The sequence below is a fragment of the Haliotis rubra genome, unplaced genomic scaffold (assembly GCF_003918875.1).
Source record: "Haliotis rubra isolate DU_JTF1 unplaced genomic scaffold, ASM391887v1 Scf118, whole genome shotgun sequence".
In the NCBI taxonomy this organism is placed as follows: Eukaryota; Metazoa; Mollusca; class Gastropoda; order Lepetellida; family Haliotidae; genus Haliotis; species Haliotis rubra.
The window spans coordinates 1,064,850-1,136,938 of record NW_025765092.1 but is presented as its reverse complement, the minus strand read 5'-3'; the positions used below and the strand labels follow the sequence as shown (position 1 = coordinate 1,136,938).

Sequence of the window (72,089 nt, the reverse complement as noted above, 5' to 3'; positions counted from 1 at the left end):
GGCCACCTGATTTCCAGTTATCGCACTTGCATTGAGGTGTTCTTCATATCATCAAGTCAACATATTATAGTTACATTAAATATAATATTGAAAATGTGAGATTGAATGTTATACTCCTCGCCTACCAATCCTGACAAGACTAACATTTTCTCTGAAATGAGGTGAGGTGAGGTGAAATTGGGTAACGTCGTGCTTGAGAATATTTCGCTCATATGACGACGTGCATGCGTGTGTTTGTGTATGTGCGGCTGTTTGTACTAGCCCAGACTTAAGCTGGTTTTATAGTGCTAGCTCACTGAGATACCATGCCGCAGTGAAGCATGAATACCCCACTTAGACACATTATTCTGACTCCGAGCCGACCAGTTCTTGTTGTACCCATTAATGCCGAGCGCCAGGCAGGGACTAACAAGTACCATATTTTAACGTCTTTTGGTATGACGCGGTCGGGGATCGAACCCGCGACCTTCCGCTCTCCGGGCGGACGCTCTAACCACTACACCACGGAGGCGGTCCTCTGACATGAACACAGTTAACGGGGAAAATGGTTCCTAGTGACTGAGTGAATGAGTATTGTTTTATGCCGCTTTAGCAATATTCCAGCAATATCACGGCGGGGGACACCAGAAATGGGCTTCACACATTGTCCCAATGTGGGGAATCGAACCCGGGACAACCACTAATGCTTTAACCACTAGGCTACCCCACCACCCCGGGTTTGTAACTTTCATTCATGAAATATTTTAAATAGGAGCCAAGAGACTCTAAATGTTGGTATATTGTTTTTTGTTTTGTTGAAGTCGCTTTACGTTTGTGTACATACTTACATGTATTTTGAGGGTCTTGAATGGAAATCTGTTAAACTGGCTCCACAAGAACCTTATGAGTACAATCTTGTAAAAAAGCATATTTTGAAAATGGTCCCCAAGTTCATTATTTCAAATATTCAGTCTTTACTCTTTTAAAATGTACGGCATGTGTTTATCTTAGGTATCTTTAACTTCTGCATTCAGTGGCATTTTTGGTGTTTTTTTAACAAAAATGGGAATAGCGTATATTACTTTTTTCAAAATTTTAGTGTTAGCATTAGAGTTTTATACATTCAAATGCATAAGTGAAATGTGGGCCAGTGATATGTTTGAGATATTAAAACGTGAACTTAAACTAAAATGTCATTTTCGTTATTTCCTACTTTAAATATAAAAATATAAATTAGTAACATGTTTTGCAAAGTTCATACAGCATAAAGAAGAAATGTTATTAATTATTTTGTTTGTTTCCAGTTTTGGATATCATAATCACTCCAGATACAGCGGGGCGGTGTGGTAGCCCAGTGGTTAAATCGTTAGCTCGCCATGCTGAAGACCTGGGTTCGAATCCCCACATGGGTACAATGTGTGAAGCCCATTTCTGGTGTCCCCCGCCGTGATGCTGGAATATTGCTAAAAGCGGCGTAAAACCACACTCAGTCAGTCAGTCAGTCCCAGATACAGCTAGCATATTGATACCTTAGTGGGCATCCGCCATCTTAATCATTTCAACAATAAATCGCCTCCCCATCTTCAGAGGTTGTCAGCGTTGAACAACAAACAATTTCAATCAAATTATCTACCTCATGTCAGATTGTATTGATGGACAGTCCAACAAAGAAGTTTAAAGGCAACACAGAATATGACTGACAGATGTTTATTGCCATGTCTATTTCTGAAATTAACATCAGTTGGTGAACAGCTGTGACGTCCCCAGAAATAAACAGATGATCGCCAGTGACAAATCCATGTCGTATGTGATCCAAAACAACAGCCTATCTTCCTAATTCCAATCAGAGACGCTCATCAAATGCAAATAATCAGTCATAATGGCTACAAATTGAGTTTCCTTGTTCAAAGAAATCGCCATTGGCTACGTTGACTTCTGTGAACTGTAGGATGCTGTGAGGAGCTGGCTCCTTATCAGTAATTACCCCCCGTTGCGAGTCCTCTTTCATCTTAGTAACATCTTTACATATGACGCAGCCCTGTGGAAGAGCCCCCTTTTTCAAAACTATCCCCCTCTCCCCAAATCACCCCCTGTGTGCCAGAGGACATAAGATATCCGGTGACTGCCAGGAACTGCAGCATTCAAAGACGCACCCCATACTGAGAGAAGTAAATTAATTAGTGCTGCATTTTGCACGCATTTGTTCGGCATCGTTGAGGTCTTCCTGAATGGTTATGAAAATTAATTGGCTATTTTTCTGTCACTTTTTTCAAAATCTTGAAGTAACATAACAAAGCAATCCGTTCTTTTAACTTGTTTATACAATGTTATATGTATGTATATTCTTGATGGTTTTGTCTATTGGTTTTGTAAGTTTCAAGTGTGTAATGTTTTTTAAATTAGATACAAAATTTCGGTTTAGACGTGCTAGGGTAACCACAGTTATCAAACCATACGTGAAACTTGTGTTTGGTGTGCTTAAACAGAAATCCTTCTATCACGTTGAAAATTATAAATTATATGGACAATCTTTACCGTATGATCCCTTGATTTTTCCAGCATCTATGTTTATGTGATCATTTGCTTCATAACGGTAGTGCCGTCGGTGTTTAAGTCATCATCCTTTGCTTGATAAAGGTACCAATGTCTGTACCGATTTGATCACATGCTTGATAAAGGTACCAATGTCTGTACCGATGTGATCACATGCTTGATAAAGGTACCAATGTATGTACCGATGTGATCACATGCTTGATAAAAGTATCAATGTATGTACCGATGTGATCACATGCTTGATAAAGGTACCAATGTCTGTACCGATGTGATCACTTGCTTGATAAAGGTACCGATGTTGTACCGTTGTGATGACTTGCTTGATAAAGGTACCGATGGTGTACCGATGTGATCCCTTGCTTGATAAAGGTACCAATGTTTGTACCGATGTGATCCCTTGCTTGATAAAGGTACCGATGTCTGTACCGATGTGATCCCTTGCTTGACAAAGGTACCAATGGTTGTACCGGTGTGATCCCTTGCTTGATAAAGGGTACCAATGTTTGCACCGATGTGATCCCTTGCTTGATAAAGGTGCCAATTTTCGTACGAATGCATGAAAAAGTTGAAATAAATAAATCAACCCCCCAAGTCATCCCAAAACATTTAAATCTGTCAATCCCACCTGTGACTTCAGATGTAATCCTAGATTTATCTTTTCTCATTTATAAACGCTCGTCAAGACAATATCAATTTTTCATAACAACATAAATCAGATACATTATCACAGTTCAGTTATTTCAGACTGCCGCCGACAAGGTACAGTCTAAACGGGAACTAAACGTGATAACATTTTCGTTACAACTGACAAACGATTTTACATTCATGACATATACCTCGTCCATCTTTTTGTTACCAGCGGGACACAATCAGTTGTATCGCTATTAGGTTTTCTTGTCTGGGGTCAAGGGTTCAGATAAGAATATGACCTATAGTCTTCTCCCTGACATATCAAAGTCAGGCGAGACGGATCACGTGATCTGATGACAACGAGGCTGTCATCCACGACCCATAGCGGGACATCGCGTAAATTTGAGATGTGATAATGCTCATATTTCACACTCACAATTGATATCAGATATGCTTGCCTGGCTGAAGAGATGAACATGGACGATAACAACTAAGTGTTCATAAGCTCCAGTTACAATGTCCACAAGATGAATCCCATGTTACGAAATGTATGCCAACTGGAGAGAGCTGCTTATGACTGATTTAATCATTTAACCCGAAGCCATGCTTGTTTTAGATGTTCACTACTCGCCACCATACCCTGGTGCATCATGCTGACAAATCTGGAATCATAATCGGGACGAACCGGAATTCAAACTCCGGTCATAGGTTTCTAGTGGCTGGCCACAGGGGACGCAACTCTGCAGAGCTAATTGCGGCGCCTCTGACGAATGGCCTAATCTGGCATCTGAATATAACTAAACGCCGTTTATGACAAAGTTGAATTACGTTGCGGACTCAAAAGGCACTTAAGCGTGTTAATATAACTATGGTAACTTCTGATGATATCAGATACTGACTACAGAGATAAACAGGGCCGATATACATTATGTGCTCATGTGTTCCGGTTACAATGTAGCCCATTTTACAAAATGTATGTCGAAGGGCAGGGGATGTGTGTGAAAGGGGGTGGGGGTGGGGGTGGTTGTGTGTGTGTGTTTGGAAGGGATGTTGATGACATTCATTATTTGCTGACGACATTTTCACATTTTAGCGGTAACATCTCAGTGCATTTATCACATTATATTATTTGTCATCATTAAGTAACGGTGTATATGTCCGATAGTCCATAATCATCTTCCATGCCATATGATAATGCACACTCAAGTCAAGAAGTGACTTATGACGGGGATGAATGAGTTCGGTATAGCGCCAGGGTAACGGTAGACTAAGGCTTAGTCTCTGAATATATATAATTTTGATAGTAACAAACAAGCCCATTTAAATTGAAAAGGAGCCCCAGGGAGACCAGAGATTCAGAACCTGAGGAAATCTAGACTTGCTTTATTTAGGGCTTTAGCACTGCAGAGAGGGCTTGGCAGTGGGGAAAATAATGTGGTTCAGGGACTGTGAGACAGACTAGGGTAACGGTTGTAATGGTAGTTCGTGGCCAGTAAGCTTGAGAGGGAGGAAGAGCCAAGGCGATGCATGTTTTCCACGTTTACTGCTCACCACACTATGCATGGTGCTGACGGGGCGAACCGGAATTCGAACCCACGGTCGTAGGTTTCTGGTGGCCCAAAGGGACGCAGCTCTGAGGAGATAGGCAGGAGTCAAGACATGGATTAAGAGGTGACGGGTGGCTGAAATGCTTCGAGCCCGAAAACCAAGAATGAATAGAAAAGCCTTGCAAGTGTGTACATGCATTAGTGAGGAGTGAGTGAGTGAGTTTAGTGTTACGCCGCTTTTAGCAATATTCCAGCAATATCACGGCGGGGGATACCAGAAATGGGCTTCACACATTGTACCCATGTGGGGACTCGAACCCGGGTCTTCGGCGTGACGAGCTAACGCTTTAAGCACTAGGCTATCCCACCGCCCAGTGTATGCATTAAGTACAATAGCATCCATACTTACCGGTACATTTGGAGGGTGAGGCTTAATGACGTGGCTGATTGTGCAGCATCGTACCCGGATGTCGTAACGCTGCTCATGATCACTGGCTTGTCTGATCCAGAATCGACACAAAATGAGATCGGATTGTAAAACTGTGATCTTCTCATGTGTCATAAAACACAGAAACTATGGAATTGCTCTTTCTTTTAACCACTCGTTTCAGCTGTCCCAGTCATGATAACTTAACGTGATCGTCAAAAACTGAATCCGAATATATTTGTTTGTTTGTTGTTTAACGCGACACTCAGCAATATTTCGGCTATATGGCGGCGGTCTGTAAATGATCACGCGAGAAGATCTTATTAGAATTGATCTTCAGTAACCCATGCTTGTCGTAAGAGGGGACTTACGGGATCGGGTGGTCAGGCTCGCTGACTTGGTTGACACATGTCACCGTGTCCCAACTGCGTAGATCGATACTCATACTGTTGATCACTGGACTGTCTGGTCCAGACTCGATTATTTACCGCCGCCATATAGCTGGAAATTGATGAGTGCGGCGTAAAACTAAACTCACTCACTCCCTCACTGTCTGGACCAGACAATCCAGTGATCAGCACCATCGATCTGCTTAATTGGGATTCGAAAACGTGTCAACCAAGGCATCCGAATATAGCGAAGCGTGGGTTTAACAAAGTTAATTAACGTTACTGACTTAAAAGGCCCCGAAGAGTTTTATTACAGCTTTTGTGTACATACTGACTCCATGAGTCTGCACGGTGTTATTCTACGTCCGTATCTATGTAACCTATATCAGAAAAACCTCATCATTAAATATTAATATTCTTTTGAAGTTTTCATCAAGAGTTACTCAAATCTGAACACAAACTGTAAACCAGAATATGAGCTAACAGACACCGTTTGATAGTTATATTGAGAAGAAATATTTCCTCAGCGGCAAACACCCACTCATACATAATTTATAGATTTAATTCCTTTACAAACCGTGATCCTTGTTCCGGGGGAGGCATGTGATGCACCGAAATTGCCCATTATTCATTTTAAACCGATTAGTATACTATCAAGTTAAAATATTTGTACATGTCAAGGCTCTTTTCAACACATTTATGAATATGTAGAAGTATAGGGTTATGAACACTAAACAAATATTGGGTTGTCATGGATGTACAGATATTATACGAGAACCAAGGCTTATTCCTATAATCCGTTCTATCAGGACTGAAGACGAGCTCTGCTTGGTGATCGTATCAAGTTCTGTCATTATTCAGAGAAACGTATTTCATCTTCTTATCTGTTAAATCGATATGTCATAAAATATTTATAGAGGATCGACTTTCACGGCAAGGATCGTGGGGTTTGTTGATTTCGTCGCAACAGTCGTTGACCAAACACGTGGACAATGGGGGGAATACCATGTGTATTTGAGGAAGATCGGATTTGGTTAATCCGGGTGACTGGCAGGTGTCATTCTGTTGTTACAGACATTGATCACGTGGTGTCAAATGTCTCTCGTCGCATAGTATCACACTCTGACATAAAAGGGTGACCTTGAACATCAAAATGTGATTTCTGAAACCATTAGAAATTAGGGTATTTGGTGAATTAAAAGGCATAAAACCTAATTGGACTTCTGTCTTTTTAGAAATTGGCTATTGTGTTTAAGACGGCTTGATTAAGTCCTGGCTAGACACGCGTGATTTGAAAAGGGGTTGGAAAGGTAGCGTAGCGGATAGTGTTGGATTGTCACGCAGAAGACCATATGGACAAGCGCGGATCAAGTCTTTCTCGAAACGGAGGGATGTTTGGGGATTTGGCAATTCGTATTGGGAAGTTGTGTAGGTTTGTTGAACTACATGTCACCAATTATTAGTTATGGTGTTGAAATATGTATGAAGTGTGTGTACCCGATCCCTGAAAGTCACGAACGTAAAACCTGTGAAGCCGATATATCGTATTCCACTCAACAAAAGCCCCAAAGAACAATACTGAAAATCACTGACCGCGAGTTCTGAGACTCCAAGCTCACCTCATTATCCTTAATGCAGACTAACGCTTGGTCTCTGAAAATATGTAATTTTGACAGAAACAAAGAACTTTATTGAAACTGAAAATGAGCCCCTGAGTGGTGGGAGATTCATAACCTGAACTTTAGGAAATGACTTGATTTATTTAGGACCTTAGCATTGCAGTCAGGGTGGGGAAAGAAATATTGCAAGAAAGACTACTTTAGGGTGTTGCTGAGATCAGTACAAGCGAGGTGCTGCTATTTAATGCATACATACGTCCCTACGCATGCACGCACGCACTCGCACACATAAACATAAACATACACACACACACACACACATACATACACGCATACACACATACATACATACGTCCCTACGCATGCACGCACGCACTGTCTCTCTCACACACACACACACACATCAAGTACTATCTAAGTCGTTCAGTCTCCTCACTCCCACTCTATTATGTTTGTTTGTGTGGTTTGTTTGTTGTTTTACGCTGCACTCAGCAATATTCCAGCAATATGGCGGCGGTCTGTTAATAATCAAGTCTGGACCATCCAATCCAGTCATCAACAGCATGAGCATCGATCTACACAACTAGGATACGATGACATGTGTAAACCAAGTCAGCGAGCCTGACCACCCGATCCCGTTAGTCGCCTTTTACGACAAACATGGGTTACTGAAGACTAATTCTAACCCGGATCGTCACGGGTTTTTATTATGTATTCACATGTTAGTTAACCAATAGTATCAATATACCAAACTATCGGTTAACCATTACATTATTTACATGTACAGGAGTCTTATATTCATCCAGGTTTCTAATTGCAGGAAGCCCATTTCTGGTGCCCCCCGCCATGATATCGCTGGAATATTGCTAAAAGCGGCGTAAAACCATACTCACTCACCCACTCACTCACTCACTAATTGTAGGTTCAACGTGCAGTAGAACATAAATGAGAAACCTGAGCAGTGTTTTAACTACCCTAATACATGTGTACAATGCCTGTATATGAAGTGAGGAAATCTGATGGATGACACATCGCAACTTTATAATATGAAACATTTAATATGTAACAGTGTTAAACTGATGATATAAAACTGAGTCATATCTTGTTCGTTAAATCTGTGCAAACAGGATATTCAGGAATATTATGAATTTAATCAATCATTTTCTTAACAAAAGATCTGTTTAATTATAACATTCGCGTTAGTCTCGTGTAATTCAACTTGCACCTGGATCAGGTGCCCTGCCTCGCGCTGCTTTGACAACCATAGAAAAGCAATCTGTATCGACTATTAATCAATTGTACTGGAAACACAAGACTCCACCAAACCAAAAATAAATCAAACACTTTCAATTTTGACATGATAAGGACCTTCCATGTAATTTATAATAATAATCCACTACAATTTCTCATAGAATCTAAAAAATCCCATTGTTGATTACTATAACAACGAATCCGTCTATACCCGTCACATTTGATGGCTATAAACTATTAAAAAAACACGGAGCTAGCAACCGCCCTTGTCGCGACCCTAGCGCAGGGTCAAGTCTCGCCCGCTGATATTAAACCAGTCTTTTCTACCTGGAAAATGATATTACACCGAGCTGACTGGGCTCCTGGGTCATGTTAACGCTCAGGCCTTTGTCCAACATGACATGCTGGTGTATAAATTACTATAGAAAGACCAATTTTGGACAGACTTTGAGTTTTCATGAATCGTTGTAGGCCAAAGGTAAATATCAATTTTCGAGGAGTTCTAACGCTGCCATGTTACGGCTATTGTGAGGAATTACGCTAGGCCCTCCCTACAACCAGTAGCTTACAAACAGATTTATACAATGTTCTCTCACAAACGGAAAAGGGTAATTATTCGCACTGTATCCAAAACTGATAAGGAACGGATTCGAATGGTTTCCACGGGAGGTGATATTTCGAAATTAAATTCTTTCAAATTTCTTTTGAGATGTTTTGAATGGGTGTCAAACAATTGTCATACATACTTGTATGAATGCCAGGTTTTGAATTAAATACATCTATCAACCGTTATCGCGCACCTGTCTAGCTAGTCAGTGACAATGGCAGGTGAAACATACCTACTGCGGTTCGTACTGGGTATTTGCTGGTACTTCACAGTACTTCTCTCTAGAAAAATGTTGAAGGGAGCCCCAGGGAAGGTCACTCTTAGTTCGACAGGACCATGGGAAGAACCTACGGTTTAGGGGAATGCATGCGTGAAAATGGACTGTCATTTCAGGAAGGATTATGAAAATAACACACGGGTCAAAGGGGCGTTAAAATAAGTGATACCGCTGACAGATAGCATGTTGAATATCTTAGTACCTAACGCATGGAACCTCCTCCGTGGTCCCGTTGATAGAGTTTCTACTCACAAAAGTGGAATGTCAGTGAATCGATCCCCTGGCCCCGTCGTACCAAAGGACGTAAAAAGATGGTACATGTTATTACCCTGCCTGACGCTCGCCATTACGGGGAAACAAACACAGACTGGTCGGCTCGTAGGCAGGATAGTTTATCCGAGTGGGACATCCATCTTACGCTGCTACATGGTATATCAGGCTAGGACTCTAAAACCCGCATTATTTCGGACTATAAATTAGAGTCTGACACAGAGGTGCGTGCATGTCGCTATATAATGCACTCCTCCCGAACGTGACGTTAACCCCGATTTACCTCTACTGATGGCTTGATCTAAATTGTATGCTGATTACAGTATCACATCTACGCATCCTGAATGGTATTTATTGTGTGGGGCGGTAGGGTAGACTAGTGGTTAAAGCGTTGGCTCGTCACGCTGAAGCTCGGGTTCGATTCCCTACATGGGTACAATGTGTGAAGCCCATTTCTGGTGTCCCCCGCCGTGACATTGCTGGAATATTGCTAAAAGCGTCGTAAAACCATACACATTCACTATTTATTGGCTAAGATGGTTGATGGTGTGAACAGCTGTTTACGCTGTTTACAGCTCTAACGCTATTTGCTTTGTTGACATAACATGGTGTCGTGGTAGTGTATTCACACACATAAACTTAATCCAGTTGAGCAAATTGTTTCTCTGTGAAAAGAAATCAGTCAAAAAGCACGAACGTACAAATTTGTGGAATACAATGTGATTGTATCAAAAGGAATCAACGCCAAGGACGTCCATGAAAATAATGAGTACAACACGAGGGAAGAATGCTCTTTCTCACGTCATTAAAAGGTGGTAGGTAGTAGACTTTAGGCGTGTACGAGAGAAGCCAGTGACAGGAACACAAGATGTGATCCGCGATATGATCACTGACAAGGCGTCATATTGTTTGTTTAGCAGCATTCCACTGGAGGGAGAAACTTTGGGGATAAGAATGTATCACCTCTTTAGGTTCCAAAGTCCCTGACGTCTCATAAAGGACCAGACACAACAGGTATTTTGCTAATGTAGTTCTGTTTGATGCTGATCTACAAAGGTTCTTGCAACAATTTGTGATTCTGATGTAAACTTGTTTCACAACTTCTTGCAACAAGTATCAGAACTCGGAAAGTATTTGACATCACCACTATAGTTTGAAAGGTTATAGCTTCGGTTTTCTAGGACAATATTTACCAAAAGGCCAGACAATAAATGAAACATACTGTGCTGGCTTTTTGCGACAATTCCTGAATGAATGAAAGACAAAGGGACGTGAATAGGTGTCCGCTTTAAATCATTCCAGGTCATGACAAAAAGGCGCCTGTGTGTATTTGAACTCCTTTGGACCCACCTCGTTCCCCTGACATAGTGAATGAGTATGGGTTTACACCGCTTTTAGCAATATTCCAGCAATATCACGGCGGGGACACCAGAAATGGACTTCAAACATTGTACCCATGTGGGGAATCGAACCCGGGTCTTTTGCGTGACGAGCGAACGCTTTAACCACTAGGCTACCCAACCGCCCCTCCCCTGATCTAGTTTCGTTGGGCTTCCGTGTGATCCGAAACGTGAAGAGAATCTTGCTGGAACACATTTCGATCCGAACGATGACATCATAGAAACGGCGAAGAACGTTTTGGCCTTAAGTCCTTCAACATCGTTCGCCAATATGTATCAATGTGTATAGGATATAATGTCTTCAAGTCCAGTCTGTTTATGTGACGCTTAAACTTCATCAATCAACTCTCGTAATATGATCGCGGCACTGTTAGTCTGCATGAAATGAAAGCACTATTTTCCCTGGATGACATAATTTAACCATCTGTTAGGTGTACGGCATTTGCCCAGTGTTGATTATTTGATGCTTATTTGCAATACTACGCACTGAAGTTACCCCAACTGTGATGCTGTGCACACCACACGCCAAGCTAGCACTCCAGGTGAACTCTGTTTTTCAACCATCCAATTCTCGATATCCGTTTCGTTCTGTTTTAGCCCTTGGATCGACCCCCAACCAGTCATGCTGTCTGAAAATGTCGGTTACACCAGGCTGATAAAAAATACTTAAAAATAATGAAATAATTCATTCCATATTTGTTCACTGTATGACATGGGAGTGTGTGCAACATATTCGAGGTCATTTACCCCAACAACCCAGGCATTGTCATCACAAGATGGCGTGTTGTAGCTTGTGAAGGGACTGTAACTACTGCTACCACTTCTACTACCAATACTACTACTTCAACAGATTCATCTTCCGCTACTACGTACTGTTGTCATTGTTATGCTATTGCTACCGCTACTACTACTAATACTATTGCTACCGCTACTACTACTACTACTACTACTACTACAAACGGGGCGGTGGGGTAGCCTAGTGGTTAAAGCGTTTGCTCTTCACGCCGAAGACCTGGGTTCGATTCCCCACATGGGTACAAAACCTGAAGCCCATTTCTGATGTCCCCGCTGTGATATTGCTGGAATATTGCTTAAAGCGACGTAAAACTAAACTCACTCTCTACCAAAAACTACCACCAAATCCATTTGCCACTTATAGTACAAGAGCCTGTCAATTCGACTCCCTAGCAAAATCGTGTTGAAATCATTGTCGCTTACAGAAGCGGAGCAGTGGCTACAAATTACAGCTATTTCCCTGGTTTCTTTTTATACGCGAGAGTCGTATAACAGCCATTGTCTGTGGCCATGTCGTTTAAGCTCAAACTTGTTTACGAATAATAGCTTATGTATGTCTCCCTGAACCAAACACTCGGTTTCTTTAGGTACATTACGCCCTGACAACGACAGAGCTGTAAATGTCTGACCTTGCCAGTTGAGTTCCATGCACGCAGGACACCAACTGTCATTTTCTGTCTTCAGACTTTTACTTTCTTAGTGAAATTGCCATAAAGCTACAACAATGCATGGCGCATGCTTTTTCCACGGATGCACTGCATAGACCTAACAATTTGACCTAAAAAATGACACATGCATTAATAACAAAACATTCTGCAAATTATTTTAAAATTGCTTGCACTTGTGATAAGGCCTTCCTGCTGGGAGCGTACGTGACTGGGCATACCTACGTGAGTACCAAGAGTCACATGTCAGCTCCCCACTTTCCACCATCAGTCTTGCTCCACATCTCCCAGCATGCACTGCTTGTGGCGTACTTCCGATCGCAGTTAACGCCACACGTCTATAATGGTTATGGTGAGCAGTCGTTTGACAGGTTCTGGTAGAAGAAGACGATATTTTATTATGCGAACACCCCGACAGGGCACAACGTCTCTACAAACTACTATAGCATTAAGTTAAGTCTGTCTCACAGTCCCTGAACCACATTAATTTCCCTACTGCCAAGCCCTCTCTGCAGTGCTAAAGCCCTAAATAAAGCAAGTCTAGATTTCCTCAGGTTCCGAATCTCTGGTCTCCCTAGGACTCCTTTTCAATATAAATGGGCTTGTTTGTTACTATCAAAATTATATATATTCAGAGACTAAGCCTTAGTCTACATAAAGTTGTACATAGAGGGATGTGTGTAAACATAATGAAATACAGAAGATATTGAAGTAATATGTGTACAGACATATCACAATCCAGAGCAAAGTCCACATGAAGGTTTAAATCGAGTTCAATTTATGAAACCATTTTGTCAGTGTACGCCAAGGAATGACCAGTCTCTATTATCCTTGTAAACAGATTCCAGTCAACGTAAAAACGAATATGGATGAGTAATATACGAATTTACCATTGAAAATCAGTGATGACACCAGGTTGTAGCGGAAAAGTTAGCCTGTAACCCCCTTCCGTTAGCACCCGCCCAGATACAAGGTAAAGTTCGCTGAGTATCATGAGAACAGACCCAGTCTGTGTGTCGCTCATACACGTGTACCATGTTCGCTGCGGTGCCAGACACACGCTCCTTTTCTGTCCGTGGGCGACCTTGGAAGGAACAAATATAGACCCATTTAAATTCAAAAGGAGCCCCAGTGAGATGGGAAATTCCTGAACCTGGGGAAGTCTAGACTTGCTTCATGTAGGGCTTTAGTATTGCAGGGAGGGCTAGGCAGTAGGGAAAATAATGTGGTTCAGGGACTGTGAGACAGACTAGGATCGGGTGGTGAGGTGCTAGAATGATTCGTGTCAGCGTTCCCCTTTGATGTGGATCATTGTTATCGACCCGGTTTGTATGGGTCAGATTCGATTAACAGAAACTGACCGGGTATGAAAGTTTACTGGTTTTAACCACATTCTTGTGCTGAAACAAGTTCGTCATCGTTATGTTTACATGTTTGTCAGCACCACACCTGTGGTCTTCAGTTTCTCATGAAGATCCGGGTTGGGTATGGTCTTCTGCAACTCATGTGTGCGTCTCCGCTGTGAAGATCCGGGTTAGAATTGGTCTTCAGCAATTCATGCGTGTGTCTCACCCACGAAGATCCGCGTTAGAATTGCTCTTCAGCAATTCATGCGTGTGTCTCACCCACGAAGATCCGCGAATTGGTTAGATTGGTCTTCAGCAGACGGGTTCATGTCTTCAGGTGCGTGTCTCACCCACGAAGATCCGGGTTAGAATTGGTCTTAAGCAACTCATGCGTGTGTCTCACCCACGAAGATCCGCGTTAGAATTGGTCTTCAGCAATTCATGCGTGTGTCTCACCCACGAAGATCCGGGTTAGAATTGGTCTTCAGCAACTCATGTGTACGTCTCCCCTGTGAAGATCCGGGTTAGAATTGGTCTTCAGCAACTCATGCGTGTGTCTCACCCACGAAGATCCGGGTTAGAATTGGTCTTCAGCAACTCATGCGTGAGTCTCACCCACGAAGATCCGGGTTAGAATTGGTCTTCAGCAACTCATGTGTACGTCTCCCCTGTGAAGATACGGGTTAGATTGGTCTTCAGCAACTCATGATTGCCGTAAGAGGTGACAAATGGTTGTGTAGATCGATGCTCATGAATTCAACTATTGGATTGTCTTGTCCAGACTCGAATATTTGCAGATCATTGTGCTATAGCTGGACTATTGCTGTGTGCGGTGTTAAACAACAAGCAAACAGTTTCCCCAATGGTAGAAAAAAGACCTAAATCTATTCACATTAGTATATCCAGATGTTTCGCGATCCGTGAAGGTCCGGGTTATAATGAGCCTTCAGTAACCCATGCTTGTCGTAAGAGGCGACTAACGGGATCAGGTGGTCAGGCTCGCTGACTTGGTTGACACATGTCATCGGTTCCCAATTGTGCAGATCGATGCTCATGCTGTTGATCACTGGGTTGTCTGGTCCAGACTCGATTGTTTACAGACCGCCGCCATATAGCTGAGTGCGGCGTAACACTAAACTCACTCACTCACCCAGATATTTGGAGCGAATAAAATGGTGACCAGGAGCTTATACTGTGGGAACAAACTGAATGTTTGGCAAAACACTTTCACAAGAAAGTCTCTTATAATATTCCAACTATACCAATGATATAATCAGCTCTTTAAACCCAGCTAGTATATCAGACAAATTATAACTATATCAGCTTGTTGAATCCAGTATGTCAGCTTGTTAAACCCAAAGAGTATATCAGCTTTTGGTGCTGGGGTAAGCCTTGTAGTAAAGCGTTTGTTCGTATTGCCGAAGCCCTAGGTTCGATTCACTACATGGTTACAATGCGTAAAACCAATTCCTGGTGTGATCTCGCTGGAATATTGCTAAAAGAGACGTAAAACCACAGACAAGCACGCTCACCCTTCCGCTTTCAGATTGAAATAAAATATGTATTTGTTAACTCTAGGAGGCCTAATGTCTGTTATTCCAGTTAACATATTAATTTCAAAGCAGCGCCCAATCGATATCACTCATCCTTTTCTTCATATTTTATTCTCACTTATCTTCTTTTACCTCTTCTGCTTGACCAATGACAACTAGGCCAATGACCGACAAACATAAACTAAAATCTGTAGTTATTAATGTCTCTGCCAAAGTCGTAAATTTACTATTTAATTATTTTCAGTATTTCTAGGCATCAAGACACGGTTCTTCAGTTCATTAGTGAGCATTTACCCTTCCCCAGTTCCCCCCTCCTGTTCCTGCCCTCCTCCCTCCCCCTCCTCTTATCTCCATCTCACACAGCGTCTTTGTGGTCCACTGATTCCTCTGCTTGAAGTCCAAGCAGGCCCCAAAAAACTTCAAACAGCAGTTCTTCAAAGACGTCTGATTAATTGCGTGGCCTATGGCAATTCATTTATACTGAAGCACAGCAAATACACCCTATACATTAAACGTTCAAGTCAGTTCAACTTTCACGAAAAATGAAAATTTAAGTAGTCAATGCCGCAAGAATATAGGTATTTACTATAAATGATCCCTATTCCTGTCATTTGGTTGTAAGAAGAGTTGAGTTGAGTTGAGATGGGTCTTATGTCGCATCGCCATTAATTCAGCCATATAGCGACGAGCCCATGGGTATCTAAACACATTCTATGTACAAAGCTCAAATAATGTTTTCAAAACATATCTATTCGTTACATTATTATTTACAAATAGAAAATGTCACAGCACCAAATTAAACAACAAACAAAGGTTGTAAGAAGAAGCTTACACAACACCTAACAACGACGAAAAACCCGCGACTCGCCATTATTTCCGCCATTTGAATAATTTACCAGCACGTGACCATTTCTCGCTCCATATAAGGAGACATCTTTCTCTGATATCAGATAATGCAGTTAAGGCAATAAACCTAATCACACTGCTTGACCTTTTACGACAAATCCTCAGTACGCGTGTAAAAAGGCGTCATTATTGCGATGACGTAAGGATACGTAAGAAATGAACTTGATGAATGCTGTGAACTGAAAGTGCGTGACAAGCTTCGAAGTCCCGGATCCAACCAGGGAAATCACAAACACTCTTTATCACTCTATGAGCATGCGGTTATTTTCCCCCTCTCATAATAACATACTAATTAACTGGTCAACAGCATTACCTTCACAATCTCCATCCATTGGGAGAAAGGTCAGAGGTCGAACGCTGACTAAAAACAACACAATATTGGCGAATTGCGCATCGAGTGACACTCCAAAAAGAGACAACGATATACGTCGACTAGCTGAATGGCGCCATTTTGAGCGTTTCTGGGACCACTGCACATCCGTTGCACAGTGGACGTCGGATACGCCACACGGGGGTCCCCAATTTTCAATTAATTTCACGAATAACCGACAATATTCGATTTCATGTGAAAAACCTGTCGGATCTTACACACGCGGCCATGTTTCACGTGCTCGCCATTGGGGATGTTGGAATACGGGATGCCCGGCTGTGATAAATACCTCCCTCCGTATCGGATGACGTCAATTTTTAAATTTGGAATTAACGTGAATTAACCTTTGACAGAGATGTAGACTGTGGTTTCTCGTGGCGACGGTGTTGTGTCGGCGTCTTGTCGAGTTGCACACAAGCGGCAGATCAGTCAGACTCCGTGTACAAGGTACGATGTCAACACGGACTCTCGTGGTTGGCACTTAGTATTAACGTGGATTAATTCACAAGGAATGTTCGCGAAACAGCTTGCCGGAGGCCGTGAGGTCATTGGCAAAGTTATAGGCTGACAAATAGGAAGAAAAACTACAGAAAAGTTACATGCAGCTAATTAACTAAATGTGAGCACATGTTTGTAATGCAGGGATAATGCAACCGTAATTAGACTTGCACAAGTCTCCAAGGTAATAAATATTCTTAAAAATAGTAATGCCTTGATTACATGAATAATAACAAAAGTTGTCCCCGTAAAGACTGGCTTACTGTCCGCTTTTCTGGCAATGATCATTATAAGATAGAAATACTATACCTCCATTCAGTAGACTAGCAAGACTAGACCGAACCTAGTCTGCCTCTCCCTGAACCATACTATTTTTCCTTCCATTCAGCCCTCACTGTAGTGCGAATGCCCTAAATAAAGCAAGTCTAGATTTGCTTCGTGTTCAGAATCTCCCACCTACAAGGGGCTCCAGTTCAGTTTTAAAAAAGTTATTTGTGTCTTAAAGATTATATATTTTCAGAGACATAGCGCTACCCCAGGGCGAAGCGTTTTGTTCCTGCTTCCGCTCGCTTTTGGCTTTCGGCACAACCGACAAGGCAGGTAACTCTGTATATACGTCTCTCTATATACGTTTACACTGCTTGTAGATATTCATTTCTCTAAGTGAACCTTGACTTTAAATCTGTGTGAAGAATTTTATTTCAGACATAGTTCATTATATTTTAAACCTATCCTTATGTTCGTCCACTCCATACTCCCTGTCTCTGACTCGACTATCTACAGCCTTCCCGACGTCCTCATGCTGCAACAGGAGCGGTGGGGTAGCCTAGTTGGTTAAAGCGTTTGCTCGTCACGCCGCAGACCCGGGTTCGATTCCCCACATGGGTACAATGTGTGAAGCCCATTTCTGGTTTCCTCCGCCGTGATATTGCTGGAATATTGCAAAACTCTGGTAAAACTACACTCAATATCACTCATGCCACAACAACAGACTTGTCTCTGACTTGACTATCTACACCATGACGTCATCATGCTATCAACAACAGGTGCGCTCGATACAACGATTCCCCAGCCTTAACTACTTACACTTTCGTTACTGCTGACTACGGTGTCTAATACACATCGAATTTAAAAACCGAATGGATCGATTTGTTTTTAACAGAGCCGTGGTCTGGTATTTCTTACTCCCGATAATCATCACATGTAGGCAGAATATCAGCAAGCTTATCAGAGCTATTACTTTGAAGTCAAGTTTTAAACGAAAATGTGCATATCAGGTTTGCAAATTACATTTATTGGATACTAATTCAAAATTTTTCGCTTCCTATTTTGTTGAGAATGAACATTCCCTAGACAATACAAACGTTTTATTCGATGCTATCATTCATCATCAGCCCCAACTCGGTTAGGTGTGTATGTGTGTGGTGGAAGGGGGGATGCGCATCTTCCCTACAAATTCATCCGTAATTTCTTTATGTGTTTCTTATTTACTTCCGGGGCGGTGGGGTAGCCTAGTGGTTAAAGCGTTTGCTCGTCACGCCGCAGACCCGGGTTCGATTCCCCACATGGGTACAATGTGTGAAGCCCATATCTGGTTCCCAGCTGTGGTATTGCTGGAATATTGCTAAAAAGAGGCATGAAACCTCACTCACTCACTCACTCACTCCTCCTCCACCAGTAATACCGAGGGCGGCCGTAAAACGATATAAAACTTTAATAATTTCAAATATCTTATTCACTAATTGCATGTAATGTTTCATAACATTTCAAAATGTAGATCATTTGGTGATAGTTTTGAGTACAGACTTGCGTCGCTTTGCTTCGGCAACATTCTTTTATTAAATGTAGATAAAGAAAGATCAAGGGTAAGGGCCTTTTCTATCACATCAGGGTATAAATCTTCTCAGTGGCGTACCCGTGAAGATCCTGGTAAGAAATTGATCTTCAGCAACCCATGTTTGTCGTAAGAGGCGGATGGATGGTCAGGCTCGCTGACTTAGCTGACACATGTCATCGTATCCCAGTTGCCTAGATCGATGTTCATGCTGTTGATTACTGGATTGTCTGGTCCAGACTCGATTATTTACAGACCGCCGCCATATAGCTGGAATATTGCTGTGTGCGGCGTAATACGAAACTCACTCACTCGCATCACAGTGACGTGGAAAACTAAGACAAGAAAACTTTTTATTATTTCATGTCGAAATGAAAATTCAGGACGGGCGGGAGATCGGAAAAGCAGTAAAAAACGGGCGGTCCAAGTGTACAACCCGTTTTTGGTACAATAGACGCGTGACGTCGTGTCTAGTTGTGACGTTGTGTCACGAGATTACGCGAGATTACGACGTGGGTATGACGTGTTGTTAGAGCGATGGCGTGCACTGAGTGCACTTAAACGGGACACGTTTTGTCTCTCATTTTACAGAAACCAGATCTTGCAGCTGTACCACTCCGGATTAACTTTCAACATGTAATGCACAGACTGTCTTCATCTTAAATTAAGCGATTCCCATTTCTCGGCAGGGATCGTCATAGTTCGTGGCATTCCGTCAATGATGTGATCCAACATGGCGGCCCTGGGTTCACCGTCGCCGTTGCCGTTATTAGGAACGAATTGAGCGTGACAGAGTCGACGCACGGGCAGATGTAATTATGTTAGTGTGTCATTAATCTTAGGAATAATGAGATGTATTTAAGTCATAATGATGAACTACGTGAGTATAAGCGATCTTCGTGCTGCAAGATTTGACCCACGACTTGCCATCGTAACATCATACCAATAAATTAATACGTTATGAATACGTATCAAAAACCCGTCAGCGATGCAAAAACCTCACTGATGCCACACTTGTCACTTGCACCAGTCTTCGTTTTATGTCCCGTTTACACTCAGCCGATTATTCTTCAGAAAATATGCAGTTGTCTGCTCTTTCCATGGGACCCGTGAACATCCGGGCTAGAATTGATCTTCGGTAAACCATGCTTGTCGTAAGAGGCGACAAACGGGATTGGGTGGTCAGGCTCGCTGACTTGGTTGACACATGTCATCGGTTCCAAATTGCGCAGATCGATGCACATATGCTGTTGATCACTGGATTGGCTGGTCCCAGACTCGATTATTTACAGACTGCCGCCATATAGCTGGAATATTGCTGAGTGCGGCGTAAAACTAAAATCACTCAATCACTCGCTCTTTCCATAGGCAATTTTTGGTAATTTTTTCTAAATCTGGAGATTGAAATGGAAAGGTATTAACTAATTTGTATTTTTATGTTATCTTAAAAAACAGTTGTGTCAATCCATTTTACTTCTAACCTGACAATGTACAGAAGAATTACCCTCTGAATTTTCCCAAGACTTGCGCTCCATACCCTAAAGTGAAGAGAGGGCAAATGGCGTATAACGTTCACGATTATAGCACTTGTATAACATGACTATAATGTAGACTTGACTTGGACTCTATTCTCTTGGGACCGGGGAGCAGACCATATGAATGAGTGAGTGAGTTTAGTTTTACGCCGCATTTATATTCCATCTATAAATAATTGAGTTGGTAAACAACGGTTATATAACGAACTGAAGAAGACCACACGACATCGTATCCCAGTTATGTACACCGATGCTCATGCTATCAGTCACTGGAATGTCTGGTCCAGACTCGATTTTACAGTCAGCCGCCATATAGCTCGAATATTGCTGAGTGCGGCGTTAAACAACAACCGACTGACCGACCAACCAACCACTGTAGGTATACGCATTTCGGCAAAACTATTCCACTTCCTAATATCCGTCAGTTTGGTGGAGGCGTGTCCGTTATAAGAATAGTTGACTTGATTCACTTCAACGGTGACGTTTCCAATAACCACACTTTTGCCACGTTGCAAATATAATCGCCAGGGATAGTGTCAGGAATGACTCCGGAAGTCTTGGAAATATACTAGTTAAGGAACTACGCACATGTTACAATATTTAATTCATGTTACAAAAGTAAATGGCAGACGTTTGGATATTGTGAAACGCAGATGTGTACCTTGAAGTACTGACTGGAACATTGTTCTGTGACTAAACGAGAAACACCACAGCAGTTACCCACACGCACACTCCACCCCACCCCCACCGTAAAATATTACATGATCAACGCCTGAATTTTACCATACTTTTTATCGATATTACTATTTTAAATATTATGATTTTAGCAATAAGTTCATATTTGTTCAGACAACCGTAGCCGAACCCATGGCTGAAGTAATTAAGTCTTCCACTCGCATGGTAAAAGAACACCATTGTCACATACAACATGTCGCATGCGACTGTCGGCAAAGTGAACCTACGTCCGTGTTCAACAGGTCGAATGATGCAAACATCACAGACCCAAGACGTCAATTGATTGTAGTGACCTGGCCTATGATTGTCACGAGAGATGGTGAGAGGGATCCATCGTGATACAGCAGTTTGTTTAATCTCACGTTTCGACCCAGATTTGACATTATACACTGGCGTCGCTGCGCCATCTCCAGATATTGTCTGTGAAGGACCATTCCCATACGGTGTATAAATCATCATATCACATCCCTTTTACGACTGGTCAATAATACGGAATAAACAGTGTGATATGAACAGTGGAGCAGCAACAATGACGACATTCAGACAAACTGGACATACCTTCATTTTCAGCCCAACTTGGCATCTCGGCAATCATTGTGGAAAATCTTGGAACAGAATTCACTGGTTTCACTTATTCACGTGATTATCCCATTACTCAACACAATCTGGCGACAATCATCTCCCTTGTATAAATAATGTTTGGTATCAAAGTGTCGACCCAATCATATTCGGGGCACACTACACGTGAAGGAATTGGTCGGTGGATATAGTTGCTTGACTGACTGACTGAGTGAGTTTGGTTTTACGCCGCTTTTAGCAATATTCCAGCAACATCACGGCGGGGGACACCAGAAATGGGCTTCACACATTGTGCCCATGTGGGGATTCGAACCCTGGTCTTCGGCGTGACGAGCCAACGCTTTAACCATTAGGCTACCCCACCGCCCCTATAGTTGCTAGAAACGTTCTTGCTTGTGTGTTTGGTTTGGTTTGGGGTTTGGTTTGGTTTGTGTTGGTGTTGGTGTTGGTGTTGGTTGGTTGGTTGGTTGGTTGGTTGGTCGGATCTCTTTGAATTTTTACGGGGTAGTTGTTTCCTTGGGGTGTTTCATTTTTCATTAAAATCCGTATCATCGTATGGTACAAACTATACGAGAAGGAACTGGTAGATCACGGAATATATCGTTTCCATTCCCGAGCCCGTTTTACAAAGCCATGTTAGCGTTATGGTGATTCTTACTTCAATACGTTACCTTAACATCGACTTATGGTATCTGTAAGATCACTTTGCCGAGCGGGGCTTGACTGAGATAGTTCAGGTGTGTTACGGTATAAGCGTATTAAGACGTAGAGATCAGTTTGCATTCGATGGTTAGGCGCAAGATATCCATTGAGATAGGAGTGCATCGGATGACACTATTGTTAGAGAATAGCTGACACGAGTGAGTGAGGCTTCAACAACAATAGGCTGGACACAATGGCAGCCAAGTGTGGAACAGACTCAATTATTGAAGCCCAGCCTTCATTTCTGACATGTGTGATTGTGTTGTACCCGAATGTGGGTTTAATCTATAAATTGTTCTCATCCCTTCGCATATGAAAACATGGTTGATCCAAGGGATAATATACCACCCGTGGTACAATAACTGCGAGAATCGACCCCACAAATTGATTTTCATGGTGTTGTAATTAGATAGATACAAAATAAGTATGTCAGGTCGCCATGACGACATTGGAGTGATTAGATTGGAGTTGTTCCGCTGAAACAAAGTGAGTGAGTGAGGTTTTACGCCGCTTTTAGCAATAATCCAGCAACATCACGGCGGGGGGACACCAGAAATGGGCTTCACACTTTGTTCCATGTGGAGAATCGTCGGCGTGACGCGAGAGAACGGCTACCCCACCGTCCTGATAAAACAAACACGTAGATTGTTTAAGGGATGTGGTGTGGTTGCAAGACATTAGTTGTTTAAATGGTGTGGGATTTGTTGTAATTTTGAAGCTAATGTTTAAAGGATATGGCTGACTAACTGAGTCTGGTTTTACGCCGCGTTTAGCAATATTCCAGCAATATCACGGCGGGGGACACCAGAAATGGCTTCTACACACATCGTACCCATGTCGGGAATCGAACCCGGGTTTTCAGCGTGATGAGCGGACGCTTTGACCATTAGGCTACCCCAACTCCCCATATGGAGTTCAAAGGGTCCTCCTTGCAGTTGTGGAGATGATGAAAGCTGAGAATTTATGGATGTCAACTTCTTCATGATAAGAGACGTTTGGACTATATTCCCACTCCTTCCTCCAAGAGTTTGTGGAGATATTGATACGAAGGATGTGCTTGGTTGGGGGACTTGTTGAAGGATGTGGTTGTTTTTACCGTAATTAATAGTAATGTTTAATAGATGTGGGGGATTATGGCGATTTGAAACTAATGGTTTAAAGGATGTGGAGGTGCTGTAATTATAGATATGGTTAAAAGGAATCGGGGTGTGGATTAGATACTGATGGCTTATTAGATATGCGGGATGGTGGTAATTAAAACCTAAGGATCAAATCACGGGGGTCTAGATCACAAAGGCTTCAGTTAACTTGCTGAGACTGGAAAGACGGTTGTATATGAAAGGTAAAACCTAAATAATTAAGAAAGCAATTGAACTTGAGGTATATTTTATATAGAGGCCATACACAGCCAACACCCATGTTTCAGCTGCACGTGGAGGATGTAATTGCTTGTGATAAACGAGTTATTCGACTCCTGTCAACGTATGCGGAAATGAAAAACAGATTTACCAGATAGTGTTAAAAAGTCCTTATCAGTGTATCTATGTTATAGTTGTCACCTTCCATGACGGACAAAACTGTCACATGCCACACCTCTGTCACGTGACATCCATGAGTCACGTGATGCACGTCTCATCATAAGCATTTTCGCTGCATCAAAGACTCGGTTCGAATGATTGCTTGTGTTTGTTCAAGGGCCGCTGTAGGCAGAGTCTCGTTTGTTTTTATTCACAACAAAAACCCACACCACACTTACTTCACTCTGGTCCGCCATGATTAAAAGAATCCAACATGGCGTCAGGTGACAAGAGGCGCCCTGGGGGTCGCGACATGTTGTCAGTGTGTGCCCTGGGGTCCCGGCCAAGCCCGACTGCCCATCTAATTGGACTGTGAGTACGACCAGGTACCTTGGGATCACAGATGAATGAATTCCTTTTCCGACTGACACCAAGCAAACAAAGTCTCTTAAAACATTCCTCCACACCAGTTACTCCCCTTTGAATAATACATTACCATGCATTGTCTCGGAGAATTTCTTTGCACAATTCATGCTTCACTATAGACGAACTCATGAGAAGCTATTTATCTACCCATCCATGCACGAGCTGCGTATTTTCCCCGAGGCACGTGCAGCACGAGGATGCCACCCAGCATGAAGGGATATGAGGACATGGTGATGGCGGGAGTTGGAGAAAATGTTAACGTGTTTATTGGCATAACTAGTGCTGACTTAATCTGCTTTGTTCCTTTGAAACCATGTGTAAATATTATCATGATACATGTGCACGCACAAAAATTTCAGCTTGACCTGGTAATACAAAGTGTGTCTAAAATGCGGAATTAATGAGTAACATTTTGCCAGAAAATGTCGAAATTACCTCCCCTGAAAATTGACGACAAATGCTGATAGCAGGTACCACTCATACTCTCTTTGAAAAAGAAATGATTTTGTTGATAAACATGATTCATCAAATGGTGTTAATCGATTGCAGTCTGTTTACATTAGGGTCAATGTCAGAAATTGCCGAAATTACCTCCCTGAAAATAGACGATGAAATGAAATACCGCTACCGCTAATATTCTCTTATAAAAAGTGGTTTTGTTGATAAATCTTACATCTGATTCATTAAGCGTTGTTAATCGATAACTGTCTGTTTACATAAGGGCCAATGAAGTGGCCATGGGTAGCCTTGTGTTTAAAGTTGGCCTTTTGGCCCGCGTTCGATATCCCAAAGCGGTATAATGATTGAAGTATTGGAGGAATATTTCCGAAACAACCCAAAACAGCAGTCATTTAAATATTCCAGATATTGAATCATCAATGTATGTCCATTCTACGAAGACTAACCCGCAGTACCGCATGTTTAGGCTAACACTTTATCTCTAAACATATATCATTTTGGACGGGGCGGTGGGGTAGCCTAGTGGTTCAAGCGTTGGCGCGTCACGCCGAGGATCCGGGTTTGATTCCCCACATGGGCACAATGTGTTAAGCCCATATCTGGTGTCACCCGCCGTGATATTGCTGGAATATTGCTAAAAGCGGCGTAAAACTAAACTCAGTCAGTCAGTCATTTTGGTAGAAACAAATAATTCCGTTTAAATTGAAAGGGACCCCCTAGACTTGCACAAATTTATAAGGAAAACATTAATAGTTTAAATGATAATTTCTGAAAAATAGTAATTAAGAGTCCGGGGTCCTTTCCTCTTATCTAGACTTGCCTCTTCGTAGGATAGAAATACTTTACATCCATGGGCGTAGCATTCAGTACAGCCTTGGAGCAAGACTAAGCATCCCCCCTTGAGATGGGAGATTCAGAACCTGAGTGAGTGAGTTAATATTTTACGTCACATCGGCAATATCTCAGCCATATCGTGACTCAGAACCTGAGAAAATCTAGACTTGATTCATGGGCGTTGTAACCATGTTGGCTTTGTTGGCAGATTGTGGAAAATTGAACCCGTTCGTTTGGCGTGAGAAACGAACCATCAACCATAAACCTACCCCTACCGCTCACCCACTCTTCTAAAGATGAACGCTCGTGTAAGTTTCAGTGTCTAGATGTCACTGCTCCCTGCAGATACCCGTCTAACAACCATTGGAGGCTGACGTCATTTCGTGGCCTCTTCAAAGTGAAAGGTCGATGAGCTTCACGGGGAGATTCCGCATTTTTTGTAACATTTAAAATGTCAAAGGAACAAACCCACCGAAAAAATATCAACGGTCTCTGACCATGTGTTGATTCGTTCGTGATTTCGCGTGGTTTTGCGAGAGGTTGTCGTAGTCACTCTGCACGTTCTTGGCTGCTCCCGTGTCATAATGGTTGTGACGTGTTTGTGAATCATGTTCGATCATGTCACAGCGAAATCTGACAACTTGTACTTTACTTGTCCATGTGCACATTTCGTGTGCGGGACACTTGAGGCCAAACTGTCGATGGAGGCTCCAGAACATGCCAGATGACCTTGGCAACCGCTGGGGAATTCCGTAGTGAAGGTCATAGGCAAGAGATCGTCTTGACGCCTATTTTTTGCCGGCAGACATCTAATTGATCGCTTAGAAAGACGTTTTTGACATCGACTGTAGAAGAGTATACCTAGAGTATCACACGTGCGGAGTTTCCGATTGTTTACTGGCGAAGTCTTTTGTGCTAAACGTCCATTGGGATGAATACCACGTGGACTGAAGCTTTCATAGACCAGTTTCTATAGAATGTTTCGTATAGTTTAGTTAAAAATATTTTGGAAAGTACTTATCAATATTCTTTTCAGTTTATGGTCATTGGTTATGCAAACGTATTAGTATTCTACTACCATACGTATCGGTGCTTTCACTACCATACGTATCATACGTATCGGTGCTTTCACTAACATGTATCGGTGCTTTCACTACCATACGTATCGGTGCTTTCACTACCATAAGTAGCGGTGCTTTCACTACCATACGTATCAGTGCTTCCACTAACACACGCTTCAGTAAACCATGTAGGTTCACTTGGCCATAATAAATCCTGTTAAAATAGTTTAACGGAGCTTCCATCGGTGCTTCAACTAACATACGTATCTTTGCTTTCACTAACATACGTATCGGTGCTTCCACTAACATACGTACCGGTGTTTTCACTAATATACCTATCAGTACTTTCACAACATACTATATCAGTGCTTCCACTAACATACGTATCGGTACTTTCAGTAACACACCTATCAGTTCTTTCACTAACACACCTATCAGTTCTTTCACTAACACACCTATCAGTTCTTTCATTAACATACATAGGTTCCCTTTGCCACAATAAATACTTTAAGATGGTTTCAGAGAGCGTCGCCGCGCTCGCGAGGCTCAAAATCAAATGTTACGCCCTCCTTTAAAAATATAAACGCGTCGAGATCCCTTTTTCGTTTATTGTCCTAAAGTATCCGAGTGGGATTTTTTGATAGCCTACACCAGTGTTACGTTGACAACACACGCGAGCACTGACCCAGAACATTGCAGCGTGGCTTGATAGCGACATTAGACTGTCGTATTGTCTACCGCGTGTGTAACACATCTGTGTTCTACCTCGCTGCACAGAGAGCTGGCTTTCATGTAAATAAACTATCGCCGACTTTGACATATCGGTAATATGTACATGTCAGATCATAGAAGGTGTATCAAAAGTTCCTGTCTAGCTGGTATGTAGACTCGGTGAGAGAGCGAGACGGGAAATACCCTATTTATTTGTCAACCGTTCCACAAGACAAAGACAAATTTCATCTGAATTTCGTTTGTCACAATTTGAGGCAGGCCAACCTGCATCGTGCATTGTTATAAACTGGGCGACCGTCTGAGACTAAGTCCCCCAGTGAAATGTAGATCGTGGGTTGAGGTCGGGTTGCGGCAGCCCGATGTCTTCTTTCAGATCTTGTTTCTGACAACTCTGCGGGAAAATACTGCACACAAATTCCCAGGCTTTTTATACATGTACCATCTTGTCTGGCTGGGAATGGTGGGCGATGGAGGGACGGGGCCGCGGTGGGGGTACATGAGATGGGTGGGGCGGTTGGTGGTTAAACTGCGGGTGGAGGTGAGGGATGGAAGAGATTGCAGGGAGGGATCGCAGGGTGAATGTAGGCTTAGTCTCTAAAATATAGAATTTTTAGAGAAACAAATAGCACCATTTACATTGAAAAGAAGACCTCAAAGTACTGAAATACTGAGAGAGAGGGGGCCTGAAACTTGAGGATTCAAGGAGCAGTGAGTTAAATTCTGGGTGGAAGATTTGGCCTTGGTGAGCGAGGCGGGTGTCCGCATGGGGTGTGATCCTGGGGTCGTACAGAGTCACATAAACAGGCATGGGTGAGATCCGATATTAACACGGAAAGGATAGCGCGAGTATGGACTTTCACCGTGACTACAGGATGCGCATTCCAACGGCAAAACCAGTTATGTCTATGGCGCTCGTCTTGAGACGAAGAAACTGGAGGGAAAACATGGCGGATATCTTTGCTTGGTATGCGATGACTCGGAAAGGGATAGAGAGGAACCCAGGAATGGTGTCAATGTCATGAAACCCCCAGGAGAGGGACGAGGTAAAATTCCGTCTTGAACACGTGCTGGTGTGTTCTCAAGAACGGGCATACAAATACTGACAAATTGTCACTCAAACTCAAGCACTGGCCTTTCCCGTATTTGTGAGAGAGATTTGACTCTTAACACCTTGCTAGTTTAGTTATTGGTCATTCACCAGTTGTCAAACCAACGACATCAGCTAAGGCGGATGTTTACAAACACGACAACACAATGGACGTCAGTGTACTCACGGCCATAATGAACTGAGTCAATAACAGGCAAATAATTCCAAGGGTGGGTACTTTTCGCCATAGCCAAACCCTGTTCATTAGATCCATATCACAAAACACGTTACGTTACCGTATGTGCTGCATGGTGTGATACATATACTTATTTATATCTAAGGCGCCGCAATTAGCTGTATAGATATATAGGAAACGATTATAGGTGACATAACGTCTTTAATACAGTACCATGACGGTTATGTATTCACACATCGTATCCAGCCCACAAGGCTTCTTTCCTCACGCTTAGCAGAAACCAGTGATTGTGGTTTTCATTCCCAGATTGTCAGTGATCATATTTTAGGTTTGTCAACTCCATACCCTTATTAAAGCTCGTGGGTTCACAAAAGTGGTACACGTCATCCGAGCTGGCGTTGTTCCCATAACATGCCGTAAAATACATGGAATACTGCTTAACACGCCGTTAAAAAGACTCAAACGTCCACCCATCAACTCACCGACCCGCCCACCAACTTACAACCCGTATATGCAATAGACACTGTTGTACCCACCATCAAGACCACAGCCTTTAAGTTTGGTTCGGTTTTTGTTTAACGCCTCACTCAGCAAAATATTCCAGCTATATGGCGGCGGTCTATTAGTAATGATCAGGTCTGGACCACACAATCCAGTGATCAACAGCAGGAGCATCGACGCGTCTAAGAACAAGGTTGAACACCTAACCGTTTTCTAGTGAGTGAGTGAGTATGGTTTTGCGCCGCTTTTGGCAATATTCCAGCAATATCACGGAGGGAGACACCAGAAATGGGCTTCACACATTGTACCCATGTGGGGAATTGAACCCGGGTCTTCGGTGTGACGAGCGGACGCTTTAACCATTAGGCTACCCCACCGCCCCCCCATTTTCTAGCATTTTAGCACTGACACAATCGCCCAGGAGTTATAAATACACACGTGAGACCACATATCATATCTGATTTCGTCTTCCGATGGAAATATATTTTATCCATGCGCAACTCTTTCCCTAGTTTGTCTCACAGTCCCTGAACCACATTAATTTCCCTACTGCCAAGCCCTCTCTGCAGTGCTAAAGCCCTAAATAAAGCAAGTCTAGATTTCCTCAGGTTCAGGTTCTGAATCTCTGGTCTCCCTAGGGCTCCTTTTCAATATAAATGGGCTTGTTTGTTACTATCAAAATTATATATATTCAGAGACTAAGCCTTATTCTACTCTTTCCCTAAAAGTCACGAATTCTTAAAAAGGTCACTCCAAAAGTATCCCACAACGTTGTCTCGATCCCTAGTGAGTGCTTCATGTGTCGAGTGTTCAGTCCTTCTTTCACATACTGGTTGAAGGTATTTCTTGCTCTTCGTCAGATTTGACCTTATCGTGTTCGTGATCTTATTCATTTATTTTACACAGTCCAACCGACAGCAATTTCACATCTCGGAAACGCCATATCTCTGGAGCAAAGTTAAAGTCTGATCACTCTGCTTATTGATAGACCACACGATATGTGTGTGATTCGAACCCCGGGTCTTTGGTGTGACGAGCGAATGCTCTACCCACTAAGCTACCCTGGGGTAAACTGGCAGCAATCATTAAACATTGACTGTTATATATATAGTAGGGGCGGTGGGGTGGCCTAGTGGTTAAAGCGTCACGCCGAAGACCTTGGGTACAATGTGTGAAGCCCATTTCTGGTGTCCCCCGCTGTAATATTGGTGGAATATTGCTAAAAGCGGCGTAAAACTCATCTCACTCACCATATATATCATAAGGTTTAACAAAAGTGAGATTTGAATGCGTGGTATCGAAGCTGCTTGGAGGAACTTTGACATCAGTTCACCTTTAAAGTGAACTGATGAAATCATAGACCTTCAGGTCGTCCAGGCAATGTTGAAGAACCGTGTTACAAACCAATATAAGCCACTCATAAATGTATAGCATATTCTCCGAGAAAACATGTTTTAAAGAAAAATAGTTCTAAAATGTTTTTATAAAATATAAGATTTGCATGGATTTTACTGGATCAACTTGTTTCAGGATTTGTAAACCCGACTAAGATTCTGGTGAAGACGAATTCACCGTCTGCGCATTTCAACGGCGTAACCAGTCACAGTGATCGTACATGTACGTTGCATATTGAAAAGGTCCTTCTGATTGACAGCACGTAACTGGTGCAGGAAACGTGTGAGTTATTTCATATCATGAAAAGAATGTTATTGATACGAGGCATGAATTTCGACCTGTACCTAAAGTGGCTTACAACGAGGCCAAACAGTGTTCCCCCTGCCACCATGCCACCTGTCACAGTTTAAGACAACGGTGAATCGGTTCTCATTCACGTGTCGTCAATTTCCACAATAACGTTCTGTCCAAGAATTCCTACTTTTTGATAACACGAAAACGGGAAACGTGTATTACGCAGCGTCGACGCAAAGGGCAAAAGAAACGGACCTTAATAGGAGTTCATAAAAAGCAGATGTCTCAATGTAACGGCCGAATGAAATCGTGCATTTCGCATTCTCCTCATAACATGAGAATAGTCCAAAGAAAGAAGGGTGTAGCTCAGTGCATGGGTTTCGTCAAAAACATGGACCGGGAATTGTCGGCGGGCGGTGGAGCCTTTGATCTTTGATTCCTTTGTCTAGCTTATGATTCACATCATAACTTTCGTTATACATAGAACACTGTTACTTCGAGTCATGTCGTTGTTATATGAGAGCGGATTACACATGTGTGAGTGTGTTCTTCAAAGAATAATCCCGACCAAGCCACAATGGGGGCCGTAGATTCGTAGGTCAAGATAGTTCCTCTTGCAATCCACTCGTTGTCTCGTACGTGTGAACGCTACGCCACGTATGTGACCGTTTCTAACACTGCTCGTGATATACGACAATATATCCTTGCTTATTTTCAAAATTGATTTCCAGAGCTATAGTGCCGGGAAGGAGAAAAGTGTAATTTTCTTTTCAATACATTAGGGAAATTCATGAATAACGCGAGGTAATCGGATAAAATGTTAACTTGTAAAGCTATAATCTCAAGATCAAAGTGTAGTTTTTGTAATTAGTGTAAGATATAACGGTAAAGAAAGAATTAAAATAAATTCCAAGTCCATCACGAAACCCTGTTTTATGCAAGGGAGAAAAAAGATTATAGAATTCTCTGTCGTCTCAGAGCATGGAGGCACGTGCAGGCTTTAAAACCGCCTATTTTTTTAAAATATGTGTTCATGGAGCAATGCTTACATTTTAAGAAGCTGGTAATTGTAGTACGCGAGCGCGCGAGCGTGCGTGTGTGTGTTTGTGCGTGTTAGCGTGATCTGTTAAGTGTAATAGATTGATAACTGTTAGAAATTCGGATTTTTTACAAAGAATTGTTTCAGAAGCAATACATACATTTTAAGAAGCTGATAAATGTGCGTGCTATCGTCATCTATTGAGTGAAATATATGTGTGTGCGTGTGTGTGTGTGTGTTCAATTTGTACGTAATATGCAACATGCATGATGCACTGGTCGTTCTGGAAACAACATTTGACAGTGATCGAGAAATCCATGCATATACCAGTATAGTCGGAATCGCAGGATAAGGTGTTAGCAAAGATTTCATACGAGTACGGAATGGTTTTGCTCCTTTTATTACATAACAATGAATTTCAGATTGGAAAAACTAATCAGCTGTACAAGTTTTCATGAATTATCGTGTGAAAATAGGCCTTCATCCATATCCTTCTCAGTCAGAACGTGTACATATTTCAGAAAGCTCCGTGGATTTGGACAGGATACGCTGGTCTCGACTTGGCTTTTTACAGCTGAAACAAAATTAATGATTTCCTAAATGAACTTTAAGTAAGAAACTCTTGCGTCAGCATTCCTGTAATTAAAGTGCCTTCGTCTCCAGATAGCTGCTTATTTCACACAATAATGTATTTAATAGAGAGTTGGGTGTAATGTTTGTAGAAGTCAGATACTTGTGGAATGTCAACTTGACAATGTGGCTATTCCAACTTGGTAATATATGCAGGTGATCTCAACTTACTTACCAGCGAATGACAGGACAAGAACCAAACTATTACGTGAATGTACACAACTCTGGATATAGGACTCACCCATCAGTCCAATCGTTTGCCGCAGGGTACGGGCTTGGGATCTACAGCCTGCAGCTCTATAGAGATGTGAGGTATGGGAGCTGTATCCACCAGCAGCTCTATAGAGATGTGAGGTATGGGAGCTGTATCCACCAGCAGCTCTATAGATATGTGAGGTATGGGAGCTGTATCTACCAGCAGCTCTATAGATATGTGAGGTATGGGAGCTGTATCTACCAGCAGCTCTATAGAGGTGTTAGATATGGGAGCTGTATCTACCAGCAGCTCTATAGAGGTGTGAGATATGGGAGCTGTATCCACCAGCAGCTCTATAGATATGTGAGGTATGGGAGCTGTATCTACCAGCAGCTCTATAGAGGTGTTAGATATGGGAGCTGTATCTACCAGCAGCTCTATAGAGGTGTGAGATATGGGAACTGTATCTACCAGCAGCTCTATAGAGGTGTTAGATATGGGAGCTGCATCTACCAGCAGCTCTATAGAGGTGTGAGATATGGGAACTGTATCTACCAGCAGCTCTATAGAGGTGTGAGGTATGGGAGCTGTATCTACCAGCAGCTCTATAGAGGTTGGAGGTATCGGGGCTGTATCTACCAGCAGTTCTATAGAGGTGTGAGATATGGGAGCTGTATCTACCAGCAGCTCTATAGAGGTGTGAGATATGGGAGCTGTATCTACCAGCAGTTCTATAGAGGTGTGAGGTATGGGAGCTGTATCTACCGGCAGTTCTATAGAGGTGTGAGATATGGGAGCTGTATCCACCAGCAGCTCTATAGAGATGTGAGGTATGGGAGCTGTATCTACCAGCAGTTCTGTAGAGGTGTGAGGTATGGGAGCTGTATCCACCAGCAGCTCTATAGAGATGTGAGGTATGGGAGCTGTATCTACCAGCAGTTCTGTAGAGGTGTGAGGTATGGGAGCTGTATCTACCAGCAGTTCTATAGAGGTGTGAGGTATGGGAGCTGTATCTACCAGCAGTTCTGTAGAGGTGTGAGGTATGGGAGCTGTATCTACCAGCAGTTCTATAGAGGTGTGAGGTATGGGAGCTGTATCCACCAGCAGCTCTATAGAGATGTGAGGTATGGGAGCTGTATCTACCAGCAGCTCTGTAGAAGTGTGAGGTATGGGAGCTGTATCTACCGGCAGTTCTGTAGAGGTGTGAGGTATGGGAGCTGTATCTACCAGCAGTTCTATAGAGGTGTGAGATATGGGAGCTGTATCCACCAGCAGCTCGATAGAGGTGTGAGGTATGGGAGCTGTATCTACCAGCAGCTCTATAGAGGTGTGAGATATGGGAGCTGTATCTACCAGCAGCTCTATAGAGGTGTGAGGTATGGGAGCTGTATCTACCGGCAGTTCTGTAGAGGTGTGAGATATGGGAGCTGTATCTACCAGCAGCTCTATAGAGGTGTGAGATATGGGAGCTGTATCTACCGGCAGTTCTATAGAGGTGTGAGGTATGGGAGCTGTATCTACCAGCAGTTCTGTAGAGGTGTGAGGTATGGGAGCTGTATCCACCAGCAGCTCTATAGAGATGTGAGGTATGGGAGCTGTATCTACCAGCAGTTCTGTAGAGGTGTGAGGTATGGGATGGGAGCTGTATCTACCAGCAGCTCTATAGAGGTGTGAGGTATGGGAGCTGTATCTACCAGCAGTTCTGTAGAGGTGTGAGGTATGGGAGCTGTATCTACCAGCAGTTCTATAGAGGTGTGAGGTATGGGAGCTGTATCTACCAGCAGTTCTATAGAGGTGTGAGGTATGGGAGCTGTATGTACCAGCAGTTCTATAGAGGTGTGAGGTATGGGAGCTGTATCCACCAGCAGCTCTATAGAGATCTGAGATATGGGAGCTGTATCTACCAGCAGTTCTGTAGAGATGTGAGATATGGGAGCTGTATCTACCAGCAGTTCTGTAGAGATGTGAGATATGGGAGCTGTATCTACCAGCAGCTCTATAGAGGTGTGAGATATGGGAGCTGTATCTACCAGCAGCTCTATAGAGGTGTGAGGTATGGGAGCTGTATCCACCAGCAGCTCTAAAGAGGTGTGAGGTATTGGACCTGCATCTGCCAGCAGCTCTGTAGAGGTAGGTGTGAGATATGGGAGCTGTATGTACCAGCAGCTCTATAGAGGTGTGAGGTATGGGATATGTATCCACCAGCAGCTCTATAGGGGCGTGAGATATAGGAGCTGTATCTACCAGCAGTTCTACAGATGTGTGAGACATGGGAGCTGTATCTACCAGCAGCTCTATAGAGATGTGAGGTATGGGAGCTGTATCTACCAGCAGCTCTATAGAGGTGTGAGGTATGGGAGCTGTATCTACCAGCAGCTCAACAGAGGTGTGAGACATGGGAGCTGTATTTGCCAGCAGGTCTATAGAGGTGTGAGGTATGGGAGCTGTATCTACCAGCAGCTCTACAGAGGTGTGAGGTATGGGAGCTGTATCTACCAGCAGCTCTTCAGAGGTGTGGGGTATGGGAGCTGTATCTACCAGCAGTTCTATAAAGGTGTGAGATATGGGAGCTGTATGTACCAGCAGTTCTATAGAGGTGTGAGGTATGGGATATGTATCCACCAGCAGCTCTATAGGGGCGTGAGATATAGGAGCTGTATCTACCAGCAGTTCTACAGATGTGTGAGACATGGGAGCTGTATCTACCAGCAGCTCTATAGAGATGTGAGGTATGGGAGCTGTATCTACCAGCAGCTCTATAGAGGTGTGAGGTATGGGAGCTGTATCTACCAGCAGCTCAACAGAGGTGTGAGACATGGGAGCTGTATTTGCCAGCAGGTCTATAGAGGTGTGAGGTATGGGAGCTGTATCTACCAGCAGCTCTACAGAGGTGTGAGGTATGGGAGCTGTATCTACCAGCAGCTCTTCAGAGGTGTGGGGTATGGGAGCTGTATCTACCAGCAGTTCTATAAAGGTGTGAGATATGGGAGCTGTATGTACCGGCAGTTCTATAGAGGTGTGAGGTATGGGAGCTGTATCTACCAGCAGTTCTGTAGAGGTGTGAGGTATGGGAGCTGTATCTACCAGCAGCTCTACAGAGGTGTTGGGTATGGGAGCTGCATCACCCAGCAGTTGTACAGGGATATAAAGTGTGATAGCGGTATCAAAATGAGAATGTGATAAATTGGAGATTATAGAAGGACAAATTACGGCGGTCGGTACAATTAATGCAGGCAGAACCTCGTTCAAAGATCACATATGTAGCTACGGACGGTGTTCTATAGTGAGCTCTGTTGATAAAACGGTTCTAGGCGTAATCGGAAAATTATGCTCTCTGGACTGTGGTAAAGTATGCAGACAGCTGTTCACACTGAGATTGCGCCTGTGTTCCACAAGGAAAATCCTCAGCATATTCCCACCAGGATAGAAAATGCTTCTATATATTTGTGCACACGCACACGGTAGTGTTTACCGTCGATAGTCTACAGTGAATGAATAGGGGGGGAATCACGACCACATGGAGGGCACTGATGCAAGAAACCAACTCTGGTGTATAGGAAGTTGTTTTGGTTGTTTGTTGTTTGTTGTTTACGCTGTACTGTATAACGACGGTCTGTAAATAATCGAGTCTCGATCAGACAATCCAGTGATCAACATCATGAACATCGCTCTACGCAATTGGGATATGATGACATGTGTCAACCAAGACAGCGAGCCTGACCACCCGATCCCGTTAGGCACCTCTTACGACAAGCTTGGGTTGGTGAAGACCAATTCTAACCCGGATGTTCACGGGCCTATCGGAAAGTGTGGGTGTATCACTCACTCATCATCATCGGATTTAACTTATTTAACTTGTAAAGGTAGATGGTTAAAGCGTTGTCTTGTCACACTGAAAGCCCGGGTTCGTTTTCCTCTTTGAAAGCCTATTTCTGGTGTCCCATGCCATGTGCGAGACATTTCTCTCCAACTCGCCTCTTGCGGAGAAAATCTCTTTACTGGTTCACGTTTTAACCAGCTTTTCCTTGGAAACTAATATACTTGAAATTGTGCAACTGACTTAATTCAAACACAATACCCCGTCCTATACATTATCAATTTTGGATGGACAGTCTCGAAGTGAACGAGTTTTGACAGCAGCGGTGGAGATGATGTAGTTGCTGACACTTCTTTGTAAACTGCCGCTGTTACCGACAACGCCTACTCTGTATGTCAGATTATCTGTCAGATTATACATGTGTCTTGGCGTTCTCCAATAGAAAGGTGCGGCGGTGGCCCAGTGGTTAAAGCGTTCGCTCGTTATGCCGAGGTTGGGGTTTTATTCCAATCATGGGTACAATGTGTGAAGCCCGTGATATTGCCAGAGTGTCGCTGAAAGCGGCGTAAAAGTCTCTTACTGAAATAGTCTGGAATAATATACCTATTCCTGTCGTATCCTTTCTATACGTATTTTCATTAATATATCACAAATATATTTTTAATATAATTTATTATCAATATGATCACGACATGCCATTGGATATACCATATATATACTTTATATATTATTACATCCATTCATTCATAATAATATACTATAGCTATAATGAGTGAGTGATTATTTACGGCGCTTTTAGCGACATTCCAGCAAAGATAAGGAACACCAGAAATGGGACTCAAATATCGTACCCATGAGGGGAAAGAACCCGACCGGATCTTCAGCATGACGAGCCAATACTTCAACCACTAGGCTACCCCAACGCCCCTGTATCTGTTATGAACGTACAGTAATGTATATTACAATATATTCATCTGCATCAACTTGTAACAATGATACCCGTGATATGCATAGTATGTACAACATCGTTCATATTTCGATAATGATATATTATTACGGAACGGATATTGTATGTGTCGTCATAGTTAGTGTTGGGCTCGTAAGGGTAGCTTTGTAAACAATGTTGGCAGATGGGTTAATAACCATGAGATGAACCAGAGTCCATGGCGCTGGTAAATTGATATACTAATATGAAACAGAATACAAGCGTTGTAATGTGAATCCATGAATAGTTGTTTCCATGACAACGTTATTGAATTATTTGATCTGCCCACTCATTGATTGAGAAAGTTTAATATAGGACAACATATGTTCAGGTCAGCTTTTTAAGCAAGACTTAATAGAATTAAATATGTTATATTTGCAGCTCTTAAACTATAACACAAACGCTATATAAAATGTTCATGAGGTCCGGAAGATATAAGTACGCTTTTTCATAAGTTTACCCAAAAGCTATTTTTGTAAAATAGTTTACAGTTATGTTTCCGTTCTCATGAAATTTGAATTCCCACTGACAGGTTATTTTCATGGCTGTGTTCACGATTGTGTCCCCAAATGTCTTAAAATCCCTCTCTTTCACAAGGTTTTGCCTCCAAGCTATTCGTCACCTGGGATTCACACGCGGTCCCCGCTATATACATCAATTTATCCGGATAAATAAACTCATTACCTGTTAATTTTGTCCGTACTAAGAAGTAGCCCAACCTGACTACAAGTGTCAAACTCCACGTACAAAAGCACCGTTCCCCTTGCGGCGATTCTTCGGAGTATTGTTCGCCCCATTCTTCGATATTTACGCTGTTGTTTAGAATAATATTTTCCGCGAGTTCTTCCATTCATCTTAAGGTATTTTCCTAACAATTATAAGAGGGGGACTTCGTGGGTTCCAGCGAAACGAAACACCTCAAGTGTGAGGGTTTATCAGAACATGGGTCTGCACTCACCCGCTATATACACCCTTAAGCCCGGAGAACTGGATCGTGGTGCTTTTGTATAAAACTATAATTAAATTTTTGGGGTAAATCCGTGATTGTAACCCTAGGGGTTACCAAATCCATTCACATCTATTCTGTATCTGTCAATATTTTTATCTATTAGCCAACCGTGATAACTTGTTAAGCTAGTACACATCCCCGAATGCTGCCTGTTCCTGAGCAGCCACGAATGTGAATCTCGCCCCTCTCTGTGTGAATGGATCGCTGACGAAGCAGCCAATCAGAGAGCGAATTCTCATTAGGGCTGTCTTCATCATCCAATGAAATGAGCACAATAACAAATCCGCTCGTGGACTAGTTATATGCGATATTGTAAAATTTAATGGATCTTAATGCGAATTTGATCAATGTGTATTCGTCGAGGATCTGAATGGCCCAATCGCAGGCTGTGTATGTTTGAAGTTCGCGTGAGAGCTGTAGTTTAAACACATGGTGTTTAATCTAGCTTTCAGACGGCCGTTCGTATAGCGATCACTACGGCCAGTCGGAATACCTCAGCATTGAAATTACGGTTCTCCTCCACACACGGGATATCTCTTCACCCCCGGGCCTGATTCCTCTACCCTCAGGAATCTACGAGAGGGTCAGCATCTGTGGTCATTGTTGTGTTATCAGCCCTGCACATCCCACTAAACATAGTGTATTGGATACATATTACCTGTAATTTGCACCTCTGTGGAGCCTTTGATGTTGCCGCCCCAAGTGTTTTAATAACGTGGATGTAGCAAGGTGAGACATTTTTCTTTTACGATTATTTTATGAAGATAAATATTAATATACATTTCACTTTGATGATTGGGGTTGAAATATTTTAGAAATGTCAATAAACCGCAATGCAAAATTTGCACTATACATACTTGAAAAGATTAAAGAGATTTAGAATGATTAGAAGTGATGACGGATTTACAGCTTACAGACTTGTATCGCATTCATCGAAACCCAAGTGTGAGCAAACTGGGTGTCACATTCGTTGCAATTTATGATGCTAGATAGACCCAGGGCAAGACAAAACTATTTAATAAACCATCGCAATCAGAGTAGCGAAATACAACACCCTCCAACCTGTTAATAAAACTGGAAGCCACGTTGTACAAGAATGTATCATATATTTGATGTTATATGTATCTAGAATTGTGAACATCTGTTAAATTAAATCCACAAACACTTTGTGAGTAATTTCAAACAGTCTCAGCTTACGCGACCGTTTAACTGGCTTTCTCTCTGGTGTACCGTGTTTTGTAACGAATGCTTGGGACAAATTCACAGTTATGAATTTACATAATTTAATTTGAACGTGTTAGTGAGTGTAACATCTGTATAGTGAGATGTTTACCTCATTACAATCATGTTTCACCCATACAACCATTACAATCATGTTTCACCCATACAACCATTACAATCATAATTCACAACCAAGAATGATTGATAGAGTGCCACATTCTCCCTACAATACAGAACTGTAATACAAGTGAAACGGATATGCATGCCTTCAGATCCCTTGCACTGTTATGTAATGTCATTCTGCTCTTCGATATAACCATTCTGTTCGAAATTCCTTATTATTCAGAATACATAAGTACATAAATTCAATGTGAAGTGGTTAGATGTGATCGGATAGGACTCGCACTCAGTCACAATGCCATGACAATTCGAGCGCTGTAAAGAGCTTGGGTGTGTTGATGAGTTAATTAGTTTTAGGGCGATCACGCGCCCGACCCTCAGATATGTGGCTCAGTGTCACACCCATTCTGATAACATTATCACACAGAGGGGATCATATTGGTTAATTATCTTATATACCAGACTTGAATACGACTAACTGCCTCGTTTAATTAAATAAGTACAGATGTATTTCAACTTGCTTTTAACACAAACATGTTGAAGTTTTACGGAATGTGACAGCGAGTATTTAAGACCTATGACTACCAATACATTATTTTCTATACCTGAGTTTGTATACAGGGATGTTTAAGATTTCTTAAGTATAAAACAATATAAACAAATAAAATATACAAACCACCGAGGCAGATGGAAATGCTTCTCTGCATAGCGAAGTAAACAAATTGAAATAGTATTGCTTAAAAGATGGTGTTAATATTAAATCCAATTCAGCAAAAGTAGGATGCAAATAACACAACTTCACACGCTACTTCGTGTCATCTCTGAGTGGAATACAATACACTATGTGCGTTATAAAATGTTCAAAAATACATGGAACTAAATGTCTGTAAATGGAGACTTCGACAGAGATAAACGTACACTGTGTTACTGAGCACTTTGGTACGTATCACTTCATGATTCAATGTCCATGAAGAATAATATTGAACAAATTTTATGGATAACAACTTCTTTTATTTCGTGAGTGCGACGTTTCGATACAGATTCTTGTACCATTTTCCTGCTTCTAGATACAGTTTGTTCACTATTGTACATCCCAACTTCTAAAATGCCACTCAGAGAAGTTGTCCATGAAGAATATGTGTTTTAGGGTTAGTAGCATCTGAATGCATCCACATACAATTAGACCAGGTCGAGTATGGACTTTTTAGAACTTGAAGGGTTGCTACCAGAAGGTGAAGGTCCAGATATCTAGTACATGAAAATACTTGAAATATATTTGAATGTACATTAAATATAACCAGTAATAATATGGTTAAACGCATCCGTGTTTTCAATAAAATGGATACATGTAAAACCTCGTGAGGTTCTTTTTCCTTGAGATGCAGATTGGAATGTTTGCCTGAACCATGCATGTCTTTGAGAAAGAATAGTTTGTGAAGTCAGAGAAGTATTTACATGGTGATTAGAACCTCATACGTTATATACACTTGATACTATATCAAATTACTTTGTAATATTTGCAGTAGTTTCAGAAACATCAATATTTGCATGACGATCAGTCGTAACAGTAAATGTCAAGTATGAGTCAAATGGAACCTATTACATAAGAACACTGATACCATCTGAAACCTATTAAGGCCCTGCTAACAAGCTGATAAACCAACCACGAAATATCCTTGCAAATCCATTAACAGAATTATTTTCCTATTATTAATATGCAGACTGTAATGCTACGATTCTACAGATCTAGCACAACTGCAGATAAATATGGACAGCATATGCCCCGCAAATGGTTACCTGCGGCACAGGTCAGGGGTTAATTGATGCCAGGTGCGCGTTATGCCTATGAAGTAATATTTACTTGGATGAGAAGCTTGTTTCAACAGTCAAAGTCGCTTCATATGTGTATTTATTCACGTGTTGGTATATATTACCAGATGATATCTAAAAAATATGTTGATGTTATTACCGTATACATATTTATGTGTACATACAAAGCTTTGATGATCAAACGATGAGCGGAGGAGTTTTAATGCAAGTCGGCATTTCTCGGTCTGCTGACGGAAACGCGCGGGATAGGTTCTGCATTTGATAAAAACGATGTGTGTGTGTGTGTGGTGTGGCGGTGAAGAAGGTGGGGGGAGAGAGAGATTTGGGTCGGTGTGCGTTTGTTTAATTGATAGAGATCATTTATCTTACACCCAGATGTGCACATGTCATAAATGTCTCCGTTACATATTAGATACAATTTTCTAGACAATATATATTGTGTCTATTTTGTATTCGGAAAGCGTTGTTTAAGAACGTACGGTAACTCCATTTTTCAGTAGTAGAGTTGACAACCGTCAGGTAGAGTTATCTCCCATAAGGTGGCTGCTCTAACTGTACATTCGTGTCACGATACCGTTATTCCAAGCTGACACCGGTCTCATGTTCAAAATAGTTATATCTTGACTGATTAAAAATGTCAGTGAATGAGCTTTAGTTTTACTCCACTTTAAGCTATATTCCAGCAATATCACAACACCAGAAATAGGCCATACTATTGTACTCATATAGGGAAGCGAACCCGGGTCTTCGGCGTGACGAGCGAACGTTGTATCCACTAACCTACCCCATGGCTCCAGAGTAAAAAAAACATCCATCAAATAATTCAACTCTATGGGAAAGAACATGCTGATTTATAAAAAACACACCTTTGTTTGTTTTGTACTAAACAATTGGCACACGAATAATAGTATCAAGCGACCTGTGTCCTGTTTAAGTTAATGGATAGGATTATGGTGACGGATGAAGATGTCCATTCATTCCCCGCTGCATACATCCATGTGCTTCAGCAGCACCTCCGTCAGAAGAAGCATAAATCTGTTGTGTCAGGTCACGCCACTATCTGTGGGGCCATGGTGCTGGAACCAATAAAACACCGGTGCTACAGTCTCGCCGAGATAGCATGTGCACCGTATTGGGCCTATTTCACAACATGTGAGATATGTTTGTTTGCTTCTAGAAGAACGCAACCCTTCTACTACCCTGTAAAAGTCAAGCATGTGTTTCATTAGCCAGGAGTAATGTCTCTCTTGGTCACGTGACCAGTGGGTACAGACAAGGGTGTTTTTGAGGATGACAAAAGATACAGGGCTGGTTTTCTTACGCAATTTGAGGTTTTCTAAAGCTACATTGCCTATGTACCCTGTATCACTAACTATCATCCCGCTTTCCCTGTCCCCTCGCCCTCTCTATTACTTTCATCTAGCCTTCTTTTCCTGCACTGTAAAAAGATACTCAACGTAACCGAAGGTTAAGCGTAAAGACGACTCTCTCTCTCTCTCAGAATTTAACTCCACGCTTCTTGAATCCTCAAGTTTCAGCTCTCTCTCTCCTCTCTCTCAGAATTTAACTCCATGCTTCTTGAATCCTCAAGTTTCAGCTCACTCTCTCTCTCTCTTTCTCTCTCTCTCAGAATTTAACTCCATGCTTCTTGAATCTCTCTCTCTCTCTCTCTCTCTTTCTCTCTCTCTCTCTGTGGCGTCATGATGCATATGTCCCCATCACAAAGAGATGTAAGTTCCTTCATATAGGTCACACGTTTAATCCGTCTCCTGTTACACGGAATAGCTGCGTGGTTCTGATCATGTTTAATCACACCAGATAAGAATGACGCGTGTGTGTGAAGTGTGCGGTTTTCATTACACACCGCCTCAGAGAGAGATATACGCTAGTCTTGTATATCTGTCGCTAATATGTAGAAGTCCATTTAGCCATGTGAGTCCCTATGTTAAAATGCCCGTTGTCATGTTAACAAGCGAGTTCCTATGTTAATATGCCAGTTACCATGTTAACAAGCGAGTTCCTATGTTAATATGCCAGTTACCATGTTAACAAGCGAGTTCCTATGTTAATATGCCAGTTACCATGTTAACAAGCGAGATCCTGAAAGAAATCTAACAAGTTAACAAGCAGAGTGTTAAAAATGCCCGTTGCCATGTTAACAAGCGAGACCCTAAGTTAATATGCCAGTTACTATGTTAACAAGCGAGTTCCTATGTTAAAATGCCAGTTACTATGTTAACAAGCGAGTTCCTATGTTAAAATGCCAGTTACCATGTTAACAAGCGAGATCCTGAAAGAAATCTAACAAGTTAACAAGCAGAGGCATGGTAGCATGCTGCAATCCCCATGTTAGCTTACGAATATGTATCACACGTGTTCAGTGCAGGTAAAGAAATGCGCAAAGGCCTCCACACCGAACGATGTTTTCTAATAAAGGACTGACTCGAAGGTAGAGATCGAGAAAAAACAACTGTGCGCGGGGAAACAGAAGAGAATGTGTAGAATTATAGATATTAGGAGGATGAGACGACACAGAAAAGAAGGAAAACAAAAGTTAATATAAATCACTCAAATCAAGATAAAGACAGGGTAGAAGGAAATAAGTTAGGTAGGGGAGAATAAAAACAGTATAAGCCATGGTTATATAGCCATAATATAAACTTGAGAAGATCATAAGACTTCGATGAAGGCTTGCATCTCTGAAATCAAACAGATTCGTTTTAACTTTTACAAAAATTGTAAAAATACAAGTATAATTTTGTTTATATTTTCGCTTGTCTTTAACTATATCAAATACACTCCCGTTACATTAAATCACCCACTGACCTCTTTATTCCGTCAGTTACATGATAACGCCGACCTTTTTGGCAAGAATTTCCATATCAAATCAAATTCACTGTAATCACTGTTGAAGCATGGTCTTGTCTGAACCCAAAGTCTGATTTTATTAACCCATCCAGCTACAAAGCAACCTAGTGATGAAATGTGGGTATGCAGTCAATGAATGCATGTCTTTTCAATGTCTTAAACCCTTTCATGGTGCCTAATGCATATAAAAGCTATCCTTAGACCGCCATCACTCACACACATTCTGTATAATGGAAGGTTACGAAATCAAACAAATTCGGACCAGACAATGAAATATTGCCTATGAATATTCCAAATGGAGATTTCAGTGATTATTTTTATGAATTAGTTCAATTTGTCAGTGTTAGGCGCGCGTAAGCGTGGCTTATGACTTGGGAATGAAGTTTTCAGGAGTGAGGTCGCAAAAAGCCACGTTTTTATTCATGGCGCAATAACAAGTAATCAGCGGAGTAATCCGGTCTTTAAACCTGCGATTACTCCGCCGCAGCTCGCACATGGACACAACGGATCCGCATTCCCCCACAGTTCTTTGAAGTTGTTTGATGACAAAACACTCTCCTTAATATTGATGAATTTCTTCTCCTAATCAATAGAAAGGAACACAATATTTACAAGTGGTTTCTGTTGGGAGATAGCTGCTTGTGTTGCCGGTCATTGCATCTCCAGCTGATAATGAAACTCGCCGAGCTGGGAGTTTGTGTAACGTATGTACCCATATGAGACCGTTGGTTTCTATTGAAACGTTTATACAAACATCCAGTTGATCAAACGTGGCTGGGAATGTCTTCGATTCGGTAAACAACCCGATTCAAGTTTTCAACCAATGCGTGTACCGCTGCAGTGGTCACTGTAAATATTATCCAGACGAAATGACCACATATCTCGTGCTTGGCTATTGAACGTCTATTAAACACACGGCTTAAGTTATTCTATCTTTACGATGTCCAATTTTGAGGCGATATTAGCACCAACTCGATTTTGTTTAAACAAACTCAGCTTTCATTTGGCTAACATTGTCAAATTTATTACCGATTTGTTGGTGTAAGATTCGTCGGTGTGTATGAAAACTTGCACCGGGTCGTGAAACGAGATTCGGAATGGGTGTTGGAGGGTTAGGATGCATGATAAAGAGATCATAACGTACCATGAAAAACACATAAAGACGGAGTAACGATACAGTCGGCCCGAGCGAGACTCAGCGTATTTATGACAACATAAACTCACGAAACGCGTGGCAGAGGCAATGTAACCGCGTAATGTTTTATTGACTAACTGCTTTGTGAGTCCCGTTAGTTAATACATTTACACTCCTCTATCGCTGGAAATCACGCGGCGCGATTGTATCAAGACTCTGAATGATTTCGCATATGTAGTGCCTGTAGTAGCTTTATCATTATCAAATGACGGTGAATGTTTATGCGCGACGAAAGCCCAAAGCATGACGGAGCGAGCTCTCGTGTGACCCATGGCTCATAAACTACGGCTCACAAGCTAGGCTCGACTCGTACGGTGTTAAAGGGCTGCTTGAGTGTTAATGCGATGATCTGAATAGGGGATCTCAATGCTAATTGGAGGGGAGGATCGGCCCGCAGTATCTGCCACCATCTCTCATTGGCCATTTTGATTATCAAATATTGTTTTGACCTGGATTTGAATTGTATCAGTTATTATTAAACGCTGTGATGGATTGCAAAATGTTATAGATTACCATGGAAGTAACTTTTGCTTTAAAATATAAATACTTTATGCGGACGAGAAACACAAATTGAAAACGATTTTGTTTTCAAATCATTTATCATATTCAGAATTATTTGAAGCGTTAGGTTTTTATGTATATGTCTGGGTTGTTGTGGGTTGTGAGATATGTTTATCAATAATAGCTAGATAGACATTTATATAACATGTAGGTCGCTAAGTAACAAAGGCGCTCTCAGGCCCCATTGACTTCTATAAAACGTCACATTCGGAGGTAACATCTTCGGCAGAGTTTCAGGATGTAATAAAACCATATGTTCAGCTTAACGACTTTTTAGGATAATCTTACTTTTCGGAAGAAATACTTAATATAGCGTTGTTAAACTCGGACAAAAGTCAGTTGCGGATGTGTAATGCCCGAGCATTGTGATAAAGTTTGATATTTTAACGAAATGGTCTGATGTTAAAAAAACGTGTCAATGGTGATCTTGAATGATTTGTTTAACCAGATTTACGAAACTAAGAGAATAAAATAGGCGACATTACGGTCTAAATGACAAAAATTCATTCAAATTTGTACTAAATTTAATGCAAGCATAATTGATGGTAACAAGGTACTGCGATCTTTAACACTGGTTCTGACTTCCGGTTTCACTTGCATGACCATGCCAGGGTCAAAGGTCCTAATTTCCAACCTCTCGAAGGTCATTAATCTTAATTTATTTTCAATCCCCAATACATCATTATTATCTGATCGAATATCATATCATAATATTTGAGCCAGACAAATTGACAGATGTGTTAAAAAATCACGAAGAACGTCTTTTTATCGGTGTAGTTTCAATCACCAGACTCACTGAAGTTGTCTGTGGAGCGGATTTCGGAAGAATCTCATTCCAGAAAGTATCAAGTCCGGTTTTGGCGTTGCGCATCAATGAAACGTAGAATTTTCTTGTCTGACATATTTTCTTCTCAAAATGACGATAAATGATTATTGTGTCAGTGAACAAAAATATTAGCTTCCCTCACGTGGTAGTGTTTTCTCCGTGGACGTCATTTGTTAGTAACCAAATCTCGGTGATGGTACGACAGGCCGGAAATCTAACCCGGGTTGGGGTAAAGGTTGGACTCGGTTCTTACAAAAGCGGACTTTGAGCAGCTGAAATCGGTCTTAGAGTTCAAACCGATGACAGCAGTAGAGTGACTGTGTCATCCACAGAGTGGCCGGGCACAATGCAAGGCTGTAGGCTCTCGGAGGTGATAGGCGTTTCACAGTATTCTCGCATAGTCTCAGTTTACACGTGTGTTTTGTCTTCCTTCCCTTTAAGTCGATTAGAATAACACTCTGGGTTTCACCGGAATTTGTTAGGTTTTGTTCTCGAACAATTGAGATGGGAATATTTGACGAATTAGTAAGTTATAGCTAGCAGTGATAAAGGAGGAAGCCGAATTATCGGTTCTAAAATCTTATCTGTTAGTTATCTAACTCTACTGACTTACTCCTACCTAGGGCGTAATGCTGCACATCTGATCTCAGGTCCGGTATAATCTTACATAATACTGATGAGAAAACCCTAATGTACTTTACCTTGAACATTTCATCTCTGAATCAGAAGTCATTTACTACCTGGAGAGAGCCAGGCTTCTTGGGACTATCTGTGAGTAGTGACCTCTAACAGGTGTGTGTAGTGTATTGATCTATATTAGGACATCATCAATATAATATTAACACGAATGTTTCATAAGACGCTCATAAGCAAATTCCAATTGAATGATATTAATGATGGCAATACAAAGTATTATAATTGGAACATGTATCTAACATCGCTTAAGGGTCTATTGGCCCTAAGTTTTGTCAGTGGCCCATTACATGAGCTTAGAAGTAGATCAATACGACACGTTAATTTTATTATATTCTCATTTTGGGCCGTTTTCTGTCATCATCGTCGTCGTCGTCATCATCAACAACAACAACAATATTATTATTATCATTTATAACTGTATGCCTAGTTCATTCTGTTTTAGTCCTTCAAGTTGATAATACCGTTCATGCTTTCTCTTTCTCGACGTCCTATAGCTCAGTGTTTTAAAACAAACATCCAAACTATTTCTCTTCATGACATACGTGGGGCAATGGTTAAAGCGTCGGCTAGTCACGATGACGACCCGGGTTCGAATCCCCACATGGGCACAATGTGTGAAGCCAATTTATGGTGTCCCCTGCCGTGATATTGCTGGAATATTGCTAAAAGCGGCGTAAAACCCAACTCACTCACTCACTCATGACATACGTCATTTTCTTTCAAAGGACCATATCATCCAGTCTCTTGCGATACCATTAGCTGCGTGGAACCAGGCAATCCTCTCTCATTACGAAACCGACAATAGCATTCTCTATTCCAGAAACCATTCATACCTTTCTCTATACGAAACCACGTAAGCATTTATCTTCATTAAACAATTCAACCCTTTTCACCCACACAATGATACATGCCATATATGAATGTTTGTCCGACGTGATGAGATACCAATGTAAGTATAATACAAAAATATGAGTATTTTCATAAGACTGACTGACTGGCTGAGTTTAGTTTTACGCCGCTTTTAGCAATATTCCAGCAATATCACGGCGGGGGACACCAGAAATGGGCTTAACACATTGTACCCATGTGGGGAATCGAACCCGGGTCTTCGGCGTGACGAGCCAACGCTTTAACCATTGGCTACCCCACCGCCCCATTTTCATAAGAACACTGAAGGTATGTTTGGTCAGAGCCCAGAAATGGTCTCAGGTTTGTCATTCCTAATTCACGATAATTTTAGGATTAATAAGATTAGTTTTTTAGTTGTGAATTTCTTTCAGAAGGAAACGCAGTCATTTTAATCGTGTGTACAGGAATGTTAGTCCTTGGGTGCAACATACATTAGAGGGATTTTTCAGGTGTAACGAATCCTCGTGTACACTGGCTCCCATCTATCTGGAGTGGAATCTCGCATTCCCACGCTCTCTCACGTTTGCGTGGCCATTTAATTTATCGAGGTGGCTGTCGGCCGTGTTCATGTTGTTTTGCCAGGGATTAAAACATTTCAAGCAAAAAGTATACATTGTTGTCTAAAGCCTAATCAATTACGACATGCAGGTGAATTACGGCGACAACAGTAGCTTCTCCTTCTCCATCACACGGGAAGGTCATCTGATGTTGGAGTGCCGATGATAGTACGCTATCACTCCACAGTAACTAATGCCTATAGTATGATGGTACACATCACTCCATGTAGTAGCTTATGCCTATAGTACGCTTGTTAACAAGGTGCTCAACCTGCCACTACGATATTTTTCACTGTCTTCTCGCTATATCTATGTTCATTCTTTAGACAACAGGTCTAGCGAGAGCGTAATTACTGACCATTTGCCTACCAGTCTGTCTGCGCATGACAGGAAGGTATGATGGGCATGGCACCTTGACATGATCTATGTGAAGGGCGTAAGTGATAATATCTTTACAAACGTTGTTCAACCCAAGACAATCAGCATTAAAGGAACATTCCATATGGTAAATACTGGTGGCTTGTAGATAGATGTTACTCAGTTCGACATATGAAGAGACCGTCATTCACGTTCAGGGTACGGTGGGGTAGCCGAGTGGTTATTCACTCACTACCTCATTTATGTTCGGCTTCCCATAGCTGGTGATTAAATAACACGTAATACATGTTTCTTTTGTCCCATTGGGCGTAATTTCGTTTGTATGGTTAAATATGATACCGATACCCAAATTTCAAACTACCTAAATCTAAATCCAAACCTCCAAACGTCACGCTCAACCCCAAACCACAACCCCCCCACACACCCACCCCACACCCCTCAACACCCACACACACACACACACACACACACACACACACACACACACAACCACACACAACCACAACCACACACAACCACCCAAATACCATGGGAACCCCCACACACTCACCCAACCACCACAATACGATGGGAGCCAAATGAAACTTTTATGGACAGAAATATAACAGACTATTTTCGTTTTCGCGCTTGTGTCAGTTTTAAAGTTACCGTAACTGCTTGTAGAATTTCAGGATTTCGATACCGTTTTTAAACCATCATCACAATAAATCCTCGTCCAAAAGCTGTTAGTTTATTGGACATGTCAATTTTCTTAATAACCAGAAACCGGCGACAGTGAGAAATCCTTCGCCCAGTAAAGAAGCCGATGTAGAATAATCGGCATGAAATGGGATGTTATTCGTTCCACGAACACTTCACAGACAAACGAAACAATGCAATAAGAACCGTTAATGCTCAAATAACACCAGTTGTCACTACTCTAAATCTGTAAGCCTTGTAAGCCGCTGTTTACACTCTTGAAGATGTAAAAATACATATTATTTTTTGCTTTAATAATGTTGTATCACTAATCGCTCCGAGGTGCGTTCGTGCTACAAACAAAGATATCTGGAAGAGCCGGACGACGAATACACTTGGGGCTTGTAATCCGGGCACTGGTCCATGTAACAGAAACTCGGATCGTCGGCACCGGACCGAGTAGGGAGGTCGTGCCATATGTCGTTCGCAGCACCGTCCCCGGCGCTTGTTTGTTCTGTGTTTGGAATCTCTCCACGCGGATGGAGGAGCAGGGTTGATATTTTATAATCGGATGATAGATCAAACGAACACTGAAATCCGTTTCATGTTTGGCTATTTCTAGCCACAGTCTTCCAAAAGCAAAATGGCCGCTCTTGACGTCTGTTCGCCCCAAAGATCACGTCGTATCTCGGACATCGCGGATCTCTCGCGGGACCAGGACGTGTGAAAGACGCATTACATTTTATTCAGACAGATTGGTTGTTTTTGAGCAGCGACGTGATTGTTTGAGCGAAAACACAGGCAGTGGGTAAGGCATGTACAACGTCCACTGGAACGATCGAATTGTCCTGTATATATGGACTGTTGATATAGATATTTTACATATGTGTACGTATTGAATATTTCCACAATGGGAATATACAGACTGCACATCTAAGAAACGGGTAGAATGCTATAAGCTTTCATTGATTTGTGTTTGTGTATATGTTCACTTCCGGTGGCCGGGGTAGCCTAGTGGTTAAAGCGTTCGCTCGTCACGCCGAAGGCACGGGTTCGATTCCCCACGTGGGTACAGTGTGTGAAACCCATTTCTGGTGTCCCCCGCCGTGATATTACGGGAATATTGCTAAAGGCGGCGTAAAACCCAACTCACTCACTCACTATATTCTTTTCCTCATTTGGACCCGAATGAGAGTCAGTTTCACGAAACGTTTTCAAAATAACGTGATGTGAATGCAGACGTTATGTTAAACAAAAGCAACGCGAAAATAGAGAAAGAATATACATATATTTGTGTGAGTATGTTTGTGATTTATCACAGCTGCAACTGGACAATCTGCGTGTCAGAGACTCAGAGTAATTCTCAAATAATACCAATGAAATGCAAACTACCATCAACGTGAGTTTGTCAGCCATGTTTACCACGGCCATCAGGGCCGATTCTTCACGACTTTCAGTAACCGCATAACATTCTTGCCCTCCTATGATCATACCACACATTCTGGGACCGTTCAGACATGCTGGAAGCATCATAAATGACAGAAATAAAGAAATGAAAGCGGAACCTTCCCGGCTAACCATGTTGTTTGCAGTTGGAGTGAGTGAATGAGTTAATATTTATCGTCACATCGACAATATTTCAGCCATATTGTGACGAGAACATTGTATAATTTTATGTTTACAGTTGGACACAAAGCATGAACGTATGTGATACAGTAACGTTGTCCCCACTTTATCCCACCCCCCTTATTTCACCTTCACTCACCACCCTTCCACCCACCCCTCTCAACCTCACCACTACCCATCCACCGCCCTCTCAACCCACCACCTCCTTCCTCACCACTTCCCATCATCCACCGCCCTCTCGGCCTCACCACTACTCCATCCACCGCCCTCTCGACATCACTCACCACTACCCATCCACGCCCTCTCTCGACATCACCACTACCCATCCACCGCCCTCTCAACCTCACCACTACCCATCCACCGCCCTCTCTCAACCTCACCCACCACTACCCATCCACCGCCCTCTCAACCTCACCACTACCCATCCACCGCCCTCTCTACCTCACCACTACCCATCCACCGCCCTCTCGACCTCACCACTACCCATCCACCGCCCTCTCGACATCACCACTACCCATCCACCGCCCTCCGACATCACCACTGCCATCCACCGCCCTCTCGACCTCACCACTACCCGTCCACCGCCCCTCGACCTCACCACTACCCATCCACCGCCCTCTCGACCTCACCACTACCCATCCACCGCCCTCTCAACCTCACCACTACCCATCCACCGCCCTCTCGACCTCACCACTACCCATCTATCGCCCTCTCGACCTCACCACTACCCATCCACCGCCCTCTCAACCTCACCACTACCCACCCACCGCCTCTCTCAACCTCACCACTACCCATCCACCGCCCTCTCAACCTCACCACTACCCATCCACCGCCCTCTCGACATCACCACTACCCATCCACCGCCCTCTCGACCTCACCACTACCCATCCATCGCCCTCTCGACCTCACCACTACCCATCTATCGCCCTCTCAACCTCACCACTACCCATCCACCGCCCTCTCGACCTCACCACTACCCACCCACCGCTCTCTCAACCTCACCACTACCTATCCACCGCCCTCTCGACCTCACCACTACCCATTCACCGCCCTCTCGACATCACCACTACCCATCCACCGCCCTCTCGACCTCACCACTACCCATCCATCGCCCTCTCGACCTCACCACTACCCATCCACAGCCCTCTCAACCTCACCACTACCCATCCACCGCCCTCTCAACCTCACCACTACCCATCCACCGCCCTCTCGACCTCACCACTACCCATCCATCGCCCTCTCGACCTCACCACTACCCATCCACCGCCCTCTCAACCTCATCCATCAGCTATCCACTCACTCCCTCTCAACCTCACCACTACCCATCCAGCCACTCTCAACTTGACCAATCCACCCCCACCCCCACTCAACCTCATCCACCATCCCTCCACCCACCCCCCTCTCAACTTCACCACCCTCCACCCACCCCTCTCAAGTTCACCACCACCCACCTTCCGCCCTGTTTCGGGGCGCACCAGACGGATCCTTACAGCATTTGCACCAGGTGGGAAGATGTTTTGGATTAGCAGTCAATGTGAGTGAACGTGTTTTGTTACGGTGTTTTTAGACGGTCCCAGTTTGTGCCGGCATGTGTGTCTCCTGGTGGGGTCCCGTCACTACAGTGATAGGCTTGTAGAGTTTCCCCCTCCCTACAGAACAAGACACGAGGGAAGCCCGAAGAATTCCCCGACGGAGTAGCTTCATCACTACACACTTGTACCCATCAGCTATGATGAAAGACGTCCAAACATGCCTATCGCTTCGTTTACACCGTTCTTTATAATAGACCAGCTTGCAACAACACCAGGGAAACCGTAGTACAATGTATGGGCTTGTAAACAAGAGGGGTCGACCATCACTCAACACTGGTTGGTCTGCTTTGTGTTCACTTGTAAACTGAGGAGGTGGGGCAGAACGCGTGAAGGCGTGGGGGATGGGTTCATAGTGTGTGCTGGGACACGGTTTATTTGTGGTGGTACAAGGTTTATATATGTGTATCAGGTTTATATGTGGTGGGACAAGGTTAATATATGTGTACAAGGTTTTTATTTGGTGGTACAAGGTTTATAGTGTGGTGGGACACGATTTATATTTGGTGATACAACGTTTATAGTGTGGTGGGACACGAATACAGTGTGGTGAGACACAGGTTAAGGTGTGGTGGGACATGGTTTATAGTGTGGTGGGACACTGTTAGTTTGTGGTGGGACACGGTTCGTTGTGTATGATGCTACATTGTTTATAGTGTGGTGGGACAAAAGCTGTAAAACTACAAAGCATACAACCAAACACATGTTTTATCAGGTGTTAAAACTATTAACACCTGATAAAACATGTGTTTGGTTGTATGTGTATGGGATGTTAGTTTGTAAGGGAATTGTCTTTACCGTACCTTTAGAAAATATAAATGTCTGCTTATCAATAAAAGTTTAAAAGGTTAAGATATCAAAACAGGTTAAGATTTGACCATGGGCGGATTTCGTAAACTGAATGCTTTTTAATATTAAAAGGACATTAATTGAAAAACAACAGACCATCCGGCGTTTTGAAAGGTCAGGCTTTGAAATGACAGCCGTTGAATGGTTCCTTTGTTTAATCACCCAGAAAATTGTTCCAAGTGAAACATCATTACTCGGTTTTCCCACAAATTGTTTGCCGAATTTTAACCGGCATTGTGGTAAGCGTAAAACAACATGGGCATCGCATCGGTCAGTCAAGCGTCCGGCAAGTTAAATCCGTTCACATGCCCTTTTGTCACACTCGGACAGTCCACTCCACACCTGGCAAAACAAAACAAGTCGGACATTCGGACAAACCTAAATGAGAGCAAACTGAGGTATTCTGGTCGGAGCTAACCAGAGGGTCACACTTTAACGCGTGGTGTTTACTTTTGGGCGCGGATGTATTTATCGTGTGCAGGTTGTGATCCGCCCTCCCCACCATTGATGCAGTGAATACAGATGAACCGGAGAAGGCGTGGTGATACTCAACTTCACCACCCCTCCACCCACCCCTCTCAAGTTCACCACCACCCACCTTCCGCCCTGTTTCGGGGGCGCACCAGACGGATCCTTACAGCATTTGCACCAGGTGGGAAGATGTTTTGGATTAGCAGTCAATGTGAGTGAACGTGTTTTGTTACGGTGTTTTTAGACGGTCCCAGTTTGTGCCGGCATGTGTGTCTCCTGGTGGGGTCCCGTCATCACTACAGTGATAGGCTTGTAGAGTTTCCCCTCCCTACAGAACAAGACACGAGGGAAGCCCGAAGAATTCCCCGACGGAGTAGCTTCATCACTACACACTTGTACCCATCAGCTATGATGAAAGACGTCCAAACATGCCTATCGCTTCGTTTACACCGTTCTTTATAATAGACCAGCTTGCAACAACACCAGGGGAAACCGTAGTACAATGTATGGGCTTGTAAACAAGAGGGGTCGACCATCACTCAACACTGGTTGGTCTGCTTTGTGTTCACTTGTAAACTGAGGAGGTGGGGCAGAACGCGTGAAGGCGTGGGGATGGGTTCATAGTGTGTGCTGGGACACGGTTTATTTGTGGTGGTACAAGGTTTATATATGTGTATCAGGTTTATATGTGGTGGGACAAGGTTAATATATGTGTACAAGGTTTTTATTTGGTGGTACAAGGTTTATAGTGTGGTGGGACACGATTTATATTTGGTGATACAACGTTTATAGTGTGGTGGGACACGAATACAGTGTGGTGAGACACAGGTTAAGGTGTGGTGGGACATGGTTTATAGTGTGGTGGGACACTGTTAGTTTGTGGTGGGACACGGTTCGTTGTGTATGATGCTACATTGTTTATAGTGTGGTGGGACAAAAAGCTGTAAAACTACAAAGCATACAACCAAACACATGTTTTATCAGGTGTTAAAAACTATAAACACCTGATAAAACATGTGTTTGGTTGTATGTGTATGGGATGTTAGTTTGTAAGGGAATTGTCTTTACCGTACCTTTAGAAAATATAAATGTCTGCTTATCAATAAAAGTTGAAAAGGTTAAGATATCAAAACAGGTTAAGATTTGACCATGGGCGGATTTCGTAAACTGAATGCTTTTTAATATTAAAAGGACATTAATTGAAAAACAACAGACCATCCGGCGTTTTGAAAGGTCAGGCTTTGAAATGACACTAAAATAGCCATGACAAGCGTTGAATGGTTCCTTTGTTTAAATCACACCAGAAAATTGTTCCAAGTGAAACATCGTTACTCGGTTTTCCCACAAATTGTTTGCCGAATTTTAACCGGCATTGTGGTCAGCGTAAAACAACATGAGCATCGCATCGGTCAGTCAAGCGTCCGGCAAGTTAAATCCTTTCACATGCCCTTTTGTCACACTCGGACAGTCCACTCCACACCTGGCAAAACAAAACAAGTCGGACATTCGGACAAACCTAAATGAGAGCAAACTGAGGTATTCTGGTCGGAGCTAACCAGAGGGTCACACTTTAACGCGTGGTGTTTACTTTTGGGCGCGGATGTATTTATCGTGTGCAGGTTGTGATCCGCCCCCTCCCCCACCATTGATGCAGTGAATACAGATGAACCGGAGAAGGCGTGGTGATACATGGTGGCCCTCGTGCTAAGCCTTCTGTGAAAGTACTCGCGTTGTTCACGGGGACGTGTGTTACATCTTGCCGACATCGGGGCTCCAGGGGGCGGGTAGAGCAAGAGGTAGCAGACGACAGAAATAGGAAAGGGTGGTGGGGTCAAAGAGGGTCTGTTTAAGGAGGGTGTAGCGGAGTTAGGGATTCATCCTACTTCGATATAATCAGAGTGTGCGATGCTTGGAATAATAGGACGTTTACCAAGGGTTATATTAGCAGATCGAGCAGTTAACTTTGATATACTGAAGGGATTAAGAATGCCCAGGGCTTTGGAAGATTGCAAAGAATACATAGTTGTTTCGGGTCATGGTGACCTGATCCCTAGGATAAAAGGACTGTAATGGAACCCACACGGTAGGGGAGCAGATTAACGCTTAGTTTCTGAATATATATAATATTTATAGTAACAAATAAACCCATTTAAATTCAAAAGGAGCCCCAGTGAGATGGGAGATTCAGAACCTTGGGAAATCTAGACTTGCTTCATTTAGAACTTTAGCATTGCAGGGAGGGCTAGGCTGTAGGGAAAATAATGTGGTTCAGGGACTGTGAGACAGGGGAGGTGAAATGGGTTTTATGGTTGTACTTGTATAGCGAAGTGCAAGCACGTATGTATGTGTGTGTGCGTGTGTGTATCCAGTCTAATGCTGGTTTTGTAGTAGTCCGATATCGGGTTCAACATGGACACCCCACACAGTACAGTATAACGACTTCAGGCGAACCAGTCCTTCTTTATCCTGATAACTGCGAGCAGGAGGCAGGGTAGCAACATGCACCATCTTGTTAACGTCTTCAGGTATGACATGGCTGGGAATCGACACACTGGTTTTATTGTGCTAGTCTACTCAGAGGTTGTACCGCAGCTTAACGTGGACACCCCAAACAGTAGAGTATAACGACTTCAGGCGAACCAGTCCTTCTTTATCCTGATAACTGCGAGCAGGAGGCAGGGTAGCAACATGCACCATCTTGTTAACGTCTTCAGGTATGACATGGCTGGGAATCGACACACTGGTTTTATTGTGCTAGTCTACTCAGAGGTTGTACCGCAGGACACCCCAAACAGTAGAGTATAACGACTCCAGGCGAACCAGTCCTTCTTTATCCTGATAACTGCGAGCAGGAGGCAGGGTAACAACATGCACCATCTTGTTAACGTCTTCAGGTATGACATGGCTGGGAATGGACACACTGGTTTTATTGTGCTAGTCTACTCAGAGGTTGTACCGCAGCTTAACGTGGACACCCCAAACAGTAGAGTATAACGACTCCAGGCGAACCAGTCCTTCTTTATCCTGATAACTGCGAGCAGGAGGCAGGGTAACAACATGAACCATCTTGTTAACGTCTTCAGGTATGACATGGCTGGGAATCGACTCACCGACCTTCCGCTTTCCAGGCAGACGCTCTATCCAGTGGACCCTCATAGAAATCGATTACCAGGACACCATACTATTGCCTCTCGCAGACACCAGAGCAAAGATTTAATAAAACATTCGCCATCAACATCCAGACTCAGCAGCCTATACTTATCCCCTTTCGGCCCCAGGCTGGCATTAAGGGACTTGAGGGTCTGAACCCTGAATGCATGCGGTAAATCGATGATGTGGGCTTCTCATGCAACATAAACGTCGAATATGTATAACAGAAAAGAGGGGAGTGTTCTTTACTGCAAGACGATGTGTGAGATCCGATGTATCAGGGGAGGTACACGATATAGTCCGGGTATATCATCCCGAGTATGACTAGCAATTAACTTGCACAAGTCTCTAAGGTAAAAAATAATAGTTTAACTGATAATTTCTGTAAAGATAACAAATAACAGACTGGCGCACTGTCCTATTATCTAGACTTGGCTCTTCGAATGATAGAATTACTATACATCCATAGGGGCGGTGGGGTAGCCTAATGGCTAAAGCGTTCGCTCGTCACGCTGAAGACCCGGGTTCGATTCCCCACACGGGTACAATGTGTGAAGCCCATTTCTCGGGTCCCCCGCCGTGATATTGCTGGAATATTGCTAAAAGCAGCGTAAAACTAAACTCACTCACTCACAATACATCCCTAGGTTTAGCATTCAGTACAGCCTTGGAGCAAGGCTAGGCTAGCAACAACACCGTCATTAATTGCTACTAACGAGTTTTGTGTTTGAATGTTGCACACATTTATGTGGTAACAGTTCCCAAACTGCTTGGTAGTTTGTTCCGTAGTTTCGTAAAGGCTTCTGACAATTGGTCCCTTTGTATGGTAAATGATATGGTAAATGATATAGTATCTCTTTTGAACCTTAGCGTCTCTTAGTGCTGGAATATTGATACAAAGCTACACTACAATGGTGTTAATTTGTGTACTTAATTGGTCCTTTGTCGTATATTCTACAGGACAAGGTGACCACTAGTGTTTTAAATGTTTTACGTGAATGTCAACTAAAAGAAAAGGCTGAGGCAAAGCCTTAACAGTAGAAGGTTAAAGACAGTGGTTGAAACAAGATGTGGTAGGACACGGTGGTATGCTGAAACCACGTCTTTCGGGAATTGTTGGGTTCAGAAATTGAGATATGCAGTTTCAGAGGGTGTTGTTTCGGGATATTGAGTTCAATCCATTTGGTTCTAGAATAGATGTGTGGAGGTTTGGGATTCAAAAGCCAAGGAGTCTTAAGATTCAAGATGGATTCTCACAGCACGTTCCATGAGTCTCAACATCTTCTGTTACAAGTGAGTGAGGGACTGTGAAAGAAGTGTGTCAGTGATACACCATCAAGGACAGTTGCCGCCATAATAACAGAGAATCACACTTCCGAACCTTATATCTTGGTTAAATCTCGGCAAAACATGCCTTTCGTCGAAGAATTCCATCCTTTCTACACTTTACATTTAAATGGTCAGCGACTAAATACATGCCCACTTCACTCAAACAGGTAAACGTGTTACTATAATATCTAAAATGATGTATATTTGCCAATAAGTAGATTTTACCAAAAGCTGAACAACTATAACCGTTTGAAGTGCATCCTCCTTAATCCAGGAATCTCAACTGCAGAAACGCCTTCTTATAAGTATAAGAACACACGAATTTCTTCATTCCTCGTAATCTTAGTCCGAAAACCTCTTTATCCGGACATGAAAATGGCTTGTTTTGGTTTGGTTGTTGTTTTACGCCGCACTCAGCAACATTCCAGCTATATGGCGGCGGTGTGTAAATAATCGAGTCCGGACCAGACAATCCAGTGATCAACAGCATGAGCATCCATCTACACAATTGGGATACGATGACATGTGTCAACCAAGTCAGCGAACCTGTCCTCACGATCCCGTTGGTCGCCTCTTACGACAAGCATGGGTTACTGAAGACCAATTCTAACCCGGATCTTAACGGGACATTGCAAATGGGCCCCCTCAGATTAATGACTGGAACCTGTGGGGTACTGGATACTTACAGACAGTGACGGCATATAAACAACGTCCGTGGGATAACTGGATTAACTACAAGAAACTAACCATCTGCTCCGAAGATCGAGCTCATGCAATACATCAATGTTGGTGTACAACGGATGTTTTACAGTCCTGTACGTGTCTTTGACCGAGTCCTGTGACTCTTGATGTTGACGGGAACACTGACGAGATCTGGCGGCCATGTTGACCGTGAGCGAGCTTATCTGTCTTGTGCCTCTGTGACCTTGATGAAGAGGGTGGCTCTCCACGGCGTGGTCACTTCGTCATCGCTGTCACACGGGAGGGGGGGTAGGTACAATGGCGTCTTTGTTTGATTGGGGTCACAAAAGTATATTTCTATTCCTTCATCTGGGAAAACATGTTTTGGGCTTTTTTCGATGCCCCATAAGGATTTGGGGACAGGCAAAGTGCCCATCACGTCATGCTTGGATTTCTGTCGAGTTTGGGACAGGCAAAGTGCCAAGTACGTCATAGTTGTTTTTCTGTCGAGTTTCGGACAGGCAAGATGCCCAGTAAGTCATTCTTGTTTTTCTGTTTTCTTGTTTGGGACAGGCAAAGTGCCCAGTACGTCGTGATTGTTTTTCTGTCGAGTTTGGGACAGGCAAAGGAGTCCAGTACGTCGTGATTGTTTTTCTGTCGAGTTTGGGACAAGCAAAGGAGTCCAGTACGTCGTGATTGTTTTTCTGTCGAGTTTGAGACCTGGCAAAGTGCCCAGTACGTCATGCATGTTTCTCGCTAGGGGTTGAGGGACAGACAATGTGTCTGGTATGTAATGTCTATCACTCTGTGGGAGTACGTGGACAGGCCTCGATTCCAGTACCCGCTGTTGCAGAAATGACATGGTAATCTGTATTTCACGTCTCCACTGGGGCATGTTGTAGAGAATATTCCCATGCTGGCCCTTTGGTAGTCGTATGAGACGTGTACCTTCCCTGTGTTGACAGTGGCATCTCGGAGCAAAGATCTGGTGGATTGTTTGCAGTTGTTCTCTGTCACTCACATGGATATCAGTCATTAATGTCCTCATATCACAAATCATCATTTCAGAGTAGAACTGTAGCAGAGTAAACGAGGAACCACATGGAATCGTCTTAGGTATTTCTGTCATGTATTCACAGGAGGAGATTAGTATACGTCACTCAAGGCTCAATGCACCACGTGTGCCGCTGTATACCATGCATGGAGTCATGACAAGCTGTACCTCTGCGGACCGGATTATAATATATAAATTCTTTTTGTCTTGTACGGGCAAGTAACGACGACAGGTGGCATATATGAAATGATAGGTTGCATAAATAAGTTATCACTATCATATGAGTCTCGGTGATAAATAGTTAAATGAATAGCGTGCCATCCCATGTAGGCGGTGGGGTAGCCTAGTGGTTAAAGCGTTCGCTCGTCACGCGGAAAACCAGGGTTCGGTTCCCAACATGGGTTCAATATGTGTAGCCCATTTCCGGTGTCCCCGCCGTGATATTGCTGGAATATTGCTAAAAGGGGCGTAAAAATAAACTCACTCACTCACCATGTAGTCCACAACACAAATTTCGATTCCCTAGCTGTCTGATTTGTATGGAGAGTTGCGCCCCTTGGGCCTGCAATGGGTTCAAATCCCAGATTAACCCTTTGCCGGCACTATAACCATGCTCGTAGGTTTTACTGAAGTTGTAAACGTCAAAGGTCTCCATCATTTGCAACAGTCCTCCCACATCGAGCCGAAATACTGCTCAAAGCAACATCAAACACAACTCACTCACTCACTCACTCACTCACACACTCACTTACTCACTCGTGTATATTAAAGTCGAATAAGGATAATTCTCCACGTGTCACAAGTTTATGATCGTGAAACATAAAAGCGTCTTCTATTTATTGTTTTCTGGATATCTCATAAAACGTCCACTCAAGAACACAAGTATAGTTCCTACATGCATACACCTCGACATTTATTACACAAGAGGCACAATTCATAGTTGGCATGACACGGACAGTCTGTCGTCTTGACAACGGGGAAGATGTAACATCGTGACCACGTTTTGAAGAGCGTCGTCGTCGTTTATCAACAACTCTCAGCAGCGCCATGACAACTTTACGATTGTCTTCTTTTCGGCTAAGATGTCGTCAACACGCTGTTCTTCCCAACTACAGTTTTGTGAAGGGCCTGTCAGCTCTGCAATCGCAGCAATAACGGAATATTTCAAGGGAAGTAAGCCTTGCGGAGTGGCAGCTGCCATTGGCCGAGATTAGAGTCCCTCTTACAAGACAATTATTGTGTCACTATCTGACAGCGAGAGTCGCAATATACAAGGATTATGTCTTTTACGATCCACTTATAGTAAACAGTCGTGATATCTCCTGTTAGGCGTGTTTACAGTGTGTCTGAGCACCGATATACCAGAATGCATTGCTTTTTGAGTTATGGCTCAGACCGGATCTGACATTACATGATTACTTCCGGTATCAACCGTTGATGACAATCTTTCCTCGAACCATACTTCCATCACGCTTTTATTGCAGGCGGTGTAAGGTTATTGTATCCGTGGCTGTATTAGAGATATAACGACAAAGAATTATGTTGTAACAATAAAAACATGATTAAAGGCAGGTAAGATCAGGGACGATATACCTGCATAGTGTGTGTCTCAGCGCAAACCGAAACTAATTGTACCTGATGTCATAATATTGTAGAATCCTCAATATAGTAGACGTTATTGTCCCGGACAGAATCCCCATCCCCCCTATACAACAGGGATCCAAGGTTAGAATTGTTTCACCAGTCTATACTTCAAATCAAGCTCCTCTAAGGGTGGCATAGTGGTTTAAGCTTTCGCTCGTCACGCTGAAGACACGGGTTCGATTCCCCAAAGCCCATTTCCGTTGTCCACCCCCAGCCCATTGCTGGGACATTGCTAAAAGCAGCTTAAGACCATACGCATTCGACATAAATATTCATAATACACAGAGCGACCTCAGCTGTCAATATCTGTGTATATGAGCACCCATGCTCTCGTGGGTCATCCAAGTTTTAGCCTCAAGTTCACCCTGGACCTTCCTCAAGTATTAACCTGCTTGTTATCACTCACTCACCCTCTCCGGCGGACCCAAGGGGCGGTAGGGTAGCCTAGTGGTTAAAGCGTTCGCTCGTCACGACGAAGACCCGGGTTCGATTCCCAAATGAGTACAATGTGTGAAGCCATTTGTTATGTCCCTCGCCGTGATATTGATGGAATAATGCTAAAAGCGGCGGTGTAAAGCTAAAATCACTCACTCAATCTGCACTCTCCGGAGACAATAGAATGCACTTTGAATGGAGGCTATTTGTTCACTTATATACTGGGCAATTTGATACTGTTTCTATGTACAGGCATACAGACCGCCGCCGTATAGTTGGAATATTGCTGAGTGCGGCGTTAAACAACAAACAAAACAGGCACTATTTAAGTTGTTAGTCATAGACACTTACTTTAAATTACTGCAGAAATGCTTTATTAATGGATGCCTTCTGGTTACACACGATGTTTATCTCAAGAAATGAGTCCAACAACATCATCGTGTTCCTTCACCACCTTCGTCAAGTGCGTATACTTAAGGCTGAGTGCTACTACACGTAATAAGTAGCGCATTTAAAATAGCTTTCAACAATTATATATCTTGAAACATCACGAGCAGCGTGTCATAGTAATTTATTCAGGGATGCCAGCCTCGAAAAAAAAATCATAAAAAATTACTTGTTGAATTCTAAGGTACACTTGATGAAGTCACATTGACGTGGATCTTCGTTCACTGACATCGCCAGATCTCAGTACTACTCAACCTAACTGAGATCTACAACCAAGTGCACATCTACAGATGCAAATCTAAGGCGCACCTGTCCAAAACATAAAAGGCTCGCAGAGGTTCCAGTTATTGGTTTGGAAGACAATGCAAACATGTTCGCAACACTAGACAGGCGTATGTACATTGTGGGATCGGGCTTTGTTTGAAAATCATAAATACACTAAGTAGAAGTCAATCAAGGAGCCGTTAGCGTGTGGGCCGACAGTAAATCTGGACCTACCTGTGACAGGCTATCGGTCTTTGAAGATGCCGCTTTAAAGGAAAACGCGAGAAGTACAAGGCTATATTATCGTGTCCCCATATATCTTTGCATTTGCTTTCATTTAATTTGCTGGAGTTGTGTAAATCTACCTGATGGATCCGTTCTGTGAGATTCAAGTATCATTACTCGGTGGTTAAGTTGATTTAAAACTTGAGACACTTTTTAAAATATGGCTTGTGTGTGAATTAAATTTCAACCGCGGGGTTTAATAGGCACGTGGAGCAACATGCTTGTCTTCTATCACGTCCGCGCCTGCTATCCAATCGTTCTTCTAGAATGAACTGAATTGTTTATAAATGAAACAACTGGAATATACCAATTAAAGTGCGTATGGCGTTCTATGACATCATGACTTTAAGTTCATCTTATCAAGAGCTTTATTTCCCAACAGTTCTGACACTCGCCGCTTACATTTGGTGATGATATATTGGTTTTTTATGCAATCAGATGAGGCTTTATTCAATTACGAAGTTCTTTCAAACAAAGGTGAAAGTGCTATCGATATTTCCCGTGCTAAAATTGTAGTTAGGCATTGAATGTGATTTACAACGTTGTTTTTACTCTGAAGAGATTTAACAAAGTTCATGGCTTGCCTTACTCTGCTCAACAGTTTAAGAAAACAAGTCACTTATAAATCCTGATTCAGATATGTTTTTACCAGTAATGTAAAGGTCATAGGTTTATCTCCAACCACAGAGAATCATATGCCCATTGATTCATAGCGGTTATACATAATACAACACATTAATATATATTGCTGTACAATATTACAAGAAAGGAATTTGCTTCCCATCACATATAACGTAAATAATGGTGTGCATCAGAGTGAGTGAGTATGGTTTTACGTCCCCTTTAGCAATATTCCAGCAATATCACAACGCGGGACCCTAGAAATGGGCTTCACACATTGTATCCATGTCTGGAATCAAACCCGGGTCTCTGGCGTGACGAGTGAACGCTTTAACCACTAGGCTACCCCACCGCCGGTGTGCATCAGAAAACCGTTGGTTCATAATATTATCAACGTCTCATGTCGGGGTATGATCTCAAGCCGTCCGTCAAGTTACTGAGTCATCTGAACCAAGGAAGTCGCTTCAACCAAGTAGTATTACATTCTGGGGATTCATTCTAACCCCTCTTCCAACAAAGGGATACAATTATTTCTATAATTTGTACTTTTGAAACAGAATCGTGATTTGTTTGTGAGTGAGTGAATAGGGTTTGAACAGTTTTGTGGGTAGCACGAACTCGGTTTGGTGCTGACAAACCTATATTCGGAGCGAACCAGGATTCAAACCCACGATCATAGGCACCTGGTGTACTCAAGGGACGCAACTCTGCACTCGAAATAAGATGCCTTTTTACGACATGTGTTTTGATACTTGTAGATAATACACTTTATGGCATATTAACATTCAATACATTCTAATATAATACAGTTTAATGAAACTAGATAGTATAAATACATAGTGATGATGCAATATACTGATACAATGCGTTGAAACATGCATTACAATGATTCACTATAACGATAATTATCATGAAATAAATGTACTGATACACTACCCTGAAACATTGCTGCAATGAATTTTAATGACACACAGTGATGACAAAGTGTAACGATACACCATGATTATACACTCTAATGACACACTGTACTGCAACAGCTATTTCCAAGGTAATGGATACCCGGAGCAGCTAATAAGACAATAATTTGCATTGAAGGATGCGTCATGGCGGCCCTTAGCCTCGCTTTCGTTTCAAAGTATACAGGATCTGAAATCTGATACACGTTTACGTTGAGAAAGAGACGGGGAAAGACAACACAATCCCACTGTACCGTCACTTCAAAGTCTATTCTTCCGATGGCCTGCAATTATAGCGATTGCTCACGAATACCTGTTCGCTATCAAAGGACTATTTTGCGCGACTTTGTCTACGGGAGAAGTGGGTGATTAGGCACAGCTTCGTGCAGGGTTTCGGTTTACACTTGAGGGGGGCTCGTACACATGATCTTTGAATTGTAAAGTGTTAAGTTTCACACGTATGTCTGTGATGTTCACATGTGGAATTCATAACACGCTTGATTGTATACTACTGTCCATTCAAAAACTTGTCAGTGTCGCAGGAGCAGTTGTCGCCCTTTGTGAGTTTTTGAAAACGAACAAAAGTGGTATTAATTCGTTGTTTTTTATGAACATTTATCATCTACAAAACGTATTGCGTCACTGTTATCCTCCGGTTGATGTAGAAGTGTCTGTGTCTCTGTAGAACACGTTGTGTTGCATGGTGTTGAGAGTCGTGACAGTCATGCGCGGTAGGTGCCGTTATTCAAGTTGGTTGTCATACACAGTGTGTGAAAGTTTCAGCATGGTATAACGGGAATTTACACGCAGTAAGAATTTCGTGTGAAGTTCACGTGTTGGTACCGACTCGTACATAATTCACATGTCTGAAGCGATCCATAGATCCGTATACAAATCACCTTTGAATTTCAGTTTCATTGGCTCAATGTTTGTACACCAATAAAATATTGATTAAACTAAAGTGGTTTGAATAAGCGTGAAATGTTTCACTGTACCAATATACCATACACAAATGAATAAATACACCGCGCACGATATCACGCACGCACACACACGCACGCACGCACGCACACACACACACACACACACACCACTCCAAACAAAACACACCAATCCCCACATGGGTCCAACGTGTACGATGAAGTAATGGCGATTTCTAACATTCCCAAGACCTGACCTTAACTAGTTAAAGTCTAGTTCAACAAATGCTGTTTGAAAGTGAAGCCTGATAAAAGTAACGTTATCAACAGGTTGTGTATAACGAAATGGGACCATTTTGCACTTCGGTGACCTCATCCCCGCGGAAACCCTTATAATAGAACACTAAACTGTCAAGTCAAGTCAAGTTTATTGTATTCAAGGCCTCCGGCCCATATACAAGGAGTTACATACATATACATAACTACAGTACATAATACAATGGCAATTATAATGGTTATTGCTTAGATAACCTATCACTTCTCAAGACAACAGCATGTTTTACAAATAGAGAAAGGTTATGGATAACAGTTTCATTTCTTGAAGTGAGAATCGAGACAAAGGCTATCGTTGGATATTTTAATAGATAATTACTTGAAATATATTTTCTTCTAAGATCATCATAATATGGACATACAAATATAAAATGAATGTCATCTTCAATAGATGAAGTGCATAATGGACAAATTCTCATATTTCTTTCTATAGTCAATCTTCTACCTTTATTAATACTTAAATCTAATAAACCTAGTCGGAGCTGAACAAATGTGCGTCTGATATTTCTTGATGTCAATACAGATAAATATATTTCTGGTTGGATAAGGCTCTTTAAAGGACCTATATAGATCATACCTTGAACTATTTTCGAGAGTCGAATGCCATTCTTGATGGAACATATTAACTGACTGTTGTGTTATTACGAACTCGAACCACACGGCATTCTCTGTGTGTTTACTTCTTGTTTAATCAATTCAATCAGATTAACATTAAACTTTATTCTATCTGGAACTGTCAGCTTTAGTAGAATATATATGTGATAAGAAAACGAACAGGAAGATGAGGTACTTCACCAGCGTATTGACATACTGGCTACCTGAATGGCATTACAATGAGTGAGTGAGTTTAGCTTTTCGCCACACTCAGCAATATTCCAGCTATATGGCGGCAGTCTGTAAATAATCGACAATCCAGTGATCAACAACATGAGCATCGATCTACTCATTTGGGAATCGATGACATGTGTCAACCAAGTCAGCGAGCCTGACCACCCGATCCCGTTAGTCGCCTCTTACGACAAGCATGGGTTACTGAAGATCAGTTCTAACCCGGATCTTCACGGGTATTACAGGTATATATCGGTGCGTTAGCTGGATGAGGAAGGAAAACTCCAATTCCATGTCTCACTCGTTTGCCCTTTTTGTAAAACCCTGCGTGCGAAATCATGAAAACAACTTTGACAGCAAATATTGCATTAAAACCTGTGATCATACGCCAAAGTAACGCAGCAACGCTTGTTGACCTTGCACTCTTTGACCACCCGTGCCCCCTGAATCCCCCTGTTTTTGAAGGAGTGTTTCAACATGACCGCCTTTGGAGTTTCGTTGTCAGTGAATTTCACGGTTCGTCGCGTGTCTTAGAATTTCATGCATTTCTTGAATGATTCTGTTCTGACTATCACGATCTCATGTGTCCAGAAAATTGACCAGTTGCTCGCGTCAGTCTACGGCCACACACTGAAAGTGATAAACATTATAATTAACATGGCATGGGTAAATAAAGGGTCATCTCTCGTACGAAGACGCGGTTTTGATGGATAGAGGGGTATAGATTCACGTCGCTGTGATTCTACTGTAGTGTGACATGATCACTGGATTGTCTGATCCAGACTCGATTATTTACAGACCGCCGCCATATAGCTGTAATATTGCTGAGTGCGGCGTAAAACTACACCTACTCACTCACTCACTGTAGAGTGACGATGCACAGTCTGCTCACGCTTTCTACCAGCAGTTTATGGCAATCACATCTAATCAAATCAAATATATATTGTGCAAACGTTCCATACAGAAACAGTGACAATATTCTATAAACTACATAAACAAGATATAAAATGAATCACATATATATGATGAGCAACAAAAGATATAATAATACAGATGTGTATAATAATAATAATAATGGCCTAGCACAATCAGATCTTCTATATATTTTTAAAGTTGTACATGTGGTAGCAAATAATTTCAATACTATTTGGATCATTATTTCTAAAAAAGAGGTTAATTTTTTCAGTGGTAGTAAATCTGAGAAAGTTATTAATTTTAGAGGAAAGGGAGTTAAAATAAGGACTTTCTTGCATCTGAATATTTAGTGCAACACATGAAATGGTGTTCTTCATCCTCAAGGACAGAGCATTTATCACAAAGACGGTCCTCCAAATGTGTAGGTGGTCTTGTTCTCCTACCCAGCATCAGTTGCCTTAAAGACTCCTTCCTTTATCATTCAATAGTTACTGAAGTTTGTCAGGTTCCCACATCCATTAAGACAATGACACAAAATAATGAACCCGACACTATTTACGTAAGCTTGTCAGAGTAAGTGAACACATGGTTTGTGACAGTAGATTTGACCGCCATTGTTTATCCGTTTCTGCGCCCATACTCTTAATACTTTGAATGACCTCAGAAAACCCATGACCGAGGTGGAGCCAAATAAATGGAATGAACTCAACAATGCAACACAGCATATATCTTCTGAATCTACGTAAGTCTGATGTGCTAAGTCAAAAGGGAACTATCATTTGTCACCGACACTGCTCTGTACGATTATTCCCCAGGAGACATCAGCACGCTGTGCGGAGCTTGAAAAAAGGAGGAATGTTTCAAAACCAATGTTAGTGTACTAAACGCGTCATACAAAGCATTAGCCAAGCGGCAATGCTTGGAGTTTTTGCAGTGTTCCGTAAATCTTTCACACAATCATTTATATCTTATTTTTTCGACATTCTTTTGTGTCTTACGAAAAGAAGAGCCTAATTTATATCCTCCGAGTTGTTGGTCTGGATTGGACGTAATGCCTAAGCCCTGTCCTTGTTTCCATTAGAATCGCAGTCTTTCTAACTTCAAAAGGAATCTGACGCGCAGATAGATTGAACTCGGGTCAAAGAATACGCCCCTGGGTCTATTCAATATGCTAAAATAAAGACATATATATTTATCATGGTCTCAAAGATATATTAATCTTTTGTTGCACAAGCGTATTAAATTAACGAAAGCATTTTAGAATTTTAAAACGCTTTTCGTTGGAGTTTCTTCAACTTTAAAGATATTAATTCTGATGTTTTCAATATTCTCATTTGTAACGTTCTGTAGTTTGTCAATCTCTACGAAAACATTCGCAACAGTTCAGAATGTTTTACCAGAGGACATATGCCGTTATGTGGTCTCTGGTTTTATTGAATGATTGCAAGAGAAACATGGCGGACTTACTCATAACTTTTCGGACTACTTCGGACTACTTTCGGACTACTAATAGTAGTAGTAGTAGTAGTAGTAGTAGTAGTAGTAGTAGTAGTAGTAGTAGTACCCGTAGAATTGGTCTTCAGCAACCCATACCTGTCGTAAAGTGGGTGGTCAGGCTCGCTGACTTGGTTGACACGTCATCGTATACCCATTGCCTAGATTGATGCTGATGATGCTGATCACTGGATTGTCTGACTCGACTATTTAAAGACCGCCGCCATACAGCTGGAATATTGTTGAGTGCAACGCTAACAAAAAAAAAAAAAAAAGTAGTAGTAGTAGTAGTAGTAGTAGTAGTAGTAGTAGTAGTAGTAGTAGTAGTAGTAGTAGTAGTAGTAGTAGTAGCAGTAGTAGCAGCAGCAGCAGCAGCACTGATGGTAGAAGTGGCAATGGCAGTAGTAGTGCCACCAGTTCAATGACTAGTTGTTATATCAGCCTTCACAGTGCAGTAATTGACTTTGACTCACAACCCTTCTTGTCGGTCTTCAGTAATTATCACAGTTTTAGCGTCTAATGAAGCATTCGGACGATCATTTCATTCGTTTAAGGAAACCCTTAAGTTAAGGAAGCCGTATGTGTTTAAACGATACCGAGACAATTACCGAACACGGCTTCAGTAATACAGTGCAAATTTGTTTACAAAATGCTACCATACTGCCTATTGACATCTGTGCTTGCAGTGTGACTGTCCTAACGCCTAGTCCTCTATAATGGTCTGTTGGCATTGCAATGGTTCTGTGGTGCGCAATGGCGTTAAGACCCTGCCGTCTTTCATAACCACTAAAACAAAACTTGTTTTCCGAATGGCATTGTATGCATTAATGACCTACAGTGGAATGTTTGTGGAGGTTTCCAAAGAACCACTGTTTTCATCGCTATGTCTTGAATTCCTGCTGCTTGTCATGGAATGACACGATTGGTCGCGATTGGAATCATCGATAAGATCAGCGCCCCCTGTTCAGGATTTTGCCCGTGGGCCTATCTTGTCCTCATCTTAACTGGTTCCACCTATGGTATGCACTACACGCACTGTGCATGTGCTTATAGCAGTAGAGACAGGAACTCAGTCTCAAGACAAACTACACCTTCTTGCAATACCAACGTCAGTACTTGCTTCATGTTAAGTACGCATTTTTTCAACTGGTTCCAATGGTGATACGCGCAGTTAATATGCTTTTTGTCCTCCAGGCTTACATAAGACTGGGATTTTGCCTAATGAAGCATGATTCGTACCAACTGGTACCATTGCTGACAAGCGCAGCAGCCTGACATCAGTAGGCAGGAACCAAGTCTACAGACGGTCATGTTATCAGTCATCGCTAACTGGTTACTAATTACCCAGCGCCATGTCGATATCTACACATGGAACCCGGAAATGAACATGCCTTGGTGTTGACAGCTCTCTCCTTGGGGTATGCTCTACCACTCCCTCCCGACATCTCTCTTCACACCTTACCCCTGCCGCGTCAACCTACTCCCTAACGCCCCTCCCCAAAACACACGCACAACCAAGCCTGATACCTGACCACCTGGCACCGTCAGACCTAGACTCGCTACGAATATCTTGGCCTTGGACATCAAGCATCTTGTTTTTCAAAAGGACGATCGACTTCAAGCGTCTCTTTGTCCTTTCTCTAAAGAGCCTTTTCCACGTTCCTGATACAAATATGTCCGCTGACGATGCCATTCAGGGTTCGAATCTCAAGAA

General features: G+C 42.5%; 2 protein-coding genes across 2 annotated transcripts; one reads left to right on the top strand and one right to left on the bottom strand.

The window, feature by feature from the left end:
- Positions 1-32,882: 32,882 nt before the first annotated feature.
- LOC124259468 (mucin-4-like) lies at positions 32,883-47,436 on the bottom strand. Its single transcript, XM_046693605.1, has 2 exons — positions 47,409-47,436; positions 32,883-35,950 (listed from the first exon to the last, which is right to left on the bottom strand). The coding sequence occupies exons 1-2, from the start codon at positions 47,434-47,436 to the stop codon at positions 32,883-32,885; spliced, it is 3,096 nt and encodes a 1,031-aa protein (XP_046549561.1).
- A 4,745-nt stretch (positions 47,437-52,181) lies between these two features.
- Positions 52,182-53,636, top strand: LOC124259457 (proline-rich extensin-like protein EPR1). Its single transcript, XM_046693596.1, has one exon. It carries the CDS (start codon positions 52,182-52,184, stop codon positions 53,634-53,636), a length of 1,455 nt encoding a protein of 484 aa, XP_046549552.1.
- Positions 53,637-72,089: the final 18,453 nt, after the last annotated feature.

Bases quoted from the DNA above. Each gene is read 5' to 3' on its own strand.
- LOC124259468 (XM_046693605.1), bottom strand. From the start codon at position 47,436: ATGACGTCCACGGAGAAAACACTACCAC. The intron at 35,951-47,408 runs GTGAGGGAAGCT...TGGGTGATGCAG, and splicing joins CACGGAGAAAACACTACCAC to CTCCCATACCCAACACCTCT.
- LOC124259457 (XM_046693596.1), top strand. From the start codon at position 52,182: ATGAACGTATGTGATACAGTAACGTTGTCCCCACTTTATCCCACCCCC.